This window comes from Netta rufina (assembly GCF_964035555.1).
Source record: "Netta rufina genome assembly, chromosome: 24".
Lineage (NCBI taxonomy): Eukaryota > Metazoa > Chordata > Aves > Anseriformes > Anatidae > Netta > Netta rufina.
In genome coordinates this window covers 204,396-265,343 of record NC_140148.1, presented here as the reverse complement: position 1 = coordinate 265,343, position 60,948 = coordinate 204,396, and the positions used below count along the sequence as shown (strand labels likewise).

General features: G+C 42.8%; 3 protein-coding genes across 4 annotated transcripts; all 3 read right to left on the bottom strand.

Moving 5' to 3' along the window:
- Positions 1-1,057: 1,057 nt before the first annotated feature.
- On the bottom strand, positions 1,058-5,187 carry HOXB7 (homeobox B7). Its single transcript, XM_084301032.1, has 2 exons — positions 4,672-5,187; positions 1,058-1,691 (listed from the first exon to the last, which is right to left on the bottom strand). Exons 1-2 carry the CDS (start codon positions 5,069-5,071, stop codon positions 1,438-1,440), a joined length of 654 nt encoding a protein of 217 aa, XP_084157158.1. The 5' UTR covers positions 5,072-5,187; the 3' UTR covers positions 1,058-1,437.
- A 2,636-nt stretch (positions 5,188-7,823) lies between these two features.
- Positions 7,824-9,403, bottom strand: HOXB8 (homeobox B8; the record flags this gene model as incomplete). Of its 2 annotated transcripts, none has more annotated exons than XM_084300914.1 (2): positions 7,824-8,131; positions 8,983-9,403. In XM_084300914.1, the coding sequence occupies 2 exons, from the start codon at positions 9,401-9,403 to the stop codon at positions 7,824-7,826; spliced, it is 729 nt and encodes a 242-aa protein (XP_084157040.1). The 2 variants fall into 2 exon arrangements, with proteins under 2 accessions (XP_084157040.1, XP_084157041.1); XM_084300915.1 differs by having other exon boundaries at positions 7,824-8,128.
- Positions 9,404-18,323: 8,920 nt separating this feature from the next.
- HOXB9 (homeobox B9) lies at positions 18,324-22,562 on the bottom strand (the record flags this gene model as incomplete). Its single annotated transcript, XM_084300978.1, has 2 exons — positions 18,324-18,559; positions 22,055-22,562. 2 exons carry the CDS (start codon positions 22,560-22,562, stop codon positions 18,324-18,326), a joined length of 744 nt encoding a protein of 247 aa, XP_084157104.1.
- Between the last annotated feature and the right edge of the window lie 38,386 nt (positions 22,563-60,948).

The following is a 60,948-nucleotide window of genomic DNA, read 5'->3' as shown; positions in this document are numbered from 1 at the left end:
AGCATGCATTTGTCGAGCAAGTTATGTGGAGCCTCCGCTGGAGGAATCCGCGTCTTTACTGCGCACCCTGGAAATATAAATAAACAAACAGGCACGGGTGGGGAAAGGGCGGCGAAGGTTGGTCCCTGCGCAAGTGCTTAAAGTTACTCACTTTTGTTTTGCATTGGTGATTTTCCTGCGTTTAATTGCTTTAATTTATTTTATGCGCGCTTTGATGTTAAACATTATTTGGTACTAATGAAATAGTTCTAATCCGCAGTAAGGTAATTGAAAAGCGGAGAGAGAATCTCTCTCTAAAAAAAAAAAAAAAAAGAAAAAAAAAAAAGGGGGGGGGTGTCAGAAGAGGATTAAAACAAAGGGCGGAAAGACTGTTTGGGCTGTTTCTGGCCTCTTTGCATTCCTTCTTTATACTTTTACCTACTTCAGTAATAGCCACAGCACAATCCCAGGGAGAGAGAGAAATGACCAGCCCGTATTTCCGGAGCCCGGATTAATAATTATGTTTTTATATTTCTGCCAAAACTGTTGAAAAAAAAGTATTATATTGATATTTGAAATCTATTGAAATAGATTTTAGCAGTGATCTTGCTAAAAAAGAAAGAGAAGATTAAGATTACAGGTCATGGCATGTTTTAATATAAAAAAGATATTTTACTACACATATTTTCCTTGGGGAAAACAGTAAAACCAAAAGCCTGTGTATTGTTTTAATATGAAAAGGGGACTGAACCCAACGTGATTCTAGAATATTGGAGAATTAATTTTATTTCGAAGAATAGTAATCACAGACGAGGGAAAAGCAAAAAGCAACACGTTGCCATTAAATAAATTGCTACTTCGATATACAACATTTTACGTAGCACAATATTAATTCATTATTTTTTTTTTCCTAGAGACTTGAACAGGGAAGAAGTCCCAGTAAAAATATACACAGACAAAACAGCATAGCAACGTGAAAAGAACCACAGAGGTTACAGGGAAAGGGGGTGATAATCATTCATATTATGTACACGATTCTATATACGCTAAGTATAATTTGCATTCAGATTTTCAGGTCACATTTTCTAAATTAAAGGTGCTAAACACGACCACATTACTTCATACCAAAAAGTACACAGCGAAATACAAACGGAGATTTACAAATTACTTGTACTATCGGAAGACTCACATAGAAAAATGTGTCTATTCTGACTCTAAAGCCACATTTAATAGGTAGATATTTATTCTATTGTCTTATCTCCCCCCACCCCCAAAAAAAGACTTGAATAGGTAGTATTTTCTTTCAGTGTCAGGAAACACAATGCATCATTCCTATGTTTTTAATTATTTATGCACTTATCATTTATGTATTTTAATATATAGTCTTTTCTTCTGTGTGTTTTTCCCCTTTTCTGTTCACGTGGGTTTTCACGTTTCCTGGATCCACATTTTGCCCTTTCATTCTTCCTCGTCGTCCTCCACGTCTGGCTTTTCCTGGCTGCCGGAGCCAGAACAGGCAGTTTTATTTTCTTTTTTCCACTTCATGCGCCTGTTCTGGAACCAGATTTTGATCTGTCTCTCTGTGAGACACAGGGCATGAGCGATCTCGATGCGTCTCCTCCTCGTCAAGTAGCGGTTGTAGTGGAATTCCTTCTCCAGCTCCAGGGTCTGATACCTGGTGTAGGTCTGGCGGCCGCGTTTTCTGTCAGTGCCTGGGAAGCAAAATTAGATTCGTATTAGTGGTTTTTTTTTTTTTTTTTTTTTTTGGTGAGGGAGGGAGTGTTGTTTTGATGCTGCTGTTAGGTTTTGCCATCTTGCTTTTGTCTTGTGGTGCAGCCTAGCAAGCACCATCCACTTGAGTTCCACAGGAGCACAAAATCCTCGGATGAACTGTGCAACATGAGACTATCTTCCTTTTTCATTTGCAAAATCTGCTCCCCATTCTAGAAGCTTTTCCCACTCTTCCTGTTCATAGCTTTGAAACCACTGAACGTTTCATTTTCTTTACTCTAGGAAATGCATGCAGTGTTTTTTTGCATGCATCTCTGATAAGCCTGTGCCTGCGTGTGGCTCCTAGCTAGTGCGTGAACGAACAGCAAACTTCAGAAAGTTTCCTGCCTTCGTAGCACCAGTCAGACTCAGAGTTCCTACTTCAGTTTTAGATGCCAGAAAGTTAGGATGGTTGGGGAATAAATACACACAGAAACATCGAGCAAGAATGTAAGAGGCATCTGATACCTACCCAGATCCAACTATTTGTCCTCTCTTAAAGCTGTCATCAGGGTGCTTGCGTGGAAGGTGTCTTATGGTCTTAATTATTTCAATGAATGTTTTGGGCACAGCAGTTACTTCTGCTTCACTGGGGCTGTGCAGGCAGGGGCTGACATGGGGGCTGATACCCCCGGGCTATTCCTGTGGGTGAGTGCGTACATGAGAAGCGCTTCAACACCTATCCCAGACTCGCCACTACTATTGTGTTGTCCGTGAGCAGGGCTCGGAAAAGGGCCCGACCCTTAATTCCACACACACCCCGTTCCAAACCGACATTTCCTGAGTCCAACTGGAAATAATTATACAATATGGTGTTTGTGATCCTGGCTATATTTTCCATGTAAGTGTATATCTGCAGTATAATATATTATTATTTCCCAAAGAACTCGGGTTAGCAAACAGCAGCTCTCAGCCTCTCCTCCACACATTCCACTAGACTCCTTTTTTTTTTTTTTTTTTTTTTTTTCCTTTTTCTTTTTAAAAGAAGAAAAGACCTAGTCATTAAAAGGAGAAAAAAGTAAAATAGCCATGCTAGCTGTAAAGCAAAAATCTGCAGGTCGTGGAATGTGGGTTGTAAAATCCTCTGAAGAGGAAGAGCCATAAACTGCTGCTGAATAGGGATGACAACTCTATCTCTGCTCGCTGATGAAATTCCACAAGCGCGATCGCACAGTGGGCATCAGGCGGGGGGTGGGTGGGAGGTGGGGGTGTCGGGCGGCAGACGAGAACCCGCTTTTACGACCGAGGTCGAGTTTCTTTAGTTTTAGGCAGAACACATCCCAGAGCATCCAGGGTTTGTAGTGCAGGGACGCTCGTGCTTTTTCTCTGCTTCTAAGATCTCTCTAGTGCTGTTCCTCGCAGCGTCACATGCTAAGGGGGGAAAGGGGGGGAGGGGGGGCAGAGTCGGAGGTCTTCTTAAATCTAAGGTCAGATAAAAGCAGAGACGAAGTGTTTACGACCAGAAATATTTGGTCTTTGATAAATCAACTATAAAAGTGAACAAACTGTAGAGCAGGTACTGGAAAGAACAGACCACCAAATAGCTGTGATGATATCTCCTGCCTTTATAAGCTGCGGTGTATTGGCTGCTCTGTTGGTTTCTTTTTCCTTTACTTTGCAGGGATTCTGGCCCACAGTCCGGTCGCCCCCGAAATTTACTAACAAGACACATTCCGAATATTTGGCTGCAGTGTGAGGTTTGGTCTCAGGGATGCTCTCAAGTTGCAATTTGGCTCCGGCGAAGCCGGGGGTCTGTAGAAATGAGCTCACGCGTTCTCGTCTCCCAGACAGGACAGCAGCGCCTTTCTCCCACCGCCGGCCGGCGTGCCCCGGCTGGGGTCCGGAGCCCCGGAGAAGCCCGGTCTCAGGCTCTCCTTCCATGGACCCGGGTAGAGCCGGGGCGCTCCCGTGCGAGGGAACGGGATGTTTATTAAATGTTAATTGACACTAATACACGGAGATGGAGCACTCTCGTGAACGTAGGCAGCGCGGCGGCCCGGCGTGGAGTGGGTCACTGAGGGAGAGGCGGGCGGCAGCGCGTCCCGCTGCGGGGCGCCCCCCTTCCGCTCCTCGCGGACCTCTACGCGGCCTCCCGCGGGGCTGCGCTGCCAGCGCCGCGGCAGCTGCCCGGAAGCCCCAACTCCACGCTGAGCACCCCAGGACAAGTCCCACCGCCTCCTAAGAGACTTTCCCAGGGCGCAGAGCACACCGCACGCTTCCGCGGGCTGCCTGCCTGGCTTGGATTTTTCTGGTGGTCACACGGATAAAAGTGGTCTCCCTCTCACAGTCCTTATATCCATCCATCCATCCATCCATCCATCCATCCATCCATCCATCCATCCATCCATCCATCCATCCAGATCCCGGCTGGAATGTCAGGGTTTTGAGAGAAGGGTTTTTACTGAACAAGGAATGATGTGTTGCTGTTTCTGATGGTAACATGCTAGGCTTAATTGCAGCATCTGGGACATTGCGGTGAGGGGCTGCCAAATGAAGGTTTTGAAACCTAACAAAACAAGCTTGTGGGTACCTCCCATAAATAGTTCATTTCAGAATCTATATCTATATCTACGTGGGGGTAGCACAATCTTCATCCTGTAAATATAGGAGAAGAAGGGGATGGCCATTATTTCTGCAGCTCTGTCTGTCCCCTCTAAGACAAACTGCCTTTTGGATGGCACATACACAGCCCAAGCAACACTTATAAATATTTAAAGCTAAAAGGATGGCTTTATTGCGGGGGTTTCTCTCTCTCTCTCTCCCTTTTGAAGACGGAGATTCGTTTTCGATGAAACGTCATGAAAGGAGTTGGGGACAATTCCCCCCTCCCCTCCCCCTCCGCCACCCCCCGCGCACGCCATAAAATAATTTACACTCCCCCCACCTCCCCGAGCTCCTCTCTTTAAGGAGGCTTGGGCTTACCTGTGCTCCTCATCCAGGGGTAGATGCGGAAGTTACTGTCGCTTTGCAAATCTGAGTCCCTCTGGTCCGTTTTGTTGCAATTCTGCTTGGAGACATCTCCCGGGCACATCATGGAGAGGTTTTGCTCAAAGGGGGAACAGTGCATGTTGAAGGAGCTGGGCTCCAGGCCGTAGCCGGAGGAGTACATGGTGGGGGTCTGGGGGTGCACGGCGCTGCCACTGGAGTAGAGCCCGGGCATGGAGGCGGCGAAGGGAGGAGTGGATCCGGCCCCATACCCCGATCGCTGGGTGTTGGAGGCGAAAGCGCAAGAAGTTTGCTCGGGAAAGACTCCGGATGGGAAAACCGAACTTGCGGCTTGATATTTAGAAAATAAAGCATTCGCATAATACAATGAACTCATAATTTGGCCGGGTGATTTGTAGGTCGGGACGTTTTAGTGTCGGTTTTACGAGGTACCGTGATATATTACGGAATTAGAGTCCAGATTTACACCAAAAAGGAGCCCTTTTTCCTCCCGGCCCATGTGACGCGCGGGCACGTGGCTCCGGCGGCGCCAATCGCCGCCCGCTCCCTCCTCAGGGGCAAAAAATTGTAGTGCTGCTGGATTTATAAAATATGATAAATAATTGATGCGATATAAAACCCTCCAAGATCTATGCTGGAAGGGGTGAAATTGTGCTGGAGTCGATAAGCAACCTGTAATCAGTTTTCAGCTGAGACCGAGGGAGAAAGAGAAAGGCGAGGGGGGTGTAAAAGCACGTTGCTGATAAACCAGCATCTCCCTCTCGGTCTCTCTCTGCTGGAGGAAAAGGAGTGGAGCTCTATTTATCCTTTTATTGATCCCGTCTAAAATTCCCTCCTTCGCACCATTTCCCTGGCTCCGAGGTACTTTTTCACAAGACAGTACATAATTTCCTCTCCTCCCCCCTTGACCCTCTCCCCCTCTGCGACCACCCCCCAAAGGACAAATGTCTGATTGATACCTAATAGATTCAGGATTCTTTTTCCAAATGCCTTTCAGTTCTATATCTAATTTATTCCAGTGCCACGGGCTTTGAGTTTCGTATTGAGCTGGCATTTGCTTTTCTTGTTGCAAAAAATAAAGACTGTACAGATCCCTTGTTCAACGTGTCAGCGGTTCTGCAGGACTCAATTACAATTATAAGTAAAGCGTTACCAGCTGGCTGATTTGCTTTCTGCTGGAGAAGCAGAGAGACCTTCCAAAATGTGACTTGCCTTTATTTTTTCTTTTTGTTTTTGGGGGTGGTAAGAAAGAAATAAAGTCTTACTGGCACGAAAAGCAGCTCAGACAATGGTGGATGTGCATCTAGGATTTGCATTGTTTCTCTTTTCCCAAGGTTAAGTTGCAAGGGGATGTGTGTGCATCCCCATATACCATACTCTCTCTCTTTCCATGGCAGGAGAATTCACTAGACGATGGGGCAGAGAGCAGCTCAGCCGCACAACTGGCGATTTTGCAGACAGACCAGTGGGAAGAAAGGACAGTGACTCAGACCTGGGCTCTATCTTGTGGAGAAAGTAGGGTGAGGAGAGACGGAGAGATGTAGAGGAGGGGAGAGGGAAAGAAGGGGAAAGGGAAAGAAGGGGAGGGGGGAGGGGGGGAAGAGAGAGAGAGAAAGAGAGAGAGGAGAGAAAGAAAGAGGGAGAAAGAAAGAGAGAAAAAAGAAAGAGAGAAAAAGAAGGAGGGAGAGAGAAAGAAGGAAGGAAGGAAGGAAGGAAGGAAGGAAGGAAGGAAGGAAGGAAGGAAGGAAGGAAGGAAGGAAGGAAGGAAAAGAGAGAGAGAGAGAAAGAGAAAGAGAGAGAGAGAGAGAGAGAGAGAGAGAAAAAGAAAGAAAGAAAGAAAGAAAGAAAGAAAGAAAGAAAGAAAGAAAGAAAGAAAGAAAGAAAGAAAGAAAGAAAGAAAGAAAGAAAGAAAGAAAGAAAGAAAGAAAGAAAGAAAAACACACATTACCTTCAGGAAGGATTTCCACACAGCTTTCCAACCTGTCACCACACATGAACAGTTAGAAACAGCAACAGAAGAAGCCATCGCAGTTGCCCCCCTCACCCCCCCGCCCCTTCTCCACGGTTCCCATACAGCTCTCCGGCCCCAGCCACTGCCTCTGCCTGTCCTAGCAGCGATCCAGCCTGCCAGCATCTCTACAGGCGAAGAAGTCTTTGATGGCGAAGGCTGCAGCTCCGACACAATGACTTTTATTTCCTTTCTATCAAAGTGGTCCTGGAGGAAATGGAGCAGGGTAAAAGAATGATGTCACGGAATTCTCGCTTGTAAACTTTATTGTAACTTTCTTCCGCTGCTTCCAGGTTTAGACAATAGAACAAAGTGATGAAAGAACAACAAAATATATCATTAGTTCCCCCAATAAAGTAATTCACGTATACAGTATACATTCTTTTTCACAGTTAACCTAAAGATCACTTTACAACTTGCTTCACTGTGCGCATGCTAACTAAAGGAGAGGAAAACGCTTTTTTATGCTTTTTTTTTTCTCCTTTTTTTTTTTTTTTAAGAGACATTCAAAAATCGAAAACAAAACAAAGCAAAACAAAATGAAACGAACAAAAGAACAGAAGTAAGGAAAGTAAAGAGAGAAAGAGAGAGATAACTGTAGCATAAATAGGCAGTTTCATGTTGTTGGGATGTTTGTGTCAATCGCTACCTCCAGTACATACAGATAAACCACAACAAAAAAAGTGGAAATTTTAAAAAAAGTGCACAAATGTAATTCCACATAACTTCTATAGCATTGAAAGCTATGTTAACCAACCCACCCCCCAAGAAAGAAGAGAGAGACAGAAAGACAGAGAGAGAGAGAGAGAAAAAAATTCACAGTCATGTTTTACATAAGCTATTGCGTTACACTACCACTAGTTAATAACTGGCAAAAGGCAGGAGAGACCTCCAGACCACTTTTGCATACTGTTCATTGTTTCAAAGGATAATCAGGAAAGTGGTGCTTACAGCTATATTGTTTTACAGCAATAAAATGTTTATTTTTTTTTTCTTCTTTTCTTTCTCTTTTCTATGCATTGTTGTTTCCCACCCCTCCCTTACATTAACTACCATTAATGTGGGGCTTAGGGGCTCTTCCACCCCAGCAGCGCTTGCCTTTCAGTCCTTAAAAATCCTTTTATTTCTTGTCCACCTTCTGTGCTTCCCCTTCCTCGTCCACCTCCTGGGCTCTTTCCATTTTCTGTTTTTCCAGTTCTTCCTGCTCGCATTTGCTGCTGGGAAACTTGTCTTTGTTGTTTTCCTTTTTCCATTTCATCCTCCTGTTCTGGAACCAGATTTTGACCTGCCTTTCTGTCAATCCCAGGGCATGCGAGACCTCGATCCTCCGTTTGCGGGTCAGGTAGGGATTAAATAGAAATTCCTTCTCCAGTTCCAGCGTCTGGTAGCGGCTGTAGGTTTGCCTCCCCCTCCTCCGTCCAGCGGCTGCTGGGGAATTGCAAAGGTTGGGTGGAAAGGGGAAGAAGAGAAGGAGGTTGAAAGATACATAAACCAGGCTCGGGAATAGGCGTATACACACACACAGACACACAGAGACACAGACTCGCAGACACACACACACACACACACTCACTCCCCCCTCACACATACACATGGGAGGGGGAGGAAGAAAGGACTCGCAGAAGCAAAGGCAGGAAGCAAACAGGGAGAAGGAAAGACTGTTGTATTACATTATAAAAGGGAAGATGGTTATAAAGGAAAAGGGTGATGGTGGCGGAGGAGGGGGAGGGTCACACACAAGCCCACTACAAGCAGCTCAGCTAAAGCCTTCACTTGTACACTCATTATTACCCGAACAACACAACATACTCTGGCTCCCTAGGATCCAGGAGGCTGCCCACACAAAAAAAGAGCTGCAGCCCAGGGAGAGCAAGCAGCACGACCAAAATCCCCAATCAAACGCAAAACAGAAAATGAGAGTCTTTTTAAGGCTGTAAAAGTGCCATAAACTTTAAGGATGCTTCCTTCCACTGAAAGCCCGGCTCGCTGAGCCCCCAGAAGAAAAGGTCTCCTTCAGGGTAATTAAACTATAAAGCAATTTACAAGTGCAAAAGTTTACCCTCATAAAGCAGTAAAATACAGTCACTGGGGAAGAAAAAGGGAGCAAAAGAAAGAGAGAAAGAAAAAGACAGAAAGAAAGAGGGACAGACAGACAGAAAGAAAAAGAGAGAGAGAAAGAAAAGAGAGAGAGAGAAAGAAATAAAGAAATAAAGAAAGAGAAAGGGATACTTTATGGGCTCTGGAAACACTCCTTCGCTGTCCTTTCCATCTCGCCTCACCTTGCGGTCGCATCCAGGGGAAAAGCTGGGTCGGAGAAGGACTCTGCTCCGAGCTCTCCGCCTCCTCTCCAAGGCCGCTGGCAGCAAGCTTGCAGTCCGTGTACTGCACCAAGTCCGACTCCTGGGCGCTGAAGAGGCTCTGCCTTTGCAAGGGGTCGTAGCCATAGAAGTTGCTGGGGTCCCCATGGCACGCCACGGCGCAGGGATTCTGTTGGTAAGGGGAGCTGGAGAGTGAGGATGCTCCGTGGTAAAACTCCTGGATTTGGGTCGGATGCTGGAAGGTGCCACCCGTGCTGGGTCCGTACACCACCGTGGGTCTGCCCCCAAGATCCTGAGCGAACCCACAGTCATAGTAATTGGGACGCAAGGAGTCCCCGGTCTTGTATTTGGAGAAGAGTGAGTTGACAAAATAAGAGCTCATCTTAATTTAAATAATAATATTTGTTCGGAGGAGGAAAAAAAAAAAAAAAAAAAAAAAAAAAGAAGAAGTAGCCAACCAAACCTGACCACGGGAATCTATCAGCAAAAAAAGAAAGCGCTCAGATGCTAAGCAACGACAGTTTGTGTTTTCCAGGAATATAAAAGGAGGATATAATCAAAACTCTAAGCCTGCATGATATTGAATTCTTTCCTCCCCCCCACCCCTAAAAAAAAAAAAAATCGCCACTTAAAGAGTTCTCGCTTTACATTTCCAAGAAGAGATGCCAGTTCATAAACAGTTTTCAGTGATTTACTTCAGCGCAAATGAGTTGTTTCATATTTTGCAGTGTCTTTTCATGATCATTTGCATCTATTACCAAAACCTCATCCTATTGGCTTCTCCTTACTCCACACGGACTCTGCACTGCATGATTGTGAAAGGAAGAGTGTGAGAGAATAAAGAAGGAAAAGCAAGCGAGGGGGGGAGAGAGAGAGAGAGAGAGAGAGAGAGGGAGCGAGAGAGAGGGAGAGGGAGCGAGAGAGAGAGGGAGAAGGAGGTGGGGTGAATATACGGATTAAATATGTTTAACTACCTACATTAATGAGATATCTCTCGCCTCACAACAAATCACATACCTAGACCACCCAAAAGATTGATTTTTTGGGGAGTGCTGGAAAATTAAAGAGAGGCGCTCTCAGTCGTTAATTTCAAAATTTTAACGAGGCAGTTTTAGCCTTTTTAAATGTCAGGGTCGCTTTGGAAAACTGTAAAAGAACACGATTTAATTGCTACCAGTTTTAAAAGGTCCTATAAATGTAATTGGTATTTTAATACAAGTTATCAAATCATACAGCTTCTTACCCTAAACATATTTTAAAACAAACGAGGTAGTCATATTTAACATTTTAATGATCAATTTCCTTATTATTGATAAAGGTTTAACTATCACATGAAGGGAATTGCATTTGTAATAGCCCCAAAAAAGGCTGTAAACTGTTTAACAAACTATAAAATGCCATAAAGCCGGGGATGTTGTTGTTGTTTATACCGCACTACATAAAAGCCGTTAGGATTTTACGAGTTCTTTCCTCTACTGCTATAAAACAGAGGTTTCGATTGGACCCGTCCGCATTACAGCGAGATGTTGAGGTGTCAATATTGAATTAAAACGATTATAGTTTTTCATATATAACATTGACTTTTTGAATCTCTCTCCTAGCCCCCTCCCAGCCTCCTCCCCGGTGCCCAGCTCACACAGAGGAGTTGTTCAAGATGTGTTTGGGGATGATTACAAACTAAAAGTATTGTTTCGCTTATCACATCCAGAACAGAACCTTTATGGTCAGTAACTGATGGCTGCTTCCCTACCTCACCCCGTCCCCAATAACTTTTTTTTTTTTTTTTCATGATACTTATGAAAAGTAGGGAGAAAAGGGGGATGGGATAAGTGAAATAAGATAGAGGCTTTCTATTTTATTGACATTTGTTAAGAACGAAGTAAACTTACCCCTAAGATGCCAACGCTGCAAATGTCCACAGTCTAAACACACAGGGGGTAGATTTTGAAATTCATTTATCGCAGTCAGCAAATATTACAGAGACGTATTTCAGCTAATAACGACACCAAACCCTCCCAACTTAAATGCTGTCCCAGCGTGCCTAACACCCACGACGCCTCTCCAAGCCCCTTGCATTGCCATCTCTATTTTCCAATCCTTCAACCTCCAGTAGAAGTCAAAGACACTCTTCTAAACATTTATTTTTGTTTTCCCTTTTCCCTAGGTAGATTTCTGCTGAAATCCATTGTATCCATCTGCGCAGTATTGACACGGAAAGGTGAATAAAGAACGTTTTTACTCCTGCCTGCCTTGAGCTGAAGGACAATTTTCAACTGTCCACAAGAAAAAGAGTACAAGTCCTCGCTTTGTTGGGCTTTGGTAAAAAGTACTTGCATTGGCAGTGGGAATAAGCAAGGAATTAAGGTAGACAAAAAGACGGAGAGAAAGAAAGAAAGAAAGAAAGAAAGAAAGAAAGAAAGAAAGAAAGAAAGAAAGAAAGAAAGAAAGAAAGAAAGAAAGAAAGAAAGAAAGAAAGAAAGAAAGAAAAGATAATAACGGAATAAAACTTTAAAACCACCCTTAGAGAAATAATTTAAGTAAATACGTTTCGTTTATTTTGTGTAGGGATAATTTCAGCCGAGTCTAAGAGCCTTTTCAAGTAATTATTGTGGTTGAAGTACTTGCAGTGGTATAATTAAGGCTTTTCCCCCCTAAAAGACAAGTTAACATTTTATTTTTCTCAACACTTTTATTGTCGATTGAGCAGATTTTGGTTTCATCATTGAACATAAAAACCTAGAAATGGTGCACATAAGTAAATAGAAATAAACAGCGTGGTGTGGGGATGCTCGATACTAGAATTTTCAAGAAAGCAAAACCTTGAATTGACTAAAGGATTTTTAGAAAATAATTTATGTTCTTCTATGGGTGTTTACAGGCGTACTCACATCTATTGAAGTTTATTAAATAAAAAATAGCAGCCGTTCCCATTCATATATGGAGCATGGGAAGGCTTGAGGGAAGTTGCTCTTGGAAGTTCACATTTTATCAAGTGCAGTAGAATTTTATGGTCATGAAGTGATGGTAACTCATCAATGCACCAGAAATCAATAGCTGATCTTAAATCATTCATATACTGTACTCAGATTCCTGAGGAAAGGAAAATGTTTCTATCATAAGAAAAAACAAGTGTGCATCTATGTGCACGTGTGTGTGTATGTGTGAGAGAGAGAGAAGATAATTTATAAATACCCAGTGGAGAAAAGATTTGTTGAGAATTGACAAGAAAGAAAGAAAGAAAGAAAGTGTGAGAGAGAGAAAGGAAGGAACCCCAAACCTTTTGCTAGGTAAACCTTAACTTTTCACTGCTCTGCATTTTAATGAATGCACAAGGGTAGTATTTCTCTCTCTCTCTCTCTTTTTTTTTTTTTTTTTTTCATCTGTATCTGTTTACATTTGTATTTCATTTTAGAGGATTTAAATAGAGTCTTGAGATGTTTAAACTTTGACTCTTTAAACAACATATCAAATCGCTTGGGCAATGATTCCTATTCTGTTGCGTGCATAGTTTTAATTTGTTACATTATTCACCAGAATACTGCATATCGGGAAATGGGCATATTTTCTTGTGTATCTTCGGAGGAGCATGTATTCAGAAAATGCATTGTTATAATAATTTGAATGAAAAACTATGTTGAAATATTTGCCATCTTTTCTTTCTGTGCTAGTTGTAGCTGAATATAAGGATTGCAATGTCTGAATAATTACTGTCTTGTAATTATGAAGAAAAAGATGTCCCACAAAAAAGTGAACTAATAGAGTTAAAATTTTACATTTTTTTTGCTGGTGCAGCATCTTTGGAGTATTTATACGCAAAACAAAACATGGTAAGATCACAGCAGTTTAGGTTAATTTACTATATTGTAGCATTTTGAAGCCTATTAATGAAGACAAGAAACAGCGGCAGTTCTACCAAAAGGAGGAGGAAGTATATAAAAAAAGCTCAAATTCTAAAAGGTATATCCCATTTTTAGGCGATGGCTAAGAAAGCTAAAACATATAAAATAAAATAAAGAGATGAGAAAGCGCAAACCATCCTAACGGCCAATTTAAATAGCCAAGGAAAAATATCCTGATTTTGTATGTGCTTCTTTCTTCCCGAAATCTTTGAGCCACTCTCTTTTCCAGTACTTCAAACGTAAATCTTTGGTTTGAGATAATAAAGCTGTCCTCCCACCTCCATCCAAACTCTCAGAAAACAAAATGACTTTTTTTCTCCCTTTTAACGAACATTTACAATAGATGCGTGTCCCACCTCTCATTGCATCCCAGCACAGAGCCACGAGATTAACACCCCCCCCTTTTCTTTTAGCCTCACATAATTTACCCTCGCAGAGAAAAAAAATAGATGTAACCTATAAAATCGGAAAAATAGCTATAATTAACCCTATATTTTATGCCTCGGGATTATTCATGCCCGTAGCGAACAGCCCGGCCGCTGCCGCTAATCCAATCAAGGTGTTTCGAGGAGCCCCGCGGCGGCGCGCGGGAGCCGCGCGTCTCTCGTGGAGCAATGGCGCCACCGCGCGGCCCCTGGCGGCACCGCAGCCCCGCGGTGCTTCCCCCTCCGGGCCTGCGGAGAGGGGCCCGCGAGGGCCGGGGCACCGCCACCGCGAAGGGCGGTGAGGAGCGAAAGGAGTGAGAAAGAGGAGAGCTAGCTTCTTCCTCTGCACCGCTCAGCGCTGAAAGCGCTCTCTGCGATGCGAAAGCTTCACCATCCAGTCACTCTACTAGCAATAAAAGAGACAAAATGGGGTTGCTTTTGAAAACCTCTATTGTTTCAAATTCCGAGACTAAACAATTGATCATTCTGCTCTGGAGGGGGAAGGCCGGAGCTGTAAACCGATAAAGAGCTTCCCAAGCCCAGACGTCTCGCCAGAACTTAGTGTGTGAGTGTGGGGGGTGCATCTGTGTGGTGGTGGTGTTATTGTACACACGGCTCAGCATTCTGGCAGCCTGGAATTGCTTTAAAGGAAAATAATAATAATAATAAAACTGAACAACAACAGCAAAATAACAAAGGGTATAATCCAGAGTGCTGGATTTTCACAGAAACTGCAAGAGAAGAATAAATTAGCAAAAGTCCCTCCCCACATTTTATCCCCCCCCCCCCTTTCTTATTTTTTAACCTACCCCCTCCCATAGGGAAAATAAAAAGGAGGTGAACTTTGTATGTGACTGAAGCAGAAACAAGAGCTTTTACACGTTGGGTTTCCCCACATTCCCAAGTCGTTGTAGTAATTTAGGAGTTCCTGAAAGTTTTCTTGCACTGTTTGCTTTACAGCCGTTTAGTTCCTTAACCTTCAGAAATTTATACCCTATAAAGTTTTATAGCGGTCATATTCTTTTATTGCAGCACACTGCACTGAATTTTCCTTTTTTTATGACAAGTTACTTCCCTTTCTCTCTCTTCCCTCAATAAGCTCCAAGTATCTTTTTTCTTCTTTTGTTTTCTTTTCAGAGCTTCCTCAAAGAAAGGATTTTTTAAAGAAGTGAAATATTGCCCTTTAGAGCGCCCATTATGTTAAAAATTAGTGGAAAAAAAGATTCTCGGTTATGTTTCTCAATACCTGCTTCCTGTAGGGTTGAGCAGGTCTCATTTGTTGTTTGTATATTTGTTGATGTATTAGGTTTTGTTTATTTGTTTGTTTGTCGTTGTTTTTAATATATAGGTGGAAACACTTTCCAGGAGTTTGTATTTGTTCTCAAGCAACAAATTATCAAAAGAACTTAGAGACGAAATTACAGTAACCGCTAAAAGAGTCCTTGAAAAAAGGAATCGCGTGTCAAATCAGAGGTGATGCCAAGCAGGGAAGGCAGGGTGGGGTTTCTCACTGTTTGTTTTGGTTTTCTATTTTTTCTTTAGCAAAGTTTTCATAGGGAAGTAGAAGTATAAAGCAGAGAGAAAGTAAAATAAAGCCTACCCACTGTGCACTTCTACTTCTGGTCCCCAGAAGTAGATCTTGCTGATGCAAGAATGCAAAAGTTAAAACCTCAAAAAAGAACAAACAAACAAATAAACAGCGGTGAATGCAATAAGAGATTAACGATCTCTGACTTAAAAAAAAAAAAAAAAAAAAAAAAAAAAAAAAGATTTAGAAACGCATAAAATCTGCAAAAGACCGAATAAGCACTTGCTACACTGGAAAGGAATTATTTCCATTTGTCTCTGGACGTATTTTTAACCTAAGCAAAAATTGATTCTTATAATACATTTAACGAGACACTAAAGAACGCAGAAAAACGCAATGAAAATATTTATGAAATTTTAGACGAAGCAGTATAACACAATGACATATAGGTACTGTTGTTCTAAAATCGATTTTTATTCTGGAGCATTAAACATCTGTAGAAAATACATCCAGGCTGATGCTACAGAAGACAGTTTTTCCAACATTTTTAAAGTATATTTCCTAATAAAATGAACTAATATTTTAAATTCTATTTTAAAAGAACCTTATGTTGTTGTTTTAAAAATATCTGCTCTTTACCACAACTCTAAAGAAAGTGAAAAGCGTTTCTAAATTCTAGTGTCCGATGGGTTGCAAACATCAATTAAATCATGGGTACACTTCTCAAAAATATAGTAATGTGTATTTAGTGAACTGCAAGCTCAGTTCCAAAAATGAGGAATATATAAACCTAGCAAGAAGCAGATCTAGAAGTTCATTCACCCTTGAGAAGAATCAAATAAAACTGAAATAATTAGGTAGATAAACACATCTAATCATCTTTTTAATTATTTTTTTCATATTCTTTTTTTTTTTCTTTCTTTCTTTCTTTTTTTTTTTTTTTTTAATAAATTCGGATTTAAAGAAATGATCCTGCCGCCATTTTTTTTTTCAGCTCAGAATATCTGCAACAGCTTTTTTCTTAATTTAGTTTTGAGGAAGGAGTATAGATATTTTGACACAGGGTGAAGTTTAGTTAAGTTTCTCTCTCTCTGGCAACATGATAATTAAATTTTGAAGCCCCCTAAGTTTTGAAGCCCCAGAGGAGCTACTAAAAGATGGAAAGCTTCAAAAGAGAAAGTTTAGGCATTAAAACAAACTTTCTGAGAAATTGTCTTACACACTGGTTTCTGGTCGAGTGAAAGATTTTTTTTCCCTTTTATAAGGAATTGAATTGGTGTAAATTTCGGTGCACCGAGGTGCAGCTACTTGTTTCTTATCTCTGGATCATGAAAAGAAGAAACAAACAAAATAAAACAGGAACACTTGGGGGAAAAAATAGTTAAAAAAAAAAAAAAAAAAAGGAAAAAACGGAGATCTTCCCATCACTTCCTCCCAGGGCAATCTCTGTTTATATCAGATAAAAGTGGTCTCAAAAACTAATGCTAAGGATACACAAGTTAGTAGCTTATGAAATCAGATTTGCACTGATTCGTTAACATATACAACAGAAATCGATGTGTCTTCTCTTCCCCACCCATTCACCCAATTAAAACAAGCTACCTTACACTTGCGTTGTTCCTAGAAAGCCTCCTGGCAGCTAAATATACAAATTTGCACACGAAGAAAAAAAAAAAAAAAAAAAAAAAAAAAAAGGAGAGAGGTTTATTTCGGTATTTTCCATCAACTAACAACTGAAGAACTCTTTGTATACTTAAAAGCCACAATAGAGACAGAAAACGAGCTTCAACATTCACAGAAACACAACCACAAACACATTTTACAATAGCCACCATGTAATCAACTCGTACTAACCCACCCGCCACCCTCTCCCTCCCCCCCTTCCCAAAACAAAGTTAAGTCTTACAGAGATAAAGGAAAACCAGTCCCTCACGGGCGGTTCAGAGAAACCTCCAGCGGATCTGTCAGATGAGAAACCAGCTCCGTCCGGCATGACATAAGACCTCGTTTGTAAACAATCAGGGTCTATATTTGTTACACTGGATGCTCTTCGGGAAAAGGGTGGGTGAGCGCCGAGCCGCGGAGCCGCCGCAGCCCCCGGTGCCACCCGCGGGCCGGGGCTCCCTCCCAGGGGAGGTGGCGGCCCCGGGGCCGGCCAGGCACCGGGCCCCGAAGTGAACGGGGTCGCAGTGGGAAAACATGCCGTGAGCTCGCTTCACCACGGAGCAGGCGAAAAAAACACAACACCGGAGTATTAAAAGCATCTCGTCAAACAGGAGGAGGAAGAAATACACACACTCTATGGTTGGCACTTTATCTCTGCAACAGCCTACTGCTTTAGGAAAAGTCAATTCACAATAAATTATAAATATGCTAGCACTAAGAACACAACCTTTCCCACTCTTACAGCTCTACTAAGGTAGTTTTTTAACTAGAAAATCCCATTCTTCCTGTCCTCTAAAAGTTAGGAATAAGTTGGCAGGGGTTCTTCCGCCCCCTTTTCTCCTAAATAATTTACAATGCGGCTCTGAGAGTGCCCCCCACACGCACTCTCGTCTCCCTCCTCGTCTTTTCTCCTCTTCCAAGTGACCCAATATAAAGCTACCAGATGAGGATGTTTGCCTGTAAAGATCCTACTAAACTTCCAGGTCAAAGTCACATATCTGCCATGACAAGATTGAAATAAAAATCCCGCATAATAAAACCAACCGGAAAAAAAAAAAAAAAAAAAAAAGGAAAAAGAAAAAGAAAATGAAAAAGAAATAAAGAAACCCAGCGCAGCTGGGAGTTGGGCTGTCACTAACCGACTTGTCCAGTGTAAAGTTGACGAATTGAAAATGATTTGTTGGGTGCAATTAAACGCAAGTCTTACGAATGTGTCTGTCTTGCAGTAGTTTAATTAAATCGTCTGGTTCCTTGGCCACCTCAACGTTTGTATGTCTGTGTGTTTGTGTGCCTGCGTGCACCGGGGTGCTGTGAGTGTTGTAGAGAATCTTTGTCCTTACGTGGATAAAGAAAGACAGCGTGGTTTGGTGGAAGCTTGGACCAGAGCTGTTTGTGGCCAGTTTTGTTTGCCGTCTTGCCTTCCATGGAGAAAATGCAAGCAGAGAAATCTGCTGCTCAGACAGGAGCCTGTGTCTATGTAACGCTGTAGGGAGAAGAAAAAATAAAATAATAATAATAATAATAAAAAGATAATAGAGAAAGACAACAAGAAAATAGAAAAACCCAGCATGTGTCTCCAAGGAGGAGCTGCAGTTTTTGCTAAGTTGCCTCATACGTGACAACACTAGGAAGATAAAAATAATAAGCAACATCTCGCATGCAAAGGTGGAGATGGGAAATGGGAAGGATTTCCCGTTGTTTGGGTTATTTGTATGTTAGCACTACAGTTCGGATGCGCGGCCGCAGAGGCTGGGGAAGGAGGGAGGGGTGCTGCTTTTCTGGTTTTCACTCTTTGCCCTGTTCCTTGTTCATTTTCTTCATTTTCATCCTTCGGTTCTGAAACCAGATTTTGACTTGTCTCTCACTCAGGTTGAGGAGTCTGGCCACTTCATGTCTACGGTCCCTCGTCAGGTACATATTGAATAAAAACTCCTTCTCTAGTTCCAGGGTCTGGTATTTCGTGTAAGGGCATCGCTTTTTTCTGGAGGAACGGGCGTGAAGCCAGCTGGCAGCTGGGTTGGCTGAAAGAAAAGCAGCAAGATCAATACGATGCAGCTTGAGTGTTTCTCAGAAGGTTTTAATCATGCCATCAAATATTAAGATTATACATACGGATATGCACACCCGAGTGAAAAATGCTCACTGAGATATGAGCTGGCAGCAGAGGCCCTATGATAATAGTAGAGCATCGTCAGGACGAACAAACCCGCGTGGATGTGGGGGGTGCCCCAGTCCCGAAAAGCTGCCGCGCCCGTCCCCTGCGCCTCCGCGGGTGGGGGTCTGGGCTGCAGGCAAGAAGCAGCAGCGCGTTAGATTTCCCCGTGTGTCTGTGTGCACATACATGTCTGCGCACACATGCTCACTTGCACATACATGCTTGCGCACATGTATGTTTGGGTGCACACGTGTCTTCTGTACCCAGTAGCAGAGCTCCCGCCGACTTTTTGCCAGGTCTATCCATACCAGAAAACACCCACATACATGCACTTACAGATTTGCATAATGCCTATCTGCGCGTTCCATATGCTATACTCAGAGAAACCAATGCAAAAATTATATATATAATTCAGATGTGTTTTCCCACGTGTCTCCAGATGCACTCCTACAGACACAGCGTGCAGGCAAAGAGTATTGAGACGATGTCTGAAAAAAAAAAAAACTTTCATAAATTCTGCCTATTTTGCTATGTGGCAAGAAATGGTCTTGATACCATAAAAATCCTCTGAGGGCTAGCTGCGCTCTCCTGCCGGAGATCTGGACAGTGTTATGCAGAGAGACGGACATTTGCAGGGCTGCTTCGAAGGGGAGAAATGCAGCCAAAAATAAATAACAGACTGCCCGTCACTCTCGCGTATGGGAGAAGTTACGTGGGAATCTTTTGCAAAAAGCACATTTCAGGAATAAACCTAATCAAGCCGGGGTGGGGTGGAGTGGGGGATGGTGTTGGGGTGACGGGACAGGACACGACATTTTAGAAATGAGTCCCACAGACACAGTACTTGGGGAAGGTACTATGGGAAGGTTGCACACAAAGGTGAAGTCCTTTTGGGATAAACAATAGAGCATTTACTAATCACATGTAAATTTTAGAGGACCGTTGGGTAACTGAATACTGGAAAAGCAAAATGAAGGTTTATAGACAGACCACGTATTTCTATTTTATTTCCTTTTCGTTCTCTGAAATTGTGACTGAAGCCATAAACCTTTACACCAATTAAATGGACCATTATAAATATATACATACACACACACGCGCCCCATCAGAACATTTCCTCTTTGTAAAATTAAATATATTGAATATTTTTAAAAAATAATCCGGTTAATCTTCCATTGTAAGTAATGCCTCTTACAAATTTGCACGGCTATTTCCTTAATGTAATTGACTTAATCTAATATGCAGAATTAAATATTAAAGAGGAAGAAAGCTGTTAATAATTGATACTGTTAATCCTGCTACCCATCCTTTAATGGGTATGGAGGGCTGTGCTTCATAACAGACATTTATTTGGTTTGATTTTATTTTTTTGGTTATATCTTGGATCGGTAAAATATGAGATATTTTAAATGCGAGTATTGTTTTACCTACTTACTGTATATACGTGCCTAAACTGGCAAGCGAATTAGTAGAAGTTCTGGCACATGCACTCTTTAAAATCTGGCAAATAAATTAACAGATCCCGGTGCCATATACAGTGTAGAGATTCATTATTGTGAAATACTTTCAAAAATTGAAAGAGTCAGGGAAATTGGTGGGAGCACTTTCTGCAAAACAGCTCCGTCTTCCAGCCCTGGCAGGCTCTCAACATTACCCCAAATTAAACTATTATTTAAAACAAAATATGCATCTTAACCACATGCCATAGAAACCACACAGCATCCTCTTAGCGTGGGTCCCTGCACTTACTTATAACATAATAACATTTTCTTGGACAAGATTTTTATATATTCAATTTCAGGGACATTGAGCACAGAACCTGGATATTTAATTCTTTCAAATCATTCACCTCACGGTCGCAGTTTGTTCTGGATCTCTGCCCAGTACAATAGAACAGGACTTTCTTTTTCGCGCGCCTGTGTGTGAGTGTGTGTGCGTGCGCGTGCATGGTGCAAGTTAAATGATAGGAAAAAAATGTCACCATAACATCCCGGACACAGAGGAAAGGAAATCACGAGGCTCGAGAATATACTGAGAATATTTTTAATTCTATGGTAGCAATAACAATCTCTGTTGCTCTTGCATGTTGGTGGGGAAAAAAAAAAAAAAAAGTTAATTCAGGAGGAAAAAGAATGACTGTGACAGTGTGTCCTGCATACACTCTGCAGAGCTATACCCTCGGCAGGGGCTGTTTCTCTGCCATTTCCAGCCGGGAAGTTTATACAACTTCGGCTTTCGTTGCAAAATATTTACCATGGTGGTGAAGCCAAGTTTCTCTCTCACCTCCAACATAAGCTTTCGGTCACTTTTACCTTTCAGATGGAAACTAGGTATCAACCGAAACTGCGTGAGGTGAAGGTACTGATTCTTTTTTACTTAAATGCTTTCGCATAATTTTAATAATATTATTATTATTATTAATAATAATAATAATAGCATTAATTATAGTAGTATTAAGTACTTTCAAGAAGAAAGGTTTTCTGTTCTATATTGTAGATCAGAAAAAAACAAACAAACAAACAAAAAACTTAATCAGGTCACTGAAAAAGCAGATGCTCAATTTTAACTGTTCCCCTATCTGGCTACCTTACAAATTAAGAACTAATTAATCTGGAGACACCCCCTCCCCTCTTTTTTTTTTTTTTTTTTAACTAAGAAATATCATATGGCTGTGAAATAGTTATACCCTGAACCGTAACATTTAACAAACAAATAAATATAAATAACCCCCCCCCCCCCCCCAAGAAAGCAACAACCAAAACCAACAACAAAACAAACACTGAAATCCACTGCCACCACCACCAAAAAACACGAAAAAGTATGAGGAGGAGAGCCTCTTCCTGAATCTGCCGAGGTAAATGAGAGCAACGGGCATGGAAAAGACCTCTCTGCTGTTTACTTCGTTCAAGTGAACTTTTCCTCCGTAATTTTCGCTCTTTCCCCCCTTGTTCTCCCCCGATCGCAACCCTCCGCTCCTCTTTCCCTACCTTTCCCCCCGACATTTTTTTTCTCCCCCTTTCCTTCCCCTTCACACACAGACCCCGCACAAATTTGCTCCCGCTTACAAAAGTGATCTCTGCAGCCGGAGTCAGCGCTCTGTAGGAAAGAGGATGACTTGATCCAGCTTTTGTCCGCTCTGGACTCTGTTTTGCTCAGAGACGATGCTCATTTTTATTTTTATTTTTATTTATCTGCAGAGACAATGCCACCCCTCTCCCCTCCCCACCTCTCCCCTTATGTTGGCATCAGCAATCTGAGAGTTTTCTTTAAGCCCTGATTTTAAACTTTATGCAGCATTGTCCCATTTTATTGCACCTCCTCCAGCTTTTATACTGTTTACTTCCTCACTTTTATAACTTACTTTGATCTGTTCTGTCTTTGTCTTCGCTTCCTTCACAAACTTTATTGTCCTCGAAGCTGGGCCTTTGATTGGAAACGATCCCTTCCCTTGCAGCAGAAGTTTCTAAATTGTACTCCTGTGTTCCCTGTTTATGGACATCCCCGGGACGGCCCAGCAGCGGCTCTGCCTTAACAGATCCCTGCCCGGGGAGGTTCTCTGCTCTGGGCACTGGATCCAGCCAGCTCCGTAGATACCTGCTATCAGATGGGACGCTTTGATGTTGAATATATGGATGGTAGACGGCAGGAAGGGTACCAGAAGAATGTGGATTCAAAGGAGTCCAGGAAGCGCTGAAAACTGGAGGTTTTGGCTGAAAACTACAAGAGGGGAATTCTAGATGTTCATTATGCCCAGCTTGCCTGGAACTTGTATATTGCCCAGATGAAAATTTGGCTGAAGGCGAGTCTTCACTTTCATGACTTATAATAGAGTCGACATAATAATTGCTAAGAGTCCCAGAAATGGACATTCTCAGACATCATACAAAGCACGGTTCAATGAAGGGAAAAAAATATATAGGACAGATCTAGATTTGTACTCTACCCCCTTCTCGAACTTCCTAGCCAACAAAGTACAGTTGGGCTGCTGTGTTGTGAGCTCCCAGCAAAATGATTGGTCAAACTTTTTTCGTGTGCCTGATAAAGCGTCAGTCTCGGCGTAAATCAATCGAAGCCAAGGGGGCTGCGCTGCGCTGTCATCCGCCCTTGCATTCCATATCAAGGATGGATTGTTTTATGTTTATGCAATGCTGCAAAACGTCAGTAGTTTAGAAAAGCCACGAAATAGGCAGCGCTGGGGCTAATAGCTAAAATCCCTTCACAGATTTGCTCCTGAAACATTTGGTTGGGGGGGTCCAGGAGGGGGGAAGATTTTTTTTTTTTAATATTATTATTTTTTTAAAGAAAGATGCTGATGTACTCACTTTGCCTTTAATAACCATCATGGGGGAACAGATAAAAGCTATGCTTTGCCACTCGGGCTCCAGAGTATGATAGCAAAAAGCCAGACTACGTACAGACCACCACACACCCGGTGATTTCATACACATACATAAATGTGTGTGTCCATTACAGGCATATATCCATAAATACTGATATGTATGCATTTTTTGAAAAGTAAAAAAAAAAAAAAAAAAAAAAAAACAAACAAAAAAAACAAGAGATCTAAGTAGTAAGAGTGGTGGGGAAGGTGTTATAAATAATTAACCTTCTGGCATTGGAAAATGGATTGTTAACATGGTAAAATAATAAGTTTTAATATGAAATTTATAATGTCACTGGCATGTACACATTACTACTTTGACCATCGAGCTGAGGAGACACAACCTCCTGTATACCTCCAAAGCTTGTCTTAGACTGCATGGTTTTATACATATATACTATCTAAAAAATATCTCCATATATGAGTACATGTTCACGTATTTTGCGACATAATATCAGGATTGCTTTGCTTGGATTAAAATAGTTTACTATGTTGCTGAAACCGTAAGCCTTCATTTAACTTTACAAGGCTAGTAAAATACAGTGTGCCACTGATACTGCTTTGTTACAGAATGCCTTAAAATTGTGATGGTTAAATAGTTTAATAAAACTTACATTAGCTTTCTTTGATTTTTATAGTCTTGAATTTATTGCCTGTGGAAAAGAAAGGGGGTAAAAAGGAATCCCTTGCATTTTCAGTCACGGTACCCCCCCCCCCACACACACACCCACACCTCACATAGCTGCATGTATGTGCCTTGTGTGTGTGTGTGAACCCCCCACCCCCGGCCTCGCGCATTTTCCGTGTGTTTTTAGAAATACTCTTTCTCTCTTTCTTTCTCTCTTTCTCTCTTTCTCTCTCTCTTTCTCTCTCTCTTTCTCTCTCTCTTTCTCCCTTCCTTCCTTCCTTCCTTCCTTCCTTCCTTCCTTCCTTCCTTCCTTCCTTCCTTCCTTCCTTCCTTCCTTCCTTCCTTCCTTCCTTCCTTCCTTCCTTCCTTCCTTCCTTCCTTCCTTCCTTCCATCCTTCCTTCCTTCCTTCCTTCCTTCTTGCGTTCCTGCCTTTCTTTCTTTCTCACTCTCGTGCTCTCGCTTTTTTTTTTTTTTTGCCAGCACCGACGTAAGTGATTGACAGGGGACTATAGTGCGGTGCGGCTCCGATCCCATCTGATGCAGGGTAGCAGGGTCAGTTTTACGAAGTTATTATGACAAATGCGTTTATTGCAAGATGATCTGATGGCGTCGTAAATGTTGGTTAAGGAAAAGGTGCACTGCATGATTAGTACAAAAGTGTTTCTCTGGACTTCAGCTGTAACAGTCTGGATCAATTCGCTTCCTTTAATCTATTACACCTCCGTCCTTATTCTTCTCACCCCAAAACAGAAGGATATTTAATGTGAAGGGCAAAGAGATTTCTAGCAATGATAAATGATTGCGAATCGTTCCTGAAGTATATAGGGATGTAAGTCTGTATTAGCAGGCTAATAATAACATTGGGATGTGTTAATAGTCACCTGAAACCAAGGAAAAAATTTATTACACCTCTCTCTGTCTATGATATCGTGTGTGCGTGTGCGTACATGACTCCCGATGTCCGCATCTATACAAAAAGTATGTATGAAATTGCTATCACAGGTGTTTTACTGATATAGGAAGATCATAAAGATGCTTGAATACTGACACCCAAATCGTTAGATTTTCGTTTATTCTTATAAACGGTACTTTTCCATGAGTATCTGTCCTGCAGCGTGATGGAAGAACACATTTCCCCATGTTCAGAACCAGAGATACTCTAACGGAGGCGCTATTAAGAAGCTGTTCATTTTAATTAAAATGAGAAAAATAAGAAAAAAAAAAAAAACACACAAACAAACACAAAAAACAAGGGGGTCAGCATGATGGGCAAAGAGAGCTGGAACTTAATGCCGGAGGTCAGATTTATTTTTAATTTTTGCATCAATCAAAGTAGAAAGAGCACCCCAGCCAGAGCAAAATTCTCTCTGTTCTTGAGAAACAGATCCAGTCTCCAGTCTCCAGCCAAGGTGAGGTTTGAGGACTGGTTGATCAGCTCTTTCCAGCCCCTAGTCTAAGATCTTGCAAAGACCTCCGTGAGGAAATGTGACCAGGTGAGTACTCCCCACTGGCTTGCAAACTTTCTTCTCCTTTTCGCTGGGTTAAGTCCAAAGTAATTCCACTTCATACCCTTTGATTTTAAACTAGTAAAAGCAGAGGAATTCATACCAGGGAGCAGAGTGGGGCAGGACCGCTGCTTTTCTACAGTGTGCATCTCAGAAAAGACGGTTGTGTAGAGCGATGGGTGGAATTCCTGGTTTTTCCAACTTTTCTATTGTATTTATTCTTCTCTTTAACTTCTTTATGACTTAGGGAGTTTTTAAATTTCAAGGTCCCATGTTTTCAGACACGAAATGCGAGCTGATTGCTCATGTTGTCGTATTTCTCGGCTCTATTGCCTTTCAGTGTTTGTTTGTTTGTTTGTTTTTAACCAACCCATTTTACAACAAATTCGGAGGGATTCTGAAAATGTTATGAGAGCTTGGAAAAGGAAAAGGCTGATTTAAGTGTGTTGTGGAGATTAAACTCTCTTGGCTCATGGAAAAGTGTTTATCTAACTGATGGATAAACAGCCGTGTTGTTATCAGTGTGTTGAATAAGTATAGATAAAAATATTGAACGTTAATTGAAGCAAAACACCTGTTCTCTGTCTGCTAGATAGATTGGCTATGTCTTACCTGTAATAAATATATTCTTGTAAAAAATCCTGGTGCGCCTCCTATAAATAATGATGAACTGTGTCAGCATGTGAGTATATAATTTTCTGTAGTATATAAATTCAAACCGAAAAGACTCTTATGAGTATGGCTGTGAGGCAGAAACTAAGGGCTTTCAGATCCCTAGTGGGTGGAAACCTCACAAGAAGATCTGCAAAATCCATTTGCTTTTGCTTCTCTGGAGGTTTCCGTTTGTTCAGTAGTTTATTTTTTATGCATATACTCTAGCTCATCTCTTTGCAACCTTTTCTGAATGGGGCTTAAGGCAAGTTACCATTTTATTCCGGATCTGCCCGCTTAGAGAGACCAAGTCGTGTGGTGTTGTCTGTTTCGGTGGTGTTATGTAGACATTTATACTTTAAAGCCCGAAATAGAGCCCATCAGAAATTGCATGAAAAGCTCTTCTGTTTGAAAAAAACTTAGAGAAGGAAGAGCCAAAGAGACAGTGATCTCCGAACAGAATCTAAAAGTCAGCTGCAGGGATGAATCTTTGAGCGAGAGGATACAGGATATGAGTTTTGCTCGTTTTGCATACTAGATGACTTAATTTTAGATATGCGATTGTTGAGAGTTAGTAAAGGGAAGTGGAACTGGAAATTGTTATTAAAAAAGTCTGAAGTGGAAACTTTTTCCTGCTTTCAGAATAAGCATCAAGTGTATTTGACTGTGATGAAAAATTTGAAGTATTGTCAGCTTGCAATGGAAAGCCAAAGGCTTCTGAACTCAGATGCTGCTTATAAATAATCTTTATTGTTGGTAGAGAGAAGGAATCATTTCCAAATAGTGCTTCCCTTTGAAACATACAGCTGCAAAAATTCATCCTTAACAAACAGCTCTTTGGCTTGCCATTTCTGTGCTGAAAAGATCAAAATACTTTCAAAATATGAAGGTTTGAAGTCTGTTCAGCTGCCATTTTTTACTGATGTATAGGTTTTGACATAATAAAAAAAATAAAAGATAATTTATTTCTTGCCTGAAATATATTTAGCCACTTTTAAAAGACTGTTATTCTCATTTATGAGAACTGGCACCTTCTTCCAGATAATTTTGCCTCTTTATCACTGATATGAAGAAGGTGGAGGAGACTGGGGGCTGCAGCTTTCTCCTGCACTGAGGACAGGACAGAACTAGGTGGGTTCTATCAGAATCTTAAGAATCAGAGGCCAACGTGTCATCGGTGTGTAATGTGCATTACTTTCGGCAGTGCTTTCTCTACGCTTTTCAGTTTGGTTTTTGAAGTCGATAAGGATAAGCTAGAGAGGATAAAAGCTGAGCGTGAACTTCATGGCTATAGAGAGTCTGGAGACCAGATTCAGAGGTTACCCAGCTTTTTAAGGGATGAGCGTTTATTTTAGGCCATAAAAACATTCAGTAATAATAATATTAATAATAATAATAACAACAACAACAACCTTTTAGAGACAGGAAACAGAAATAAAAACTCTACATAAAGCAAATAATTTATGTATGATACTTTTACATGGGTCTAAGAGAAAGAAACGTTAGTCACATACCCTTACAAACTCATGAGAGTGCAACAAAAAAATCTCTCTTGAAGAGTAGAGCCTCCGGAAAAAAAAAAAAAAAAAAAAAAAAAAAAAGTGAAATAAGTTTCTGTAGCCTAAAAGCAGAAAGATCTACCTTTGCCATTTCCTGTGCTGGCTCTCAGTTTGAATGCTGCCGTCTGTTAAAAATCCGTAAAGGGAGCGTGTGTGTGTGTTGGGGGAGCGTCGAGAGGGGGGACGGAATTCCTTGTCTGAAGAGAAGCAAAAACAAGTTACACATGTTGGAAATTTTCCAAGACCCAAAAGTACACTCTGGCTAAAACACCATTTCAAATGAGGTTTGTAATCTCAGCAGTTAATAAAGCATTTAGATCCCCTGTAAAGTAAAAGCGTATGTGCTTTTGAAACGGGAAGGTGGAGGAAAGTTAAAATAAAGTTTGATTGTTGTGTTCGGGAACCCACTTTCTGGCTACTAGACTAACTCCCCCCCCCCCCCCCCCCCCCCCGCCTCCCTCATTGAAATAATATTCAACCCCCATAAAATAGCTGGACGCCTGCCTCGCTCCTGCTGCCGCACGTTTTACACCCCGGGAGCTGCTGGTGCAACTGCTGCTCATTCCCCTTCCCTGAGACCGGGATCTACTTTGGGGTCACCACAATGTAACTGGAGCCCCCCGAAAAATCTTTCAAACTGCATTCATCTGGAAGGAAGGGAAATAACAGCCCATCGGGGTGAGATATCTGCCACTCCTACCTCAGGCGGGGGAGGAGGGTGTGAAAGTAGAAGTACAGGTACAAGAACTAAGTACTGATGGAAGAGTTCCAGTAAAATCCGTACCTTGAGCCTCAGGAAAATAAAAGGTGGAGTTTCTTATAGGTAGGCTCTTTTCACTACACTTTTGCCCATAATTAAAACTCATCCTGAGTCGGGTAATATCAGGCATACTGGACCTTGTCAGGAGAGCAATTTGAGGGAAATTTGTTACATTAACCACAGTTACTCATTGTCTCTCAGAGCAGAAATGTGTACCATGTCTCAAAAGAGACAATTAATACGCGGAGGATTTTTTTAGCTATCCCCACACAGCTCCTTCTTCAGGTAAGGTCGTTCTTATCTTTCTAATTCGGAAAAGAGAAACAAACCTCTCCAGAAGTAGCCTGTGGGACAAGCGGGACCAGCCTACCGCACCCTCCTCTCCCTAGTTCTTTCCCAAAGCCTGGGGAAATGAGTCCCAGTTCCCGATTTCAGGCAGTAATGCAGACCCCCCTGGGCCTGATTCTGATCTGTCCCAGCTCTGTGTCCCCATTCTCCTCCCTGGTCCTTACTTCCTGTATTTACGTGGGTAGGAGGGAGATCAAAATCAGAAGCCCAGACATTTACAAGGCAGGTTAGTGGTTGCCTGTGGGGACATTATTACCGAATAGTTTATGATTAACTTTCCCAGATTGTCCTTTTCCGTTTAAGGGCTTTGAGTCAGGGCACAAGTAGCACGTTGTTTCCAAGGAAGTAGTCACAGGGCTGCTGAATTAGGTAAAAAACTCCGCGCTATTTTATGCTGTTTGACTTTCCCTCTCCTCCCCTTGGAGTGGCTGTTTGTTTAATAGGAGAGATAGGCAATATGTGCACTGCAATCACCAGCTTCGGGAATAAGCACACACCGGACTACAACCTATAGATTTTTTGTTTGTTTGTTTTCGTTGTGTCTTAACACTCAGAATGGAAAAAAAAAAAAAAAAAAAAAAAGGAGAGAGAGAGAAAAAAATTAAATTCCCAAGTAATCCATCGGCCACGGAATGTAGCAGCAGATGGTGGTTTAGACCCTGGATATCGTTTCAAAGTTTAATTCTTCAAACCTCGAAGGGACATGCAGTCGCAAGCTTATTTAGCCGTGGCCTGGACCATGTTAAACTTGTTTTTATGGATATTTTAAACACCAGTGCAGGGAAAATTGCTTCCACGAGCCGAGTGGTAACACACACACACGACTCTATGAGCTTCCAGTCTGTAGAAAGTAGATGGGTCCATAAGGAATGGTTAGACTTCATCCAACCACACAAGTTGACACGCAAAGCTCTCTGCACTCCCTTTTTCTCACATTCACACTGATTTTTTCTTTTGTTTGTTTGAAATAAAATACAATAAAATAAGCATATTCCCACATGCAACACTGAAATATGGAAGAAGGATGTGGAAAAAGTGTCGGTGGACATTTCTGATACCATCTGAGCCCTTTCATTAAGTGAATTTCACAGGCGTGCTTCTAGCTTAAGTTTGTCTAAAGACGGTGCATTTGGGGTGCAGAGATGAGCTTTCAGAGCGCTGAGCGCTCAGCAGTGAGCAGTTGACACACGCCTGTGCGCGGGTGCGCACCTACAGACCGTGGCTTTATACAGTTAGTCTCTGAAGACGTAGACATGTTTCCTGCGAGATGCAGGAGATCCTCAGAGACCAAATATGACATTGAATTCAATATCCAACAGGTACGGCTAAGTCGTGTGTTTTTACCTCAATAGGAGAAGCCATAGAGACCTGCTCGCTGTCCTGATACCTATAGCATTGCAAGCGAAATGACAAAAGTGAAGCTCTACAGAGATGTGCAGCAGGGCCTTTAATAAACTTACTTTATCAATGGGGACAATTAAACTCATCAACTGGTCACAGTTCTTTGGCATTCCCTAAACCCACATTTTACCTTTTACGCAGTGGTGTAGATCACAGCTACTAAAATAAGAAGCACTTAAATTACTTTACAACTGTGTGTATATTTTGCATATTTTATATGTATACGTTTTACGTGACGGCCACACGTCATTGCACAGAGAGGTTTGACAACACAGGACTGCCTGCTTCTGGGGAGAGGGATTTGGGCCTAAGAGCGGTGTCGTAGCCTAGTTAGATCCTTAGTAAGCTCTTTATTATTTGGGCCGTGGCTGCGCTGTCTCGCAAAAGGTCCCCGAAACGGGGATTCAAACAAAGAAACTAGCACCCCTGCCCGGTGGTGCCCGGTGCTGGGGCCCGGCAGCGGCGTGGTCTGCGCCAGGGACGGGGGGCGGAGGCTCCGCGCCCGGTGCTGCTGCGGTTCGGTCCGGGGCGGGGGGATAAAGCCGGCCCCCTCCCCTCACAGCTGCCCTCAGCCAACACACCGAGGAGGATAACTGGAGTAAATCAGGTAGTTTGATGTTCTTGTGTTTAAAACTAAAAGCCCAACAACATGAAACTACCTAATTCACAGAGCAGTTCTAGTTCATTCTTGGGTCAAAGGCTAAAATTACCGAGAAAGGCGCCTGGGCGGCCATTTTGTTTGACATCATCTGCAATCTGAACTTTTATAATAGAAAACAGTTGCTAGGAAACAAAAGCAACAAAAGGATCTTTTCAAAGACGAACCCCTACGATTTCACGAAATAACTATTCAAATGATTTCCTATGTACAGTGTCTACAGCAGATCCCTCCTGCAGGACTTTACAAATAGTTTACAAATAGACCAGAGGAAACAGTAAAATGCTATTGACTTTGAGAAACAAGCGATTATCGAGGCTATAAAAAAAGACTAAAAATTCCCGAAGTTCTTCCCCCACCTCCTCTGGAAATCTACTTTAGAGGATCCTTTTCGATTTCAAGCTGATTCATCAAGACTTCATATTAAAACACTATGATGATAATATTACTATTTAATCTAAAAGCATTAACGTTTGGAAAACTTTCCACGGGGAAGAAAATGAAGTCAAAGCCGTGAGTTCCATAATAATAATAATAATAATAATAATAATAATAATAATAATAATAATACAGCTATTAATTCATATTCTCATCCCTTGAATGCATGTATAAGGTGATTAATTTAAAGAAAAAAGAAGCCAAGGACATATAAATCAAGTAAAATGAGAAAAAGCATAATTGTGACTATTTTATAGATGCAAATAACAACTCCGAGAAACTTAACTTGTCCTTTCCTCCCTCCGACGTGCGCCATGTGCTGGAAGAACATGTTATAGAGTAATGACTTGGTGGTGATAGGAAAAAGAATTAAAGCCAAGGAGAGAAGATAGAAGGTGTGCAGGCCCCGAGGGCCTTGCTGAGCTCCAAGCAACCTCTGCGGTGGAATTTTGGCAGAAAGAACAGAAGTTCCCGTTTGGCAAAAATGGAACAAACATCCCCAGATTATCAGGTTAGGTCCCTTCGTGTCACAAACACACACGCACTTAGATAAATATATAAAATAAAGTCAAAGTCTTACCTTGTAAAATCGGGTTTTGTCCTCAAGTGGATTAAATAACTAAACAGAAGGCAATAAGTCAGCTGTCCCGAAAGTGCATGTTTAGTGAAGCTTAAAAGTTCATTGAAGAAGCAAATTCACCGAGTTCAAGAGATGCACGCAGGAGCCAGAAACTTGTCTAAAACTTAACTTCATTTCATTTGAAAAGCCTTTAAAAGACTGGATAGGACGGTATATAAATCTATTGTACCGGAAATACAATAAAACTTAGCCATGTTTTTGAACTTCAAACAGTTTACATCACATCGGACGGGGAGCAGAAAGACAGGGCAGAATAAGAAAACAAACAAGCCCACAAAGAACAACTCTCCCCTTCCCCCCGGAAACAAACAAACAAACAAACAAACATTTAAAAGATAATAGAAAGGGGAAAAAATCTACTGGGCGAGAATGTTGTGCAGCTTGGGTTTTTACTTTTATGTTGTTAGGTTAGAGGTCTCTAAATGCCCGAGGGGAGAACAGATCGTCTGATTCCGTGTCTTGGTAAGGGGTACAGCTTAAAATGAATATAGATTTTTCTATTACTTCACAAATCACCGTTTTTATCTTTCTCACCATTCTGGTACACAAATATACGCAGGTTCAAGTTTAAATCAAACTTGTGGAGGGAATGCATTTTAAGTTTACTATTAAACTTCAGTTATATTTACATATTAAATTAGGAACCTATAGTACCGCGTTCCTGTGGTCTGTAGATATGATGTGTTTGCAGGGATGTATATGTACAATCTAGTATACTTACATATATCACATCTACAATATATTTACAATTTGTTAAATATTTTCTATTTCCTGCAAAGAGGATTTAAAAACCTCACTAGGACACACTACTGTACTTTTTATACCAGTACAATCTGTAAACCAAAAGTCGTAGTCAGACTTGAACTCGTATTAGTAAAAGCTCTGCTAAAAGCTCTTTCTTTCAGACAAATCAAACAGGAGGAATATATATATATAACAGAGCTTTCACTGTTGCAACTTGGAAAGGAAATGAAGCCCTCCCCCAGCTGCAAATGGAAATCATAAATAAAGAAAACCACTCAAGTTAAACATGAAAAACAAAACTGCATGTGCCATTTAATTTCACGATCAGGTTTAAAATAAATAACAATTGATTTTAAAAAATGGAAGAAAAAAAAAAGGAAAAAATCAAAGTAGGTGATGTATTAGCTTTAATTCCTTGGCTGGAATAATATTTTAAGGCAATGAGATCTTTTTTTCCCCTTCTGGACGTTGCTAAAGTTTTAAAGACATTTTAAATTTAGACGTCAAAGGCAAGTTAGAGCTCTTAGACAGTAAATGGATGTCTTAGCTATAAGATAACTTCTGCTTGTCAGGGGAATAAGTGCTAAAATAATTAATAGGCTGGAATGGGAGGGATTTCAAGTGTTTGCGTGAGCATATATCAGTATATATATGTGTATATATCCATTACACACGCATACACCATTACATTATAGAAAAATCTATTAAAGATTATCTAAGTGAAATGGCATTGAATCTCAAGATATCATTACGGGTTTCTGTGTGACTTACTTAGGTGCTCACAAAGCAATATTTTTATTAAAATGTGTTTATAGCAGCTGTTTTTCACAGTTTCTATTCATCAGCGTTAGCCTTTGGGAATATTTGGTGTTTGCTCCTTAGGAATCATGCAGATATTCCCAAGAAAAACACGTTACAAACGGGAAGTGCTTGTCGCAGTTATAGGAAAAAGATTAAAAATTTGGCCTTAGTCCCTCCTTCTGTCCTCCCTCTCCACCTCACTGGACTGCATGTGAATGGGAAACAGCTCGGTGTGGGCTCTTTCTCTCTTTTTTTCTTGCTATCCATCAGACCAAAAGATATAAAGCAATGCGAGGAAAACTGCACTGTGATATTTCTTAACCACCCCTTGGGAAAAAAAAAAAAAAAAAAAAAAAAAAAAGCTTGAATCATTATATTTCCGGTAAAAAAAGCATAAACCATAAGCAATAAATAATAATTATTAAAAAGTTATCTCCCGTTCGCTGACTGAGGCTGTATTTAACCACTTGTCCACGGCAGAAACTAGCTGGGACTGCCTGCCGGCCACCCCCCGTTGGGCGTTTTGCCGCTCCGGGCGGCAGCGGAGCCGGCGGCTCGGTGGCCTCGGGGCGGCGCTCGCTGGCCGGGTTCAGCCCGGGAGCCGCGCTGCCCCCGGCCCGGCCACCCTCCGCGCCAGCCAGCTGCCAGCTAGAGGTGCAGCCTTTGTTTCCTCTGACAAATAGAACACAAACGTTTTAACTTTATTTCTTCTTTCTTTCTTTACTTCCTTCCCTCCCTCTCTCTTTCTCTCTGCGAAAGAAAGGAAAAGCAAAGAGGTAAAGAGAGAAAATATTTTGGGGGGATAAAAATTAGTCATTCTGCCTTAAGGAAAGCTGCATTAAAGTCATTTTTCTGAAGCCCACTCCCCACGGCATGTTCCAGGTGGGGGCAGAAACCCGGTAGGGCTCTTGGGAGCCAGGTTTACACCGGTAATTCTGGGGCGGGGTGGGAGTGCGCGGGGCATCCAGGGTGCCACGGCCTCTAGCCAAGGTGATCGGGAGGGAGCCAACGGAGAGGAGCTGGTACGAGGAGGGCAGCGATCTTCCCCCCCGCCACCCTGCGGCGGCCCCGTGGTGTTGAGGGAACAGAAGTCCTGGGTCCTGCTCCGAAGTGAAGTGAGAGACTGAGCCGTGGGCCGCCTAAAACACGGCCAAAAACTGCAAAAACTCCTGTTTGCGCGGTTCTCCTCGCCGGGGTACGCGAGCTCTGCGATCTGCTCCGATGGGGAGAAGTCAAGTCCCGAGGGCAGCACCGCCCCGGATGCTTGCTGCAGAAAACTTTCCCTCCGGGCAAGGGAGACACGAGGTGGGGTGAAATAGGAGCCCCTCGGCCCGACCGCCGGCCCTTCCCGTCGGGACTGGGCTGGAGGTGTTGCTTTTTCGTTCTGTTTTTTCCCCTCCGGATATCAGTGTGAGTGGCCGTCTGGGCTCTTCTTGAGATCAAGGAGAGACGGAGACCGTCATTTTATAGACTAAACCCGCAATCAGACGGAGTCATTAGTCCAGGAAAACAACAACAACAAAAACAAGGACTGGCTCACGCGTGCCCCTGCAGCGCACCGGGAGCGTCTTTCCCTCTGTCTCTTGGCACCCACTTCCTGCGGAATTAAGGAAAGCAGACTATGCAAAGTCCCTGGAATAAAAACAGAATCCGGGCAACATAATGTCCCCTTCACTGCTGGAAGTTTTCAATTAATAGGAACAAAAAGATGGAGTGAGCTCGGTCACACCTTTCTCAATAACTATTTATTTTCAGGGCGAACTGGAATTGTAGGCTGTGTAGAGAAGCAAAACGAAAACACATCTCCTCAGCGAGCAAAGACGTAAGCATTTTCTCCAAATTCTCGAACTTAATTTAGGGTGTCTGGAGATGCCGAAGCTGCCTTTGCAGGTTCACGGTTGAACTCAGCCCCATTCCAGGTGTTCTGCCCCTGCCGCAGATTCACAGCCCGGCCCGGCTGCAGGGTCCCGGACCCAAAACGGCATCGTTACCCTGGGACGGGGAACGGCGGGGGTGCTTCACTTTAAAAAAATAATAATTTTATTAGTGTCCACACATGCGGCAAACCTTCTAAGTTAATCAAATGAGACCTTAATTCACAATGGAAGCTTTGGGCAGAGTGGTTAAGGGCAGAACTCTAATAAGTAATCTAGCAGCAGGTACAAAAGAGTCAGAAACTTTATGTTGGCTGTCAACACAAAATATTTTGAACAAGCCTGGAGTCAGATACGAAACCTATCGGTAAAGCGAATTTAATTTTCTGACATTGAACCTCTCGCTTTACCAAGTTCTTATTGGTCCAAAAATTCATGTGATATTTTATTTTAAAAAATATTCTCTTTTTTAATTGCTATATGTCGGGGTATTTAGAATTATGCTTAACTCTTTGCAAAACTTACCCGTTGGAAAAAATTAAAGGGCAATCTTGATAAAAAGCTCTAGAAAGGAACAACAGAAATGTATCCAGCACTGGGTACTCTCTTCAACAAAATACTGCATTTCTTCCTATTCTACCCATTTGTTATGAAATGTAATTAAGCCCGGTTACCTTCAATTATTTATGTAAGCCCTCTATCCCGGAGACTTAAAGAGATTTCTTCTCTGGTTTCCAACATTGTTATTAAAAATCCATAAAACATGGGAGGGACAGGAAATTAAATTTAAAGGTACCTCATTACAGCACAACTGCTTTCCTATCTCTGCATCTCTGCGGATGGACGCAAGTTTATGCACACGGAGAGAAACACATGGCAGCATAAAAAGCTGAGTCCTCCTCAGCAAGTGGCCTTGGCAATCTTGTCGAAACAGACTTCTAATTCCAAGTCTAGCAAGCAACCTTCCTTCTCATCCAAACGCTAGGCTCTAGGAATCATAAGAAAAAAAAAAAAGTGGAAGGAGAAAGGACAACAGTGAAAATGGAAGAGTCATGCGAACAGGAAGCTGTGGGTTGCATTACTATTATTATATTTTAACTAGATAGGCACTAGGCGAGGCAACCATTAATTTGGGGGGATTTATTCCAGAAGATTTTCCCAGCCTTGCGCCAAGTGCTATTTCTCTGCGGTGTGCTTGGAGCTGCGACGCGGCTGCCTTTCATCTACAATCCATTCCCCGAGTCGATGGCGCAGGTTAGTGGTTTTAGCCAAATACATAACCAAATAAATGGTGCTAATGGTGAAGAGCTGAAACCATGAGAAATAATAGTCAAAACTCCCAACAGAGATACAGACGCGTGGAGAAGGGGGAATACAAACAAAGCAGTTTTGCGTCTGATCTTTGTTTTAAAAGAGAACCTGAACTTTTAAAAGACGGAACATTAATTTATCATGAAAAACAAAGAAGAGGGAAAATAAGCAAGGCTGCTCGCCCGTCCGAAGAGCCGTGTAACAGTTTTCTATCCGGACTTCTGTAGTTGATGAGGAGGATAAACTATTTTGGGAATTTACGTGTGGGAAAGTATAAAAAGACCAACACGTTACGAAAAACATATCCCTCCCCAGTCGCCCGGAGAAGTCAAATCCAGCCATGACTTACCTGTTCAATTCTTTTAGTCTGCGTCTTCTCTTTTTACTTTTTTTTTTTTTTTTCTAAGTACCCCCCCCCCCGAAAAACAAAACCAACAACAACAAAAAACACACACATAAGGGGAATGAATAAATAAAGGCAGCCCCTCTCCTTCGCAGAGGCATCCTTCCACCACTTGTTACAACCTAGCAAACCTTCCCCAGCGTCTGCTTTTTTTTTTTTTTTTTTTTTCAGTTCTTTCCTAGAGATTCCTTCTGGTTGAACGTTAGTCTGGCTTGTGAGCGAGGGTGCTGTAAATTAATTTTTAACTAAAGGGTCATTGTGTTAACGAAGGAAAAAAAAAAGCACTCTCCCTCCCCCTGTTTAGCAGTCTAGACGAAACCATTCTATTTTGACGGCAAACTGCAGGCTTTCCCTGTTCATCGTTAATTCCTGTTTGTTTGCCTTCATCCGCTATAAAACCTAGGGAGGGGAGTTTAATTTTTATTTATTTGTTCTACCCACCTTAGATTTCTTGTGATGTTTTAGCATCTTTAGACCTGTCTAAAGATGGAGCTTCCTGCCGCAAAAGGACATCTTCTTTTTTACTTTCCCCCGGTCCACAATCAGGGTCCAGCACAACGGGCACCTCAAAATCCCCACTTGCAGCGTGCGACCCAGCGGGTGCGAAGCCACCTTCCCAGAGACAGCCGCCTGCAGCTGGGGAACGTGCTCAAGCGGCTCCTGGGAACCTGCGGGCTCGGTGGGGAAAGCAGGGTGCGGGGAATCAGTCCCGGCTGATTTGCACCCCAAGGAAGGTGCAAGGGGAGGAACACACGCGCACACACACACCTCTTTGCAATGAGGAACCTTGAGCGGAGAGTAGAAGGCAGAGGAGGAAGAGGCAGCTGCCAGCACGGCTAGGGGAGCGGGCTCGGGCTTTGCAAAAAGGCATTTTAGGGTAAGGTGGAGGGAAGAAGGGGGCAAGTCTCTGGCGACTTATCTGTTAAAAAATGCGTGTGCAAGAGGCTTCCGGAGGGCTCACCAATCCGAGGCGGACGAGACTGCTAAGACCATCCCCTGGTGTCAACTTTAATGGGAAACTTCACTGGTTTGCAGGGGGTGGATATGTATTTTTTTAATTTGAGGACATGCGGCCGCAGCTAACGCCGACTTTCCTTTCGCTCCTCCCCACTCACTTGATTCCGACGCAGCTTGCTGACACCTCTATTTCCAGCTTCCCCATTTTTGGGGTGGTCGCTGTTCTCAGAAAGCTCTTGTGGAGATGAAGCGGAAGCCTGTGGTTGTGCCAAAGCACAAAAACCTATCCTGAAAAACAGAGAGGAGAAAACGTCCTTTTGCGAAAGTTGACCCCCAGCTGAGTACATGCAACTCGGCGTTTGCAAGCCGGCCTCGAAGCTTTTGCCGTAGGGGAGCGCTCAGCTCGGTCCTCACATGCTCAAAGGACAAATCCTCACCTCCCTGCAGTGCACTTTGCTCACTGGCTGCACACATCTACGTGCGGTGGAGGAGGGAGACGGGAATATTGAATATTAGGTATTAAATGCAAAAAGACCGTAGCACTCTCAGGGAAGGAAAGATCACCTGGCCTCCGGGCTGGAGCTTCTCCCTCCCTTCTTGTGGCTTGGAGCACCCGAAAGCCGGGAGATTCCGGGAAGAGCCCCCCCGCCCCACCTCACCCTTCCCAAACCGCGCTGCTCCTGGAAAAATCGCGGCCCGCGGCTCTGCACGGACACAGGGTGGGGAGGTGGGGGGAACAGCCCTCGCCTCTGCTCTCCTGCCCGTGCCCTACTTGCTTCGATTTAGCCCCCCCCCCCCCTTCTATTTTTTTATTTTTCTTTTCCCGCCCCTTCCGGCAGGAATTCAAGGTCTTGGTGAGCGTCTGGATGAGGACTCTAAGCCTTCCTAGACGGGGCTGGGGGGACTCCGTCCAATTTTGGGGTTTGCTTTAGGGCTTATCCAACACACGGGGGAAACCCAGATTGCCTGGGAGGGCCGTGCCCAATCTGCTCCCTCTCTCTTCAATAAGGATTTATACACGGGATTAAATGCCTGGCCACGCAGGGCAATTTAACTATCACAGTGAATTAATTTTGACCCTGTCTTTAAGAAAAATGATGCTTTGTGGCACAATCCTCTGCAGAGCTGTAATTGCAAAGAAAAAAATCGCTAACCGCAACACCAGGTTTCCGATGGCTGAAGGCACTGTTTCCAAAACAACACAGACTGGGAGCATGAAGAAAAGGGAAAAAATGGTTCCTCATTAGAATCTATTTATCCAATTCCTTCACTTGCAACACACCTTCCCTTCTGGAAGTAAGCCTGCAGGGACAGGGTGTTGGTGGAAACATATTAAAGCTCATGCTGGGAGGAGATAATTTACAGTCACATTTAGTTCTGAATTAACAACATGATCTCAAAAATAGAACTATGCTGATTTTAGTAGATAGTAATGGATAAATCTTTTAAAGAGTTATGGAAGGGGAAGGATTTTACAGATTTTGGAAATTATAAACCAAAACCTCATGTAGAAAAAAAAGCCCTGAAAACCAAAACCAACCTCTGCTTTAAAACAACCATGGGAGAAAGAGAATGGCATTTTGGAAACACTTTGAGCCCTAGAGGGATATTTGACCCTTTTTTGGTGGTCTCCAACACCAGTGCTCCTCTCCAGCAGTCAGGACTGACGTGGAGCAGTGTGCAGGACCCAGCTCCCCACAGTTATCTGAGCTGCAGCTGTGAGCTATGAAGTTGGGGTGGTTTTCCCCATTTCAGCAGCTTTCTGCCTCCCATCTCCTCTTCCAAACAGTTTTGCATTTGTTCTCTCAATGGACCTTTGCACTGCACAGGGAATGTAGCCAAAAGTCCTTCACTAAAATGAAAAAAAATAAAATCAGACCTCCCCCAGGTTCTGATTCTGCACGGTGGTCCCTTGGGGGGGCCCTTTTCCATTCACACTCTACCCTGTCCTTTCCCCAGGGACCAAAGTCCAGAGATGCTTTGCACATTGACTGCATGGTCCAAAGTGTCAGCCGGTGGTGCTTTCAGCCATCTGGGGACAAAAACAGAGTGGCCAAGGGAACTGACCGTTACAATCCCCACCTTACTGCCAGACTCTCTGTAGCCTTGGCCCTACTCCCCACACTTGCTCACTTGTTCTCAATGTCCCTCCATAACTAGGAGCCATTTGGGAGGGAACAAAAAACAAAAAACAAACAAACAAACAAAAAAAAATAAAAGGAGAAATGGGCACAGAACCTTTAAAGGAAAAGTCAGTGGTTGAGGTTTCAAGGTGTCTCGGATAGAAGAAATGAAGATTTTCCTTTTTTTTTTTTTTTTTTTTTTTTTTTTTTAATATATATCAATGGTGTTTTTTCAGAAATGAGTGACAGAAAAGGATCCTATAGGCTGCAGGGAACACCACCACCATACCCTCTCCTTGCTGATGGCTTTCCAGGCCTTAGGATTTAGGAAACATATTTTGCTTTAGTTTTTTTGTGCTTAAATCCTGCAGTAAAGAGTGTGTAGGCTTTTGGGGCACCTGCTGCCCAGGGCAGAGGAAACACAGGGAATTTTGCCACATCATGTAAACAACCCCAAACTGCTACCTCTCGATGTTTGCTACCAGCAGGTACTGATGTTCTTTGCCACTGGCACTAGAGGTGACCAACTCTGGGATGAGCACCTCTGGTACTGTCCAGCCCGGCTCCAAAAAGTGTGGGGCTCCTCTGCATCCCTTGCCACAGCTCTTTTGCCCCCAGTCCAAAAAATAAACCTTCCTTGTAAAAGTCTCTTTACATGTACAGTGCCTGAGCCTGAACACTACCAGGTAACAACTTTTTACAACCTGACTCCCAGGACACAGTTTCATTTCATTCCTTAACTTAACCTGCATTTCCCCTCTCTCCAGGTTACATTTCCCAGGAAGAGATCCCTCCAGATTTAGCATGAATTTAAGCAGTCAAACCTTGCAATGAGAGCTGTTTCACGACTTGACCTTAAAACACAGGATTTTCAAACCGTTTGGAGCTGAATTCTGATTCCAGTCAGAGGCATTGTTGGCTTCTAAAACATCCATGGGATGCCCATGGTGGGGAGAACCTTTCCACATTTGACAGCCCCAGTCTCTGCTGGAAGGCGATGGGGTTTCTTTGTCCTGATCATTCCCATCCATGGGACATGGCAAGGGCTGCTCAGCTCCCCTGTAGGCCATCATCCACACAGAAAAATCCCAGCCCAACACCAGCCTGAAGTAAATGTAGAAACTCCACAGATATATCGTTTTGTTGTTCTTGCTGCTTTTCTTCCTAATTAATCACGTATTTTGGAATTCAAAGAGGGAGCTTGGTGGAGAAAGGAGGTGAAATAATGGGAAATAACTGGAAATCCAGGAAAGGAAAAAGCACAAGAACAAATCCATGAGTTAGCTTCCTTTGGGAGGGGATGGAAGCACTCCTCTCCCTCTTGCTCACCTGGCCTCACAGGCTTATGGTTCTCCTTTGTGCAGTGTCAGTGTCTCACAGCTTTGAAAAAACAGCCTCCTCTTCTCCAGTCTTTCTGAAGATTTGGAACCCAAATAGGGCCAAAAAAATTACTTCTCCATCTCCATGGTTGTCCTGGTGCTTGGGCTGGGGGGTGGTCTTGCCCCTTAATCTGCCAATTTTCTTTAGAAGAATATATATATATATTTTCTTAATAAAGGCCCCAAAATCACATGGTAAGTCACAAGAACAAAGTGAGACCATGGATCCCAGCAAAAGAGCCCAGTGTATTTTCCCTCCGACAGAGCAAAGGCAAGTTGTAGCACCATCCTGAAACTATTTAGCTCATATCCATGGGTGATGTGGACCTTTTAAGGTCTCTTCTCCCTACCCCACCCCCAGAGTCACTACCCCTCATAAACTTGGAGAGAGAGAAATCCTCCTGTTGACTAGAGAGTTGTTATTCTTGGGATTAGAGATGTCTGACCTTAAAGGTCACAGGTCACGGTCCTTGAATAAGGAGCAGGAGTGCAAGGTTGGGATTGAAACTTGAGGTGCGTCTGCTGGAGATCACAGGGAAAAGTCTTCCAAACAAAGAAGAATGCCTCAGTCAGGGTGAGGAAGGACAGATTCCCCAAGAATTATGAACAACTGGATGGTTGCATACCTGCAGACTGCCCAAAGGATGCACAATGGCTGAAGCAGGGAATAAAGGAGAGGAGGAAGGAGGGGAAAGATTGCTGGAACCTGAAGATCCACATTATTTATTATTATTTATATTCTGGGCAGTCCCAGAGGCCCTGATGCTGGTAGTTTTATGGAGCTAGATGCTGTGGGAAGCAAGAGAAGGAACATCCCCTCATCATGGCAGCCTGGAGGTGGAAGGAGCAAGGAGTCTGTACATCTTCGCAGGAAGGGAAGAAAGGAAGAGGTCCCCCCAAGGTCAAGGAAGTAACAGAGGGGCACTGGAGGAGATGACATCTCTAATCTGTGCCTAACACAATTATGAAAGCTTCCCTCTGTGAGATCCTGCAGAGCTCTGGGGAGTTGATCACAGCTGCATGCCTCATTTTCCCCACAGAAATACCAATAAGAGAAGCAAAGAGCACTTCAAGACTTATTTCAGGGTAGCAATTGATTACAGAAACCTAATTTCTCTAGTGGAATTCCCATCTAAATGAAGAAGTGAACATATTCTCTAGTTCAGAGCAATCTGGCTTGTGCCCATGGACGCTGCAGACGGGAGCCTGTGCTTGTGAGCTCCTGGGTACCTGTGCACAGGCAGTGCTTCTGCACTCTTCAGGGGATGAGGGTATGTGGGTGGTGTGAGCAGCTTCATGGCACAGTCCTGATGTCCCCTGCTGAATGCCTCTACATCCCACCAAAACCAGCCTGCACTGCAGGTGCCGTGCACCACCATAAACAGGTCCCTTTGGCTGTTAAACATGGTGTTCATGTCTACATACAAATACATAGCGGTGAAATCCACTGACACTGAGAGGAAGTAAGAATGCAGGAAAGTGTTTGAAGATCCAGGACCTTCAAAACCACCACAGCTCACTGCACTGAAGCCCCAGATTTGAACAGACTCAGCTCCAGATCCTTCTCTGGTGTCACTATAGTCTAAAAGACCTCACAGTCTAAATGGTCTAGCTGTATTCCATCATTTTTTAAAGAGAGCATTGAAGACCTCTCTGTGTCATTCATGCAAACCACACACGGAAAGCTCTTCAGTAAAACGACACAGGCCAGGTCCTGCTGTGCTGCTTAAGCTCATAGAGCCTTTTCCCTTTCCAGCCCAATGGTAGGGAAGAGAGGGAGGGAGGGCGGGGGTCGGGGCCGGGAGCAGAGCCCTCGCCCCCGGGAACGGCCCCGAGCGACGCTAGAGGGAGCCATGGGCTCAATTGATTAACGGGCGCGAATTAGCTGGGGAGGATAAAAACACTGGACCTAGGAAAGGAAGTGAGAATTGGGTTACTTGTGTTTTTAGGGAAGGAGGGGTTCAATCTGCATTTATGCCAAGTTACATCAAAAATGTAACGAAAATGCAGCATGGTGCTCTGTGCATTTGTGATTCGAGGCAATTTGGGCTCTAATTGATTTAAACGGCTGTCAGTCCTGTTCTGTCTTCAGTCTAGATATGTATTCTTCACTTTTTAGCAGTTGAGGGAAAACAGAAGGGATCAATCTGTCTCAAAAAAGCTTTTTTTTTTTTTTTTTTTTTTTTTTTAATGCGGGTATTGATTATTCAAGTGCCTCTGTAGGAAGGGGAAATGTAAGGGATAAATGTGAAAGAGTGAAACATCTCCTGTCTTTGTGAGCCACAAGCTTATGCACAGGGAGGCCAGAGCAGAGCTGCTCCAGGGAGGTTCCCAGACCTGGTCCAGTCCCCAGGCCCCAGTCAGGCCACCATGGCATGGTGAATGGGAACTGTGTGTAGGATGAGATCTGGCTGGAGTTTTAGCAAAATTGAACCAAAAGGGAGTTCAGCAGAAACCAGGTCATAAAAACTGCTGTTGGGATTGTTTATTATTATTTAAATATTATTAGCATCCCATCCTTAACAGTAAAGAAAAAAAAAGGGGGGGGGGGGGGGGGGGGAGGCAGTGGGAGATCAAGCCTTCTGAAGTTTTATATTGACTTTTTAATTAACTACTCTAATATTGTTGGAAGGGAGGGGGATGATTAGGAAGTAGCAGAGATTCTGTAAAAGGTTTCCTTTATCTGATGTCCTGAGTATAAACAATATTCTTGTTAATTTAAAACCAAGTCTGCCTATCTTTATGACTTCACTGCACTCACATTAGCTCTATCTTTATACAGTGTCATGGTTGCAAATCGATTGGGTTGAAAACTTCCCCTAGAGCCACTTTAAAGTGACGTCTAATCTTTCCCTTTAGTGGTGTTCATTCAACTTCAACTTCGCAAGTGTTATTCTTCTGCCATTAGGCAGAGAAATGAGCTTTCTCTCCTGCTTATCTAAATAGCAACATTACAAAAAAACAAACAAACAATCCCTCCCCCCCCAATCCCCATTTCATATTAGGCCAACTCTGGGACTCCAGAGGGCAGATGAAATAGATGTAGGCTTCTTTTTTATGAGTCTTAAATACACAAAGGATGTATGCTTTGCATTTCTGTCTCACCGCCTGGTGAAAGTCTCCAAGCACCTTGGAAACTTCCTGGCTCACATGATGCAAGAGGAGTGGCAGTAGATGCTGAAAATGGGGACAGAAAAAGACCTGGGAACACAACCACAGAGACAAAAGCATCTACACAAACTAAACTGACAGCCAGGGCATGGTGGCATGCCACTGGGATGGATTTTCACAGTGCTATATATTCCAGTTAGAAAAGCACTGAGCACAAGTGGACAACAAAGTGCTGGGAAACACCATGTGCTTTGTGGTAGGCTATGGCCAAGTCCATATGTCTGTCTGGCATCCCACAGGTGGGTGAAGGGGGTGAGCCAAGGTCACAATATTACCTGTCATTAGTGGGAAAGTGGCTGGCCATTACCTAGAAACAGGTCTTATAAAAGCTGTGCAACCCAGAAGCATTGATGCTGCTAGGTAGAACAAGATTTGTCACGTGTTGGCTGAGAGAGTTGTTGAGCCTCACATCCTGCTTCCAGCAGAGCTTGGGAGTAGATAAGTAGGGAAAAAGAAGTATGCATGGAGTGCAACTTTGCAGCTTTGTCCCAGCCTCTGACAATCAACAGGGTAAGAAACTTTCTGACCTGGTGTCTCTGCCTGTACTGTTGTGGTTGAAAGCCAAAGGTAGATGTGTCCCTCAAATGGATCCCTTTTTGACTCTTGTTTACACATTTGGCTTCTGCAGCCTCCTGTAGCAGTGAGTTCCACAGTTTAATCACACATTATGTGAGAAACAACCTGTCCATCCCCAGAAACAGTGAAAAAATATTCCCCCGAACTCTTCCTTTTGCCTTCCAGGCTGGGACAGATCTCTATCATCCTCCGTCCTGGCTATCCTTCTATCTTTGGCAGCTTAGTCCTCAGTGGATGGTGTGGTTACCCACATTTTTGGTGGCATTAATCTTACTTTACAGGACAGCTTGCCCTGGAAGAAGCAAATTGTCCCTTAGGTCTGGCGGGTGTATGGGTTACAGCCTAAAGGGAAGGATTCCAAGGTTGTGGGATTCGACTTCCTCCTATCATCCAGGAGGGGGCAATCCCTGGCTAGAACTGAAATGAAAAACACCAGTTAAAAAGAGATACTTCAGAGGATTTTTCCTCTTTCGCTTCTCCTTTCAAGGAAAAGGTCAAATTACTGTGATGGAGTAAGGCTGTAAAATGGAAACACAGATGGGGGATCTTACAGGGATTGTGGGTTTTGGTAGCCCATGTTTCTTTACACAGTGGTATTCAATATTACAAACTGGCTCTGATTAAAAGGAAAAAAAGCAGAGTTAACAATAAATCGTGTTTTCTTTTAAGTCAGTCAAAACTTTATGCTGAATGATCCAATCATGAGCATAATTCACTGTTTATTTTCATTAGGCTTCTGTTTAATTAATCTTCTTTGATTTTCTGTCTTTTTAAAGACTCAGACAGAAGATGCAGGTGTATCTTTGGTGAAACAAGCAGATTTTTATAGACTTTCTCTCAACCTCCACCAAATATTTGATTTCACAGACACAATTTTATTTATGCAATACACCCTCACACTAGCAAATACATTCTTGTTCTGCCCTGTGGAGACAGGCTGGTGAGTAACACACTGGCAATTTTTATTCCAAGGTATATTCTATAACATTGTGTGAAATAGATCAAATAACTCCGTCTCTTCTCTGCTTGTTTCCTCATCTGCAAAATAAGGATCACAAAATTGGAAAATTATGCAGAATCTATGAATTAAAAAAAAAAAAAAAAGAAGTTCATATCTCCTCTTCCCTAAGACAATGGTGAAGATCCAAGCTGATATTTGAAAAGTGCTTTATTATGAGTGGCACAGGTGTTACATATGTTTCAGTGAAATTGGTTTTGAGAATGATTATAATTTTGCACTTGAATGTGTCTAGGACCTGGCAGAAGGGGAAGATGGGAAGGGGAAAGGATTTCAAGATGCTTCTGAGTAAAAAAAGCACCCATTTGAGGAGAGCTGCTAAACACTTCGGTGACTTTCCAACTGCTTCCTGAGGGAAGGTGTGAAAAACCTAATGTATGAGCATTGGGACACAAGTGGGCATCCCACTGGGCCACTTCATCCTGGTGAGGGTGTGTGGTCATGAAAAGAATGGGTGCTCAGATAAAGAATATCTGAAACATCTGGAAAAAAAAATGAAAAAAGCCTATTTAAAAAGTCCTTTGTCCATCTTGTCTCTTGCTAACTGTTGACTACATAAAGAAAGAAGAGATGAGGGGAAAAAAATCAACACAAGCCACTCAAGTCTGGGAGAACTGGAATGTGGAGCTTTTTGGCACAAGCTGAGCAGGAGAAGTTTCCAGAAGAAACAATATGAGTGAGAGTATTATTGCAAAAGGCCACAGTGTCAAGTCTGTGCTGTGAGTTAAAAGGAGCCCATAAAATCTACTCATGAGGAGTGGAGCCAGAACAAGGTCTGGAGTTAACTCCTTAAAGTCTTCAAAACAGTCGATAACCATCAGGAGTGACTTCCTTTCTGTGAGGTGCAGAGTCTGGGCAAAGTCCCCTCTTAGCCATCACCCAGAAAGCTGTAAGAAGAAAAAGGCAGATCAAGCAGGCTGATGAGTGTTTTATGCAATGCAATAAATCCTTTTTCCAGATCAGCTTTTTAATTTAAACTTCAATTTCATAGCTATTTTTAATGTTTCTTTCAAAAATAAAGAATCATAACAATATAATCCAGTTATATTGTAACAATACAACCCATACACATCTCATTCTACCATCATTGTTAACAAAAATTATTGCACTCCAGTAGCTGCACGAAGCCAAACCCTACCATGGACTTTCAAACTGATAACAAAGTAGGAAAAAATAAATTCCAATAGCTTTATAACTTTTTTTTTTTTTTTTTTTTTTTTTTCCCATTCAAACACTTTGCAAACACTGAGCAGTGAATGCCTATGTTACACATCAATTTCTCCTCCTCTCTATAAATTTAATGAGTCCTTAAAGATATATGAAGACTTACTAGTCTAAAGAAGTAAAGTAGAAAGAGAAATTTCAGACCATTGTCTAAATAACATATGAAAGTGGCTGCAAGACTAGTGTGTGTCATGTTTGTCACTTTCATGGTGGACAGGACATGTGATAACGGTTTAGATCACAACCAAGAAGATTTATATTACATGTTTTCAAAGACTTTTTATTTACAAGGAACAGAAAGCATGGATTTGGAGTCTAAAGGCAAAGTGAGATCTCTGGCAGTAGGAGGATACGTGTCATGGTAATAACAAGGTAAAATTGTCTGAGACCATGTAGAAAGCTGAGATGGGAACTAAGATCTTAGGCAGAGTGTATGAGTCTCATTCTCACAGTTCTCACCTTCTGCTTACCTTCCAGGGTGCCTTTTCTTTGCAGAGTGCCTCTGATCATGCAGACCAGGAGCAGCTGATGAGCAGGCTACAGACCAGCCCTGGCCTGTCCACACTTCCCCTTCTGTTTCCGTGTTTTGGACATCCCTGTTTGGATCACTGGTGTTGATAGATATTTGGGGAACAAGAAGAAAGAATATGGCAAAATTTGGAAAAGATTTTGGGTGCTTCCCCCAAATGGCAGGTGCTCAGCATCTTTTGAAAATCAATTTACTTAATGCTGACACCTAAACCAGAAAGTAATAGTAAATGAAATTAATCTTACTGTTACTTTTGCCTCATAACAACAGAAATAGCTGGTGTTTAACACACACAAGAATAAATATCATATCTCCATCTCATAGGGGCAGAGCTTAAAGGGGCAATCAAACTGAAATGCATTGGAAAGGCAGAAAGAAGTGTAACACAGAAGCAAAGGCAAACTAATGAAAGTCAGAATGAATTTATGAGGCACCTTAATGAAACAAGTGGTTATGCTGAAGATGAACCAATGGCATTTACTCTTTTAAGTCTACATGTAGTACGGAACTCACATGATTCGAAAGGTAATAAATTTCATGGCAAATGGTCATGATTATATTTGCACAGAGAAAGCCTTTGCCCAAAGCAAGTGGGTGTGGTTAGTGAAAGATTCAATTAGGCTATTTAATGCTAGTTGCACAACTGTTTTGTTCAAAGACTTGTACTATGTTCTGTCAAAGGTTACACCCCTGAAACGGTGACAAAAATGAATTGAATTTGAGCAGCTTTTCTCTGCCCAACAGATGGATCTTGTTCTTTTAAAGAGTGATATCATACAGAAAATTATAAGCAAATGAAGTCCAATTCCATATGCATTGTGACAGAACATATATAATAAATGTTACTTTTTACTTAATCACCCAGAAAATGCTCAGACAATACAGTCTCAAAACTTGACATGGAACCACTGAGCAGTGATCAGAAGTAATTAGCATTTATTAGTGGTCCTGCAGGAACACCTGTGCCTAGATGCAGCTCAGAAACCCACCTCACTGTTAGGCAAACATGAAGCAATACTCCACCCCGGTGTCAACAGGAATTTACAGTCTTGGCATGCCAGGCAGCCTTTGCAACAAAGCTGCACAGCTCAGCTGCTGTCCAGGGCAGTGCTTGAACCCAGGGCCTGCAGCACCGTGGAGAGCTCCACACCCTACAGAGCAGCTCTGCCTCTGCCGGCGCGGAGGATCACTCATCCTGGTGGGAGATGACTGGGAGTTAGGTAGATGTCTGAAAGCCTCGTTCTGTCTGGGCATGACCAGCCACAGATTTTCTGTGACAGCACAGGCAGGTCGGACACGGCCATGCTGGCTCTCAGCACAGCTCCACCTACACCATCAAGGTTCTTTTCCAACCCAATGCTCTTAGCAAAGGAAGAAGGGGAGTCCACAGTGACAGGCTGACCCCCCTTTCCCTGGAAGGCAATTAACAGTAATAATGGATATGATCAGATGTATTGGCTGTGAGTCCTCATCAGTCCACAACTGGGAAGGGTCCTCCATGCTCTGTGTGCACCCAGCATTGTTATTCACTTTCCTGAAGCAACACGGGCATTAAATAACTCCAGTTATTTGGGTTGGTGCTTTGCTTTTATTTCCTGCATTTATTAATTAGTAGTAGTGCATGAGGTCACTATGCAACAAGATGGGAGCAACACCAAATACATTAAGAAAGTAAAATAACACAAACAGCTTGAGTTACAGAAGTAAAATGTAAAAAATAAAGCAACAATACAAATTGAACTAGCTTACCTTAAGCGATGTTTTGATGTACTGAAAGAATGACTTATAATTCTTCTTGAAGGGTTGGAAAAGTCTAGAAAATAAGTGGTTAAAAAAAAAAAAAAAGGTAACACAATGCTGCTGCATTTGTGCTTTGAATAGAAGCTATTCAGATTCATCTGCAAATAGACAGAATGAGGGAGCTGTTGCTTGGAAAGACGCTGTGTACGGGGCACAAGCAACTTTGATTCCTTGTGTTGTGCTTAGAATATAGTTTCTTGCAGCCAAGATATGAATGATTGCAAGTGTCTTTGCGAGCCAAATACATGCACAAGGAAAATTACAAAATAAACTTTGGTTTTACATGGGGAAGAAATGACCTTCTTTGTTTTATTTTGTTTTCCACAGATACAATGCCAACTTTCTCCAAAATGAGAATTGAGGATGAAGCAAAGTGGCAACAGGAGATATTACAGCGTAATTTCAGATCTGCTTCACATTTCACTTACCATCCTTGTTTTTCCTTGTGAAACTTGGGGCTGCAGGACCTCCCCTACCATGAGTTACACCTTTCTATTGTTTTTTAACTGCATGTACCCCTTTACCTTTACTCTTCTTCAGTCAGACGGCAGGCAAAGGAAAGCCTTCCACACATGGAATCAGTATGGATAATTTAATTCACACTATAGGAAGTGTAACTGCAAATAGAGACAAGGAATTATCTGTAGCCTAAAAACTCTGTATCTAATAAGAGGTTGATTTCTGGTTCTGGAAGGAAAATATTGATGATTATGTGGGAATTAGTGCAACATTTTCTACAGAGTCAGTACGATTATTTTTATGGAAATATTTTCAAGGCTGAAATATAGGAGCGTTTTGTGAAATCATTACTACTGTGAGAAGGACACGTCTCTGAGCTTCCTTTGAAATGCCTCCTTATTATTTGTTATGTGTGCATGTTAAAAACAAACAAACAAACAAACAAACAAACAAAAACAGAAATGAAGGGCTTTATTATTATTATTATTAGAGGATTTGCAACGGTGCACAAGAAGCAACCAGCAATGTGCCGAAGCCACACTGCTGCTTTCCGCTTCAGCCTATAGACAATTTTGGGATACAGATTTGAAGGGTATGTGAACAAAATGGCAGGATGGCAGGTGGGGCTTTAAATTGTGTTTTTCTGGGGCGGGGGTTACGCATTACACAGTTGCTATTTTCAGAAATTAAATTTAAACTGGCTCAATTTGCGAGTTTCTCTTTTATAATGAATCAGGGATTTTGCTGAAACTTGTTTGTTTTTGTTTGCCTTTATTCCTGTATTTTATTGGAAAAGAAAATGAAATCGTGTGATTTCTGTGCTTCTAAACGTTCACCAGGCTGTTTCGGAGGTGGGAGAAGACACCATCTCCCAGCCCCGTGTGCTGAGTGACTTCCACCCAGCGCGCCGACAGATCCAAGGCAAACGCTTGTATTTACGGCGATGACTTTTATCGTCTCCGAAGAGGAAAACTACCGGGAGAAAAACGACGGGCTGGGGAAGACCTCGAGCTCCGTGTCGTTTATCGCCGTCCGTGCTGCTGGAGGAAAAGCCAGAAAGAAAACCGGGCGGCCCAGTCCGGAGAACCCCAGCCCACCACCCGGCAGAGATTACACACTGCGCCTGCACCCAAACCTTTCCCGTTCATTCCTGGCCGGCTGCTGCCCTCAACCGCTTCTCCGAGGCTTTTTCAGGTCGTTTTGCCGGGGCCGCCGCTGCCCCCTCGCCCGCCAGCCCTGGCTCGGTCGTCGGACGAAGCACGGGCCGGGGACTGCACCCATGGGGCTCGGGCACGAGCATTATTTCCTTTATTAATCGGTCATATGCGGCACCCCCGCACACTTCCCCTCCCCCGGCTCCTTCCACGGCCAAAGCTCCCCCGGCTTTGCCTTTCCTCTTCTCCGAACGGGGCCGCGGACAGCAGAACGGAGGGGGGTGGCGGCGGGGGAGCTGCTTGCCATCCTTTGGAAACCGAAATACCGGGCAGATTTACTGCAAAACGCTGCGGCGGCCTCTCCGGAAGGGACTTGAATCTGAGAATGTCGCTTAGCCAGAGGTTTTAGCCAAAAAACGGTGCTCTTGTTCAGGCAGCGATAAATTTCCCCTCTGGCACGCAGCAAATTGAACCGCGGCGGGGGGGGAAAAGGGGGTCCGATTCGTGATGGGAAGGGCTCGCTTCTGTGGCCGGTTGTTTCTCGGCAGCTTTGTCCTTGCGGGTGGGACCCCGGCTCCCCCTGGAGCACACACACACACACCCCGGCAAAAGGGTTGCCCCGGTGCTGTCAAACCCCCCTTCTGTCAATCCCTGCACACGCGGGCTCTCTGACGGGGAAAGGATCCTGATTTATACCCAAAGCGTTATTGGATTGAATTACGCTTCCTGAGAGCACCACCGGCCTGGGAGGAGGCACGAGCCTTTGGAGTGGGTTTGGGAGAACTCGGCCCAGATCCACCCCTCCCTTTGGGGCTCTTATGCTGTGCCTGAGGCCCTTCTGCTCTCAATGGGTGATGAAGGGCTTGATGGTGAAGTGAGCAGTCAGTGTGAGAAGTGTCCCAGAGTGGTAGAGACTTATAGAAGTATGAAGGGAGAGAACAGAGAACTGGTGTCCACAAATTTCTTGAGAGAATTTTGACATCCACTTATTCTCCCACCTGCATCTGACATTGCAGCAAAGGAAAAAAAAAAAAAAAAAAAAAAAAAAAAAGAGAGAAATAAGGAGGAAAAGGGGTAACTCCCTTTGGTTATGCTGTGTTTCTCTATTTTTCAACACCAAATAGGGAGATAAAAGGCAAAACAAAACGAAACAAACGAACAAAGAGTTCTGGCTAAGCAGAGATCTCTAATTAGATTCTCCCTCTTTTCATGCAAAGCTGCTCTTGGAGGTGGACAGATGCTTCAGTGGAGAACTAGAGCCCTGAGGAATGTGACAGACCTGTACTTGCCACCTCTGTACTGCTCAGCACCAGCAATGCAGCTCTGCTCAGAGCAAGGGCTAAAGGCAGCAAAGCAAGAAATGCTCCTGCCCAAATTTGTGTGGCAGAAGTACGAATAAACTGCTCTTTTCATAGAAACTTTCTAGAAATTCCACTTACTGAATCGGTCCTGTTCTTCTCTGGGGTTTTGCTGAAGTCTGGGTTTGTTGCTCAGGTATCACTGACCTTGCCAGGCATGGCTGGCATATCCCCACTTTGACCTGGAAGAAAAAGAAGAGCCCTGTGTAACTGGCCTTTTCTTCTTGAAATCTGAGAGAGGAGGATTTGAGAAAAATGGATTTTGGGATTGCTTAAAGGTAACAATTAATGGTGCAAAGATTTATATTTTGGGAGTGTGCAGCCCTCTAAGGTGGATGACATTCAAGGCTCTTAGTGGCCTGGTTTGTTGTGCAGCCATTCTCCATGCTCCAGCCAGCATAACTGAAATGCTGCCTGTTCACACAGCATCTTTTCAGACTTTTTTATGAACTCTGCTGTCAGACAAACTGGAGGACCCTACAGGTTTGCCAAAGTTTGTTGTGATTCTGGCCTGCTGCTGGCAGTCAAGATAGACACTGGGCAGATTTGGGAGGTCCTCTTTGCAACTTAGACTATAATAGATATTGGCCCTTATATAGCTGAGTTCCATGGAGATCTCTGAGTATTTTACAATGGCTGTAAGAACTGGGAATAAATTTAGAGGTCATGGTAAAGCCCAAAGTACAACTCAAATCTCTCGAGTAGCCAGGATAGTACCCCAACCACTGGCTTCTTGGGTCTTCAGAAATACATGAATTCCTTTCAAGCAAAAGCTGTAAACCAAATGCAAACCAAATCTTGGGATACATCTTTTAAGAGCATTCAGCCTTAGAGTTTGAATTCACACTGAGAACAAAGACAGACTACATTTATTTTTGTCTTTGAGGAATCTCAGACCCTTTTCTTCTAAAACTTGGGTGGGGAAGGAGAAAGAACAAGCTTGATTTTGGGAAATATTTTGAAAAGAAAAAACAAACAAACAAAAACAAAACCAAAAACAGTTCAAGTCCAAAAACTCCAACTACTACATTAAGATTTCTTAGCTCACCTACTTTACCTCTCTGTGAAGTTTAAAGATATGTAACATAGAGGAAGGTGCTGGCATTGGTGGGTTGTGATCAAATACAAACAAAACAAAACAAAACACATTGTGTTTCCATTTCTGCTCTGTACATCTCACATTGTTTCATGCTTTTGTGTAACCTTAGGTTTAGTGGAATGTGTTTGAATGATGGTTGAGCACAGATGTAGGAAAAGACTGCCAAAAGCACTCCAAGAAAGGACATGGGATTGGCAATGAATAGAGCCGCATTAGCAGGAATGGAGCCTATGAGCCCTGGAATCTCACTCCAGATTTCACATCCTTTACGGAATGATGATGATGGGGAGCTTGGGAGAGAGACAGGAAATTAGGTGGCTGGTGTCCCAACATCAGCATCTCAGACATAAGCTCAGCATTAGATTTGGCAACAAAAGCAGAGCAAGTGAGAAAACAGAAGTGAAAAATCTGAGGATAACTCAATGGTTTGAGTTAAAAAATACTGTCTCCACAGATTTACAATGATGGGGGCTTTGCTCAGTGCATGGACAACACCGTGCAGATGGGCTAGGACTACTGTGTTCCCTGGATGCCAGTTGTTCAAAATGCAGCCAAATTCAGACCGAAGGGGTAAAGCAGAATAAACACAGGTGTAAGGTAAAGTGCTCTGTGCATCCCTGTAGGAACAATCTTTGTCCTTTTTTCATTTGTATTGAACTGAGTCATTGCAGAGGATAAGCTTATTTGGTAATGAGAACAAAATTGTAAGACTGAGATCAGAATCTTTTTGATTGCCATCAAAAACAACTACTAATTTCCTTGAGGTTCCTCTGAAAGTCCCCACAATTATTTCCACCCTGAGGGACTCATCAGTGCACTCCTCACCTGCTAATGGGGCAGAGGGCAGCAGTGTTCTTGGATCCAGCCATGCCCAGTCCATCTGGACAGACAAGTGTCTGGGTTTGTGCTCAGGTGCCATGGCCAGGCTTATGCTTCCCCCTAGAAGTGCAATAGACTGTTCGTGAGAGCAGGATGCACATCAGTGACCCTAGCCTTGGATCACCTGGACAGCCCGTAGACAGAGCCATAAGGTATCATAAAGATTAAGGTGTGTGATTTTTATGTAAACATTTATTTAGATGCCAGTTCTGTGGTCAGTACAAGAGACTCTGTACCTGTGGCATGTTTGCTGCTGTGTACAAACTTTCATGTTTCTTTGAAAACCCTTGTAGGTTATGAGTTATTCAGGATTAAGGAGAAAGGGGTTTCATGAAAACTGGAAGAGAAAAACAGGAGGCCTTATCAGAGATGGTAACATACTTTAACCAAGGATTGCCATAAAATCACTACTGACCTTCCTTCGCTTGCAAAAACCTTATGTCTGAGGAGCTGCAACACGACAGTGTTTGTTTCCCTGTTTACACAAAAGCACTTTCTCTTTTAACTGTCATTCCTCCTCTCATGGAGGTGAAGGGACCAGGGCTGGGCAAACGTGCTGCTGTGAAATGCTGGAGACTGGAAGTTTACTTCCTTGGGTTTTGGAAAAATATGCTGAAGCTATGTCAGTGCTAAATTCTGATGCTTGACTTCTTGGAATGAGAACTTAGAACACAACAATTATTCAGAGTTTTATAAATAAGAATCAGATCTTTTTCAGGAAAATATTTTGAAAACTGGGACAAGCAGACAAAGAAAAGAAAAATGTCAGTAGTTGAAATATTTAAGAAATATGGAGATGTTAAGTACTGTTTTAAAATTGACTATTATAAAATCTATGCATAGATGGATGGATGTTGCAAGCAGGGTGATCCTTCAAATGACAGGAAACTCACCCTAACCTGATATGTAATTCAAGAGAAGAATTTTAACAAGAAGCACCTGCCTGTCTCTTCTAACTCAGCACTAGCCTTTATGGCTTTACACACATTGTTAAATTTAATCAAGCACATCAGTTTACATATTGTTTCTAATGATTAAATTCCCTGTTGCTGCTTTTTTTTTTTTTTTTTTTTTTTTACATATAGGTGAAGGTGCTGGTGGTGCATTAAATTCCAAAAAAATATCCATAAGCCAAAAACATTCAGGCTGTTTACATGCTGTGTTCTCAATCAGTAACTTGTATACTCTCAGCACAAGCATCCAAGATTTCACACAGACGCTTTAGGAATACTGTAGACCTGAAAACATGGGCCAGTAAATGCGTTTCACCCAACAGCTGATCTACACTTTGTGTTTGTTTGACACCAGTAGAAGCAATAGCCCAGCAAATGGTCCTGGCGGCTAGCCCTGCCCAACTGCTTGTGCCACTGGATCCAGTAGACTGTGGATTGCAATCTGTTTGCTATGAAGCCCTTCAAGTTCAGGTGGGGGAAGTTAGTGTTGGAGAGAGGAGGGGCAGGAAACTGCCCCTTTTTCCAAGCAGAAAAACTGCTTGGAAACCCCCGGCACAAAAAGATCTTGTACCACACAGTATGTCTGAGGGTGCTGAACTTGCTGCTTGTGTACTGTACAGACTGGCTCACAGGCAGTAGGCTCCTGCATGTTCTAAATACATCAGACTCCTTGACCTTCATGGAGTTCATCCTGTCTTATGTTCCATTGTTCCAGGTTTCTGAACATCCCAAAACCATGATCAAATTCCTCATCTTATACCAAGACAAATTTTCTTGGTGAATTAAAATATGAAGTCATGAATTTCCACCTCTTTCTCAACTGTCTGGCTCAGTCTCATCTTCACAGGCCTTTGGGGATTGTTTCTGGGTGCACATATGGAAAAACACATGGGCATATGCTACTTTGGCTACTGCAGGTCACTAATCTCTTGTCCATCTGAAAGACATTGCCTTAACAGGCCACTGCTTGCACAGGACAGATGGAGAGAAGAGAGACAGAAATTAATTGTAGGAGAAAATCTCTGTTGTCTGAAAGAAGCACTTCTGTTTGCACTGAAAGAAGCACCAACTCCATCCTCAGTGGAGCTGCAGCGTTATTAGGTCAGTGTTTCAGCAATGTAAACCAAGAGATATTGTGGACTGACAAATAGGAGAAGCTATCATAACTTTCATGCTGTGGAAAGGCTCTACTTCTTTGCTTGCAAATGTGCATGAAATCATGTTCCCAGTCTCCTCTGCACTAAACCTGGAGAGGTTGCTTTGAACTTAAACCGATGCAGGAGACTGCAGATTTTTTCATGTGAACTTCAGGATAATAGCTGTTTTTTCCACATCAGCATAAGCCTGGAGCTTAAAGAGAGAGCTGGAGGGACATGCTGCACCAAGGCCACATGACAAAAAGAAAGGCTCACCCTTGACCTCATCAAGGCCAAATGAGCTTTACCTCTCACAACTCCTGGCTTTTTAGTGCATATTTAGACCTTCTAACTTGGACAAAGGATGGGGTGCTCCGAAATTTCATCCCAAACTGAGGTGCAATCTAGACTGATTGGAAATGGTAGGTGGGTAATAGTGACTCAGTCACTCAGTGTCTGCAGATCTCTGTCATGCCCTGTTCTGGTTGCATGTGTTGCTCTCAAAATGTACCCCATTTTAAAGAACTTGTACTGCTGAAAGCTGATGCTTCCAGAGTTCATCACTGAATGAGCCCCAGTGGTTTCAAACATTTCTCGGTACAGGAAAAATGATATTTAACATAATTTAATGACATTCCACTTCTCATCTTCCCTGTTTCATGTAAAAAAATGATGAAAACCAAAATGTATTGTTTTTTTTTGTTTGTTTGTTTTGTTTTGTCTTTGGCATTCTTACTCTTTATTTTTTTCTTAAGAAAATATGAAATGTTTTTGTTTCTGATAAACTTCATAAAAATTGGTTCTGGGCTTAGTGTGCAGATATGAATGTTTATGCAGGCACCTGACCCAGTGACTGCTAAAGTCAAAGGAAATTTAAAGCACTTCACTAATTTGTTGGGGGTGGGGCAGGATGAAGGCATATAGCTATTTTAGTGGATTAAAGACAAGTTTTTTCAGTAGCAGATTTCTTCCAGGTAGACTTTTCCTACTGAAATTTTCCAAGTCAGAAATGCTTTTCTCCTCTCTTTTGTCTGCCAACAGCACTTCAGGTGAGCAATGACTGTCTTAGCAACCTTGGTTATTTACAGCCACGTTTACTATGACAATTGCAGCTGCATGGGTGCTAAAGGACAATGCTAGAAGCCCCATATCCCACAAGGTGTTTGAAAGCTGCCTGGTCTTATGCATGATTAATCTCCTGCATTTAATTTACCTGATAACAATGCAACAGATCCTTTCATTTGGTTGGTTTTGTTGCTTTGTGAAATTGAAGATAAGCACAGCCGGGACTTTCTTTTCCTTCTCCGTGCAAAACGACAACAAAAAACTGCAGTCTCATACCAACCGATGCACTGATTTCTACATATTTTTCTTCATTAGTTATTACCCTTCTTGTGGCTGTGAAGAAAGGTTTTATTTCTTGCTAATAAAAATAAAAGCAAATGGGCATGTTCTCATATTAATTAATAAATAATAATAATAATAATAATAATAATAATAATAATAATAATAATAATAATAATCACAATAATCAAATCTCAGATAGCCTTGGAAGTTAAAGATTAAAATCAACCAAACGAAAACCTACAGATAATGGACAAAGTTGTTGAGCTGCAAATTGTTCAAAGGGACGGGAGACACGTACAAGGTGAGCGCAGACACAGCTAGGGCTCTACTCTTTCTGTGTAAAATTCTGCTTCAAAAGTGATTTTTTCCAGCCTGGGGGCCGCAGCCGCTCCCGGCGACCTGGGATCCCACGTTCCCGTTAGATCGGAGAACACGTTTGCGGTGCGAAAAGAATAAATCGTGTTTCTCGCCCTCGGCTCTCTGCCGGGCTCGGATTTCTCCTCCCTCCCCGCAGGACGGCCGAGAGCAGCAGGAATCGCCTCTTTCTTGCGCTGCGGTCCCGCCTGCACCCAAACCGGCGGCGATTCTGTGAAGGCAGTGGTGCAGCCTGAGCGCGGAGCGGCCGCAGGCGAGGAGCCGCTTTCCCGAGCATGGTGCTTTACCTCGCGCTCTTCCGCGGACATGCGGCGAAATGCAAATAGGTAGTGGAGACAAGGTTTCCTGCTTGTTCATCTCTCCCCCTTTACAGCAAAAAATGTGTTTAGCCATCATGCTGCAGAGCAGACGGAAATAAAGAAAAGGTTGTGCTTCAAAGGAATTGAAAAGAGCCCCCTTTTCTCCTCCTTTTTATTGCAACAGAAAATCGTACATGGATCTATAAGGCATATATTTCACAGTTCTAAAGTGTACATTAACATTCAGCACACGGCTCTCTTCGGTGGGAATGAAATGGTTTTGAGTACTATTTAACAAAAAACAATTCCAAAACCATGACTACATTGAATTTCAGCTTCGAAAATCGAAATATTTCTCACTTGGAAGCTGGCTTCTCTATATTAGAGCAAGAACCTGGCTTCTCTATATTAGAGCAAGAACTCTAACGAGAAGGGAGGTTTAGTAGCTGTTTAGGAAATATTTTATTGTAGTGTCTCTTCCACAGTGGCGTGAGACTCATCATTGTTGAGTTTGCTTGCAGACAATAAACCTGTTTCATTTTATTTTCTTTTATGTAAGGCAATTAAGCCATCTAACAGAGAAGGATAAAGGCGATTCTAGTATAAACTTAATAATATTTTGCTTTTGTACAGAGTGTAACAGTATAATTTATCGAAATGGCATTTCCTGACACTGCTTTGTAATAACGAATTTTATCTTATTTTTATTGGGTGCAAGTACAATGAAAATTTTCCTGTTTTGTGTACAGATGTGAAAATGCATGATGGTGTACAGCGGCACATTCACTAGGAAGTCACATCGTCTTCGTGTTTGAAAAACAGTACAAAATAGGAAAGAGAGACAGAGAGATGGGGGAAAAAAGAGAGACTCAGAAATTCCGAAGATTCCTTTTACATTGTATTTTATTTTTGGACTCGGATTAGGAAAGAAAAGGAGTCAGGATGTAAAAATCGCACCTTTGATTCTGTCATGAGGTTTAGATAGGATTCTGTTATGAGCTGCATAAAGGAGAAGCAGGGAAATGCACAGAGCAGTCTGAGGTCCTTGTTAATGACATCTCATCAAGATGCTTGTAAGACCCAAGAATGTTTACAACGTGGGCTCAAGTTCAATGACAAAATCCTTTGAAGGGGAAAAAAAAAAAAAAGTCCAGACACTTTGTGCAATGGGAATGAACTTGAACAAAAGAAAGGAGTCAAAGGCTGGGGGAAAGAGGAGGAGGCATGAAGGAAGGACTTGGAAGACGCTTCCCCACTATTTCTATCTTTTGCTTGTTCATGGGTGTATCTGTGTTACATTTTAAGTTGACTAAAAAAAAAAAAAAAAAAAGGGGGAAGGGGAAGAGAAAGGGAAAGGGGAAGCAGAAGGATGCCATACTCGCAGACCCTGCGGAACCGGGCTCGGCACAGCTCACCTGCTGAGAAGCACCTTGGAGCGGGCCGGTGGATGAGGGTGCTTCTCCAACAACCGCGTTTTAAAAACAGTGCTCCTACTAAAACCATACCTGTGGCCCCCGCCCACCCTGGACCTCCTAGGGCTGCTCTGCCCCGATTTTGGGGTTGCTCTGCCCCAGGTTTTCTGATTTTCAAGTTCAATGGCAAAGGGAGGGGGCCAGGAGCCTTCACCTGGCCCAGGCAGCGGCTCCTTCCCGGAGTTTTACGAGAATGTCAAGACTTTCTTGCCTTTTGCTGAGGCCGCCGCGTAAAGGTTTTACAGCTCTCCCTGAGACTTCCCTCCTCCCCTTCCCATCTGTATTTTCCGCCTCGGATTCGGGGCCAGAGCGGAGGACAGGGATCGGGGAGGAGGGGGTGGTATGTCTCCTGCTCTCAGCGCACTTCCCCAGGAGGAGAGGGAGGCGGAGGTGTCCTAACAGGGCTGGAGGTGTCTGGGGTCCACCCACCACGTTCCCGTGCACGTTTTGGGACATCAGTGAAAGATTCCAGCTGTAAAAAAGAATGGGAAAAAGATACATGTCTGTAAAAGGATTAACCCTTAACTTGCAATAGAGGGGCGCTTTGAGAGGATAATCCATTTCCAAACCCTTGAGTAGACCTGGTTTCTTTTGAAGTCACTCGCAGGTACAGGCCATTGGAGATCACAGATGGATTTCTTTTTTGTTTTATTGTATTACTTGTTTTTCTTTGGGGAACATCCGAGGGACTTCTTATCGGCTAAAGCCGCTTCTGCTCTACGGCCTCTACAGAGGCATGGAAATCAGGGCTAGAGATTCATGCCGGTAATACAGGCTTAAAGAAAAAGATACTTTTGAGATTCTCATCAACCAGCACGTTCAGGAAAGCAGAACAAACCCTTCG

What these genes read in the sequence shown, in the direction of transcription:
- HOXB7 (XM_084301032.1), bottom strand. Translation starts at nt 5,071, where the DNA reads ATGAGTTCATTGTATTATGCGAATGCTTTATTTTCTAAATATCAAGCC. An exon ending in CCCCTGGATGAGGAGCACAG is followed by an intron (nt 1,692 to 4,671) that starts GTAAGCCCAAGC and finishes TTTGCTTCCCAG; the next exon opens with GCACTGACAGAAAACGCGGC.